The sequence below is a fragment of the Rattus rattus genome, chromosome 4, assembly GCF_011064425.1.
Source record: "Rattus rattus isolate New Zealand chromosome 4, Rrattus_CSIRO_v1, whole genome shotgun sequence".
Taxonomy (NCBI): Eukaryota; Metazoa; Chordata; class Mammalia; order Rodentia; family Muridae; genus Rattus; species Rattus rattus.
This window is the reverse complement of record NC_046157.1, coordinates 29,621,438-29,693,526: the sequence shown is the minus strand read 5'-3', so window position 1 is coordinate 29,693,526 and position 72,089 is coordinate 29,621,438. Positions and strand designations below refer to the sequence as shown.

Sequence of the window (72,089 nt, the reverse complement as noted above, 5' to 3'; positions counted from 1 at the left end):
TTCTCCAGAGCTTTGCATAATCTTTATAAAGGAGGTAGACCTTTTCCCAGGCTCCTCAACTTTTTTCTAAGCTCTTAGAGCCACTGAGTAACATTGTTCCAGAGTAACATCATCAAATTGAATCTGTTCTTGTATATCAGAGTTTCAACCTTCACCCAGCAACTGATCTTTTACTATATTCATTGCCTTCACTCCCTTTCACTGTTCAATATTTGTGGCTTCTTTCCTCCACCATGTTAACCATTCTTGAGAAATAATTCTATTTTTAGTAGCCCAATTATTTAAAATTTGTTTCACATAAGGCAAGTGCTTCCCATATGAAATTATGACCTCTTTAAAATACCTTAGATCTATCATTTCTATAGGAAAGCATCTCATCCTAACTTTATTCGCCACCATTAGCAGGAAAATACTAGGAAATCTGATGGTGGTGCTGTCATAACACTAAGCCACCCCTTCTTCCACTCTGGCAGTATGGTTGGTTTAAGATCAACCCTTTCTCTTGTCAGCTTTCCTCTGACCTAACTGCCCTCCAGCACTATTTGTTTCTACCTTTCCTTCTATGGGAAACTCCTGCTCTTTTTCTCAATCACTAAGACTGAACCTTTTTGTTCTCCGTTTTCTAGTACTCCTCGTCTCCCCCGCACTTCCACTTCCACCCACAATTTTTCCAGTTGTACAGCCAACTCTGAAAACCTTTTAGAAAACAGAGAGGAGAGTTAACCCTTTTGTTTTCCCATTTGAGCCATTTTTTGTTTCTTAGATCCCTCCGTTTCTTCCCACAATCTTTCCAGTTACATAGCATTTTCCCAACCTTTAAAAAAACAGAATATCAGTGGTAGAGCGCTTGCCTAGCAACCGCAAGGCCCTGGGTTCGGTCCCCAGCTCCGAAAAAAAGAAAAAAAAAACAGAATATAAGAAGAAAAAGAAAAAAGAAAAATCCCTTCTAAGAGGAAAGCAAGGGATATCCCAGTAGTAGCAACCACAACAAAACTTTTGATGGTGTCATTAAAAACAATATTTATCCCTTTGTCCCTTGCTATTATCTCTATGTCATTTGAAATTGACTTTCCCATTCTGCCTAGCCCTATGTTTTGGTATCACTTCTATTGGACTTTTTCTACTTTGTGGGTTCTTCTTTCTTCCACCCTTCCCTACCCTTTTTCTTCCACCCTTTCAACGCCCTAATACTAGCTAGGTAAGAGAGAAGAAAGGATAGAGGGGAAAGGAAAGTCGGGGCTGGAACAGGGGCAATGTTATCATTAAACTACTTTCTCTTGATTAGGGGTATAAGGTTCCTTTGGGGCAAGTTTGATCTTCACCTTCAGGGTATCTAATTTCCTCTTCTTTCTTCTTTGAGCATGATTACATACCAACACCAACAGTAACCAACAGCAGCAACCAACCACTAACCTTGTCTCTAAGGTTTCTAGCATTTATATGTCCTCCGAAAAGTCCCCAGAATTCAAAACATCACACAATCACAGTAACTATATGTTGCTGGCAAAATCACACCCCTGCTAGAGCACAAGTCAAATCATAGATAGCTCTTATGGACATTCTGAAGCAATCCCATATCCCACATCTTGAATTAAAATGAAAACATGTTCTTATAATATATCTGAGTATTTTAAAGAAACCAAAATGTCAAAAATTGTTGCTACAGTAATATATATCCTATGCCATTATATGTTAGAAGTATGTGATCTCATTTTTAACTTTGATTTTATGGGCGATGACAGATAAGAGATTGCATGAGTAGTTTGCTATCAACAGTATAAGCTTCTGCTCCCATTTTACAACACTCTCACTTGTCCTAAACACAGAGAGCAGTAAGCATGCCTTCCCCACCACCCAACACCATAGGACAAGACTACTTAACTTCAGCCCTGCAGAAATCCTGAAAACATAGCTACAGAACATGTTAATGGAAATGATACTGAAGAGCCCATGGATACTACTTCTGCTCTTATCCATTCATAAAATTTTCAGACACTTTTTGATGCTTAATTATCACAAAAAGTTGCTGAAAAACTAGATGAATTTTATGTTGCTGGGCTAGTTGCACATAGTGATTTAGATGAAAAAGCTATCAAAGCTTTAAAAAGAGTTCAATGAAGAGAGTACATTGACAGTGCTTCAACATTTTAAAGACTGTGATCTCTCTCATGTTCTGAACAAACTTGCCCTTTTTATGTGAAGTCATGAAGACATATAAGCACAGAGAGAAACAGAGACCAAAGTAGTGGACTCTAGTAAAGGACCAGATGAGGCAAAGATTAAGTCACTCTTGTGTAGAACAGGGTACACACCTGATGTGATTACAGGACAGAGGAAGTATAGGGGACCACCTTCAACTTCCATTTATTCAGGTCAGCAGCACTTCTGCTGCCACTCAAGTATTTGTGGGGAAGATTCCTAGAGATCTGTTTGAGGACGAGCCTGTTCCATAATTTTAGAAAGCTGAACCTGTATGAGATCTTCGTTTAATAGTGGGTCTCCTCATTGGCCTCAACGGAGGTTATGTGTTTATCACTTTTTGTATAAAAGAATCAAAAGAGGCTGTTAAACTGTATCATGAAATTCATTCTGGAAAGCACATTGCTGTCTACATGTCAGCTGACAACAATGGGGGGGGCTCTGTTTACAAGAGTAAAACCAAGAAACATATTCTTGAAGAGTTTAGTAAAGCAATCCAGGGTCTCACAGCCCTCGTTTTATACTCCCAACTAGAGGCTTTTGCTTTCTTCAATATGAAGATTGCAAAATAGCTGCCAAGGCAAAGTGCATGTTAATGAGTGATAAAGCCAAAGTCTGGGAGAATGTTGGGACTGTTGAATGGGCTGGTTCTATTGACTACGCTGATCCTGAAGTTATAGCAAAGGTAAAAGTGCTGTTAGTATGCTATCTTGCCAATAATGTAACAGAAGAAATTTTAGAAACACTGTTTATTCAGTTTGGGAAACTGGAACAAGTGAAAAAGCTAAAACATTATGCTTTCAGACATTTTGAAGCACAAGACAATGTTGTCAAGGCTATGGAAGAAATGAATGCTAAATACTTGGAGAGACAAAAATATTGAACTTGTTTTTGCTGAGTCATGAGATCAGAGGAGGGGGGAAAAATCTCAGAGGCAAATAGCAAAGAATCAAATATATGACGATTACTACTATTATGGGTCCTTGTATATGATACTTCCCCAACAAGAGGTCAAGGGCATGGAAGTAAAAGTGGCTATGGGTATCCTCCAGATTATTATGGATATGAAAATAATTATGATCATTATGGCTGTGGTTACTATAACTATCATAGTGTATATGAAGATCTATACTATGATTATGAAGAGTTTCAAGTTGGAGCTATAGGAAGGGGTCATAGAGGAACAAAAGGTGCTGCTCCATCCAGAGGTTTTGGGGATGCTCCTCCCCATGGTAGGGCCAGTTATTCACAAAGGGGAGTCTCTGGATCAGCAAAAGGCATTTATGGTACAAGAGAAAGTGCCCAGAAACAAAAAGAATAAGGAGGAAAGGGGGTCAAGGTCAGTCCTGACCTGTTACAATGAAGACTGACTTGCTATGTGGGATTACACCAGAAGCTTGCAGTGGAGTAATGGTAAGGAAAATCAAGCAACCTTAAATATCTCGGCTGTATAGGAGCATATTCTATTGCAGATCTTCCTATGAAAACCATGGAATCATGAAATTCATAGGCAAATGGAATGAACTAGAAAATATCATCCTGAGTGAAGTAACCCAATCACAGAAAAACACACTCAATGACAAGTGGATATTAGCCCAAAATCTCAAATTTCCCAAGATGCAATCCATATACCACAGGAAGCTCAAGAAGGATAACCAAAATGCGGATATTCCCACTCCTTCTTAAAAAGGGGGAAAATATCCATAGGAGGAGATATGGAAACAAAGTTCAGAGCAGCGACTGAAGGAATGGCCATTTAGAGCCTGCCCCACATGTGGTCCATATATATACAGCCACCAAAACTAGATAAGATTGATGAAGCTAAAAAGTGCATGCTGAAAGGGACCAGATATAGATCTCTCCTGAGAGACACATCCAGAGCATGTCCAACACAGAGGTCAATGCTAATAGCAAACCACTGAACTGAGAACAGGACTCCCTTTGGGGGAATTAGAGGAAGGATTGAAATAGCTGAAGGGGCTTGCAACCCCATAAGAACAACAATGCCAACCAACCAGAACTTCCAGGGACTAAAGCACTACCGAAAGAGTATACATGGACTGATCTAGGTCTCCCACTGCATATGTAGCAGAGATTAGCCTTGTTGGGGCACCAGTAGAAGGGGAAGCCCTTGGTCCTGCCAAGGTTGGACCCCCGGTGCAGGAGAATGTTGGGGGGAAGAGGGCGACGGTAATGGGGGGTGGATGGGGGGAACAACCTCATGGGGGAGGGGGAGAGATGGGGGCTTATGGACAGGAAACCAAGAAAGGGAATACTGTTTGAAATGTAAGTAAAGAAATATATCTAATAAAATAAAAGAATTTTAATGTGATGGACATTAAAAAAAAAAAGAAAACCATGGAATCAAATATGGGATATTGAACTAATACTTGTCCTTTGATATGAATTTCTTTTAAAGTTTTTTTTTTTTTCAGAGCTGGGGACCGAACCCAGGGCCTTGTGCTTGCTAGGCAAGCGTGCTACCACTGAGCTAAATCCCCAACCCCAGATATGAATTTCTTTAACAATATTCTCTGCAGTGTAAGCAGTAAGCAAGAGCTACTCTATTTTTCAAATGTGTTCTAACAAAAATCCTTCATGACTTCTCGCATGGTATCTTAATAAAGAATAAAGTTCTTCTCTGTTTAAAAAAAAAAACAAAACTGCTGTAAGTAGATTTTCTCTCCTTTGAATTAAGGCTCTCAACAGTGGTATTCTAAAATATTTTCTTGAATTTGTGCATTTAAATTTTATTGCAGTGATACAGATACCACTGTTGGTACCCTTAAATTTTTATTTCTGCTCACCAAGGTTAATCATGATTGTCTATATCTTTTTTATAGTAATCACTTTTGAATTGTGTTCAGATGCAGTTTCAGGTGTAATCATCAGAGCTGGTTAGTCAGGCATTCCAGATAGTGGTTCTTTTCAGAACCTTTTTTAAAGGGTTGGTTAACTACCTCAGTGGCAGAGGATTGAACTATATATACCCTGTCTGTACTGTACATAGAAAATCTTTGTAGATAAAAGCAAGGCTTGTTAAACATGTTATGAGGCAGGCTTTGAGGTCTTAAATATGCTCAAGCTACACCCAGTGTGATACACAGTCTCCTGCTACCTGTGGATCAAGATGTAGGACTGTAGACTCCTCTGGTGCTATGCCTGTCTGTACTCTGTGCATGTTTCCTATAATGATAAATGGACTAATTTTCTGAAACTATAAGCCAGCCCCAATTAAATGTTTTTATTTATAAGAGTTGTTGTGATCATGGTGCCTTTTCATAGCAATGAAACCCTAAGACAATGCATCTTAGAAATAAGAAATGATATTTATACCCTGTATGCCTCAGTTTTCTTTCTGTAAATTGAGATGAATTGTCCTTCTTGAAATATGGAAGCTACGTGAATTAATACATGTGGAACACAGAGCTTCTAACACATAGTAAGTGTTCTGTAAATACCAACGTTCATGTGTTTAAAGTGTTGTGATAGGTGGTGTGGGTTATAGAAAATTGGGGGAAAGCAAAGGATTCTTCAAAGAATCTTGGAGGGAAAATTATTTTCAATCCTGAACTGGATTAGTGTGTAACTCTTCCACAGAAATGTTTCACCTAATAAAAGAAGGTGATTGCTACATTGGAAAATCTAGCAGGCATTACAAGAATACATATGTAATACCATGAGTAACTTGAAGGGCCAGTCTGGAGGTCCACATCATTCAGTAGTCAGTGAAGTTCATTCCTATTCTCTCATTTCTATCTTCTGTAGAACTTTGTAACAGAAGATTTCTCTCTAAAGTATGTTCTTCATGTGTTTAGCATCACATGAGACAGAAGGGCAAGAGAGTATGACTGAGAGAGTTACTGGCTCAAATTAAGAACATAGGACATAGGACAGAAGTAATGATTAACAATATCCATGCATCAACTATATTAGGGAACACTATTCAAACATATTTTTACCCAAAACATGTTAAAAGGATTAAAAATGGGGAATGAGGTGATACCTCATTGGTAAAATGTTTACCATGCAAACATAAAGACCTGAGTTAAGATCTCCACCCCCAAGTTTTGAAAAAATAAATAAATTCAGTTTTGAATACTTGTAATTACAATACTAGAGAGGTAGAGATGAGGGGGTCCCTGTAGCTTGCTGGCCAGCCCATCTATGCCAAAAGTAAGCTGACAGACCTTATACTAAAAATATAGTAAAGACAGGGACAGAGGGGATGGCCAGATGGCCAAGAGAATGAATGAAAATCTGCAACTGATAGGGGAGGGGAGGTAGGCAGCCATCTCCAGGATGAGACAGAGACCTGGAATAAGGAAGGCACCCAAAGATCAATGGGAGTGTGCTAAGCTGTTAGTCACAGCATTAGGAGTATGAAACTTAAAGAAACTACCTCTTCTGGCTAGCCAGGAATCCCAATGGAATAATAGAGACACAAACCCACTCACAAAACTTTCAACCCAAAATTTATCCTGTCTACAAGAAATGCAGGGATGTGGGGATAGAGTAGATACTGAGGAAATGGTTGACCAATAACTGTCCCAACTTGAGATGCATCCCATGAGCAAGCACGCATTCCTGACTCTGTTGGTGATACTGTTGTGCTTGCAGACAGGAGTCTAGCATGGTTGACTTCTGAGAGGCTCCACCCAGCAGCTGACTCAAACAGATGCAGACTCCCACAGGGAGCTTGGCCACTCTTATGGAAGAACAGGAGAAAGGATTGCAGCCTTTAAGGAGATAGGAACTCAACAGAAAGACCCTTGGGGCTTTCAGAGACTCAACTACCAACCAAAGAACATACGCGGGCTGGACCTAGGTCTTCCTACACATATGTAGCAGGAGTACAGCTTGGTCTTCATGTGGGTCCCGAACAACTGAAGTGGGGGCTAACCCAAAAGTTATTGACTGTACATGGAATATATTCTTCTAGTTGGACTGCCCGGTCTGACTTCAGTGGGAAATGGTACGCCTAGCTTCACAAAGATTTAATGTGCCAAGGTGGGGGATACTCAAGGGTGAACCCACTGGCTCAAAGGAGAAGAGAGGGCTGAGGGGACAGATTTTGGGAGAGGTGCCAGGAAGGGGATGTAAAGTGAATAATAATAATGATAATAATAATAATAATAACAATAATAAATTTTTAAAACATGGTGAAGAAGCAATTGAAGAAGACACCTGATGTTAGCCTCTGGTCCCTACACTCATGCACATACATGTGTATGTGAACCCACACATAAATCCATATACACACACGTACACAAACATATGAGTACACACGTACACATGAAAATGTAGAAATTCATAAAAATAAATATCAAGTAATATTCTTCATTGGTCTACCTGAAGCAAATATTTATGGCTTTCATTGTAAATATCCATATAAGTAAAGCATTCAACTAAGTCAAAGATCTCGGCTCCCCTCATATTGTCAGCTAATTGTTGAGTAGTAAAACATAATGTTTGCTTTTGTTGTCATTTTGTCTAAAGAGGCAAGAGTATCATCTCCCATAGTTAGAATATAAGTATAATATATTATAATATTATAAGTAGAATATAATGTAATATAACCTCATTTGGGTTATCCAAAATAAACACAGCTTTAGAGTAGAATCTTGGAGGTAGCAGTATTTTGAGATGACTGGAGAGGTGTTTGGTACAGAAATCACATTTAACTAAGACTAGGAGAGCAATTCCATGGGGCAGGATGAGAAAAGCACACATGGTAACAGGAGTGGGGGAAAACTAATAAATAGACACTTCATCCAATACACAAAACTAATGGGAGCTGGCTGCTGTTGAAGAGTCTGAGAGACGAGGGTGTTGGTGGGATACTTTGTAAGGATATATGGTTGCATTCTGAAAGATGACTCTTACGAAGACACTAGATGTAGAGATGTGGTTGGAGGTCTCTTGCTACTATCTAAGGGAAGGGTACTAAATTAAGACTATTCCTGTAAAGGGCATGAGAGAAGCAAGGACATCTCCAGAGAGAACAGATGTCAGCAGACATTCCAGTTCTGTGATGTCATAGGGCCAGTGTCACCAAACAGGTTCATGGGAAGGAAGGAGAATACTGGGACAAAGGGGTACAGCAAGGAAAGGGGATAGGCCAGAATCAAACAGAATGAAATAGCCATGACAATCCTACATGGACGGCTATTGTTTTGTAAACTAATGAAAAATTAAATTTTGGAGAATTTTATAGATGAGTAATATAGTTACATTATTGCCCCCCCACTTGCTATCCTCCAGTTCCTCCCATGTCTTCTCACTCCTGCTTAACTTCATGACCTCTTCTTCACTGATTATTATCGTTACAGTCAAACACAGCCCAAGTCCATTCAGTGTTGTTTATAAGTATGTATGTTTAGAATTGGCAAGTCATGGGTGAATATCCTATCAGAAGGCTGCAACAAAATAATTCTCCACTCAAGTATCAATATTAGCTTCTTCACACTTTCTATTCACTTTTTTCCTCTATTCTGTGTGTTTTGGGATATAGCAATTTAGATATGCTATCTCCTGCTACAAACGGTCTTTCTTTATGGAGTGTAAAGATGAAGATTGGGGACATTTACCAATGGAATAATGTTCCTGCTCACACGTTTTCTCTCAGTTTCCTAAATAGGAAGTAACCCTGTCCTCTGGGTTTATCTTACAGTGGCCTCTGAACCCCATGGTTAGCACTGATTCTACTTTGGTTAGGCAAAAGAAGTAATTGATGATATCTTGTTATAAAAAGCCAATATGGTATATCCACTTAATTCTCCAGACGATAGATTATCAGTAGGGTCTGACCCCCACCACGAGATAGACACTTCTTGGGTGCTTTGGTGGTCAGAGTAGCATTGTTTGGTGAAAGGACAATACAGGTGTGCCTTATTTTCCTCTTCCAACCTCAGTTCTGAATTGACTTTCTCATACAAGACAACATAGAAGTCAGATTTGACTTCTGGTGTAAGGATAAACAGTTTCTCTAACACTGTTTGTTAGAGAGATTATCCTTTCTCCACTGTGTAAAAAAAGAATGAAAGAAAATAGGAGAGTTGGACAGAAGGGGAGAAGACAATAAGGAAGGCAGGGAGGGAGGGAGGGAGGGAGGGAGGGAGGGAGGGAGGGAGAGAGGGAGGAAATAAAATAGGGAACAGAAAACAATATAAAAAATAGTGAACTAAAATTTGGATACCTAAATATATACAAATAAAACTGATTCCTGTAGATTTATCAAGGAAAAAAAAGATAGAGAAGATACATGTAGATAATGCCAAAATGAAAATTAAAACATGGCAACTGCCATCCTAGAGACAGAACTATCATAAGAAAGCCAAGAGCAGTTGTTCACATCTGAGATCTCAGCACATGGTTACCAGGATGACACAGTGATACCCCTGTCTCTGTAGCCCTGCTACAGTGGTCGTCTGTAGCCCTGCTACAGCGGTCGATAATGATGATAAATAGTAATAATAATAAATTGGAATTAAAATATCATTAGAGGCCACCATGAATATTTTCTAACCAACAAACCAGATAACTGTAAAGAAGTATAGAGTCTTAGAAACATACTGCCCCCAAGAAAGCATTATGAGAAAATAAAAAGTCTGAAGACAACAAGTAACAAGACTAAACCAGTAATAACATAACTCCCAATTGAAAGAATAAAAGAGTTCAGGACACGATGCCTTTGCTGGAAATTTCTAGCACTTAAATAATTAAATAATAACAGGTAGCAAGCCTGCCCCAAATCTAAAGAGTTCTTTTTCCATTTCACACTGATACCAAAACTAAAGACATCGGCAATGGGGGGAGGATGGGGAGGGGAACACCCATAAAGAAGGGGAGGGGGAAGGATTAGGGGGATGTTTGTCCGGAAACCGGGAAAGGGAATAACACTCGAAATGTAAATAAGAAACACTCAAGTTAATAAAAAAAAAAAAAAGAAAGAGAGAAAAGCTATAAGCCAATGTTCTTGATGCAGACAGATGTCTCCCAAGCTTTTGTTTAAATATGAGTGGCAGCATTCACAACTCTTGAGTTCTGTACATCTGTATTAACAGGGTTATACAGAAAATGCCAGGTCTGTTGCCAGATCGTGTAGTAATGGGACACTCTTGGTTCATGGCCAGAATGATCTAGAAATGTCTCAATATAGGTAAATACTTCCATAGCTGACCCTGCGCAGCTGCAGCCTCCATTGTTTCCATCTTCACTGACATTGGAACTCACCTTCTTTGTGGACTCGGCTCTCCCATGTGGACTGAACACTGGAGACTCTCCCAGAACATTCCAGGCTCTCAACAATGGCTTGGACTGTTGAGACACCCTGTCTCATGGATTTTTCAGTTATTGCTTCTGGGTAAGAAAAACCATCTAATCCCTTTTCAATATATATTCCTTCTGTTGGCTCTGTTCCACTAGAAAATCCTGAGTCATGCAAAGAAAGAATCTAATTTTTACATATAAACTTTAGGGATTTCAATTATACCTTATATCACTATTTTTAGACATTTGTAAATGAAACTCTCTCAGGGTATCAATTAGGGTTTCCACTGCTGTGAAGAGACACCATGACAAAGGCAACATTTCATTGGGGCTGGCTTACAGTTTCAGAGGTTCAGTCCGTCTAATCATGGCAGGAAGCATGGCAACCCGCAGGCAGACATAGAGCTAGAGAAGGAGCTGAGAGTGCTGCACAGTGATCTAACTTCAAACAGGGAAGACTGACTCTTCCACCTGGGCAGAGCCTCAAAGCCCACCCCCCACAGTGATGCACTTCCCCCAACAAGGTCACCTCCTAATAGAGACACTTCCCATGGGCCAAGCATGTTCAAACAACCACATAGGGTTTCATTATTGTGAAGGGACAACATGACCAAAGTAGTTCTTATAAAGGCAAACATGTAGTTAGGGCTGGCTTACACTTTCAGAGATTCAGTCTATTATCAACATGAAGGAAAGCATGGCATCATGCAGGCTGACACTGTGCTGGAGGAGCTGAGAGTTCTACATCTTGATCCAAAGGCAGCCAAGAGGAGACTGTCTTCTGGAGGCAGCCAGGAGGGGACTAGCATCCACAGACTGGGCAGAACCTGAGCATAGGAGCCCTCAAAGCCTACCCCCCACAGTGATGTACTTCCTCTGTGATGGTTTGCATATGCTTGGCCCTGGGAGTGGCATTAGTAAAAGGTGTGGCCTTGTGGGAGGAAGTGTGTCACTGTGGGGATGGGCTTGGAAACCCTTCTCTAGCTGCCTGAGGTTGCTCAGTCTGTTCCTGGCTTCCTTCGAGTGAAGATGTAGAACTCAGTTCCTCCTGCACCATGCCTGCCTAGACACTGCCATGCTCCAGCCATGATAATGGACTGAACCTCTGAACCTGTAAGCCAGTTCCAATTAAATGGGGCTTTATAAAACTTGCATTGATCATGGTGCCCGTTCACAGCAATAAAACCCTAACTAAGACATCCTCCAACAAAGCCATATCTGATGCTACAAGGCCACACTTCCTAATAGTGCTACTCCCTATGGCCAAGCATTGAAATACATAAACTTATGGGGGCTAAACCTATTCAATCCACCAGTAATACATATATGCAATAATGCATACCTTTCAAAGTAGTAGAATAGAAAGAAAAATATTTTAATAGAAAAAATAATTAATTGCCTTTACTGTCTCAGTTGGGACATGTGAAGAGTGAATTGGTCTTGTCTTAATTTCTATCATTATCTATCTAATGAAAATACTTTTTTTTTTTCTTTTTTCCGGAGCTGGGGACCGAACCCAGGGCCTTGTGCTTGCTAGGCAAGCGCTCTACCACTGAGCTAAATCCCCAACCCCATGAAAATACTTTTGTGAGTATGCTTTCATACATATGTAATCATAGCCATTGGGAGGCCAGCCTGGGCTCTACAGTGATTGGGGAACTTCCTTAGAAATCAACACCTCATTTCAAAATAACAAAGCAAACAAATTAAGATGAATAAATCCATTTTTAATATCTTTCCTGATATAAAGGGAACAGGTTGATTTTTAACAATTAAAAAATATATGCTAAAAATTATCAATATATGTATTCCTAATATTTCCCTCCAAAAAATTGGAGGGAAAAGTTATATCATCCCATTACCATCCTATTAGCACATAAAGTACTCCAAGTTCTCCCACCTACATATATAGTTCAAAGACAGTTGCTCTCTTATAAGTACATCAGAATAGAATGTTAAAAACACACAATTTATAACATCCATAAAACTGTTGTGCATCAGATGTCAACATTTTTGTAGTAATACAAGGAGTTGAAAATACTGTCATTACAAATGCTTTCTATGTCTTTTGTGGACATGAAACCCAAAGGTATGAATCCAGTTCCATTAAATAATAAAGTTAATATCACAACCTTAAGACATATCACCCAACTGGTTAATTAAAAATGGAAAGTATAAAAGGTGAAAGTAAGGATATTAAAAACATAAGAATAAGAATATGGAGAAAGTCACATTCAAACACAATTAGAGAAAATGTAAACTGACACAGTTTGACTGATCTATTGATCATAAAAGCGCATTCCAACTGACAGGACCATTACACTCACAGAAATTATCTCACAGGTGCACTCAAATAATGCGGAGATTCACCACAAGAAACATTCCACATGGTATCATTCAATACCACATGCAACACAAAGTCTAAATGCCCATCCAAGGACCATGAATTTTATGTAGCCATTAAAAAGAATGAGGTAGTTTTACATATACTGATATAAAAATATCTCCAATACTCACATTATTAGCTTTCATAAATCTGGAACGCCAGTGAGTTTTTGACAGAGATGTCTTGATAATCAGATGTGTGCATATATACACATTTGTAAACAAACATATAAAGGCACACACATACCATAATCATGTTGTATACACAGGGATTTTCTTTTTTGGAAGAACTCATATGAAATGCTTTAGTAATGGTTGTTCCTTCTGCAGTGATTTCTTGAGGAAACCCAGTTTTCATCATTGTATTGCACAATTTGATATTTTACCATAACAATGTGCTTCCTTTGTAATTATTAAATCAGTTCTTCCTAGAATTAACAGGTAGCAGCAAAGATTCCAAACTTCCAATGATAGAAGAACTTAAATGCAAATCCATTAGAACATTTGTGCTTTCAAGAACTTTGGAAGAGCTAATTTCCCTCCATTGGAGAAGTTTAAAGAAAGAAAAGCAGTAATTATGATGTCTCTTGACTTCTTTTTCTTGGTTCTAGATTCCCATGGCTGACAAAGTAAGACAGTCTGTGCCATTGACTTTGCCTTGTGACGCTGGGTGTGCCTCCATCGTGGTCACAGTATCATAGAGTGGATTGCTCTTCTCTGTGTAGCTAGCATACGGCTGCATTTCATCCTTGGAAAAAGCTCAAAATTAAAATCCATTCAAAAGAGCTAGAAATCACTACCAAAATTACCCATGTTTCTACTGCGTTAGCACCTATTAATAATGCTTATAAGTGAGTCTCTGACTTATATGAGAAAACCAAAGCTTTGCTCTAACCTATCAAAACTATCTGTTGATTATATTTTGTGTGCGATGGTTGATGGGTGAATGTGGACATGTAGAGGAATGGGGTAACGTAAGAAGTATTCAAAAGAGTGAGTCAAAGAGAATAAGAAGTGGGCTTCTTATTCAGAGTCTAAGGAGTGGGCTGCTTTGAGCTTAGATAAGAGAAAAATTGTAGTGGTGCTTAAACGGAGAAGTCATTAATTGAACAGTTTCATGGGGGAATGGAACATCCACTTGATTTCTCTGGAGATTACAATCCAAATAGGGCAAAGTTGTTAGGATACTGTTTATCAGATGAAAAAGTAGGTTGGAAGATAGATAGATGGATAGACAGATGTTTATATCCACAATTTTCTCCTTTGCTATAGTAATTGCAAATCAGTGTACTCCATTCACTTCTGCTAGTTAATTTCTAATTTATTGCAACTTACATATTAATTATCAGAACATTTGAATACTATAATTGTTTATAAGATATATATATCATATATTTGATAGATATTTAGCAAAATAAGTATGTCTGACTACTAACTCCAAAATTAGAATTGTTTTGTTCAACAAAAGCATGAATACTAACTCAAATTATAGATTTTTCTGCTAGATTTAAGACCATGTGATTTTCGCAGAGGGGGGTGGGGGAAGGACCAAAAAAAATAAAAAATAAAAAAGACCATGTGGTTTTAAATTTGCAAATATTCATTAATTCATCTTACCTCCTCAACATCTGGAGTAGCTCCCGATTTTGGCAATTTACATTTTCTAAAAAAAAGAAAAAAAACTGGAGTAACTGCAGGCAACATCACTGTTTAGAATAAACAGTTATAGTATCAAAATGTTCAGATAATTAATGTGTAAGTCTCACTAAATCAGAAATGAACTACCAGAAATGAATAAAATATACTGATTTGCAGTTACTATAATAAAGAATTCTAGCTCTTAGGCAAAACAGCAAAATGTTGAGATAGGAACTTGATACAATAAAATGTATGTGGTGCCATCTCTTTATTATATAAAAGGAAACGTTGTGGCTATTTCCTCAAATTAAAGATATTAGCATGTCCTAATTCTCAGCCCTAATCGGCTTAATTCACAGTGCCCACTCATCTGAGCAACTCACTAAACACTGTCATCATGCAAGGTAATTCCATTCTAACACTTCATGTGTCTCATTTGTTTACAAGAACATTGTTGTTCCTCCCTAATGTAACAGTCATTCATTCAGTCTGTCAGTCAGTCATTCAGTCATTCAGTCAGTCCACATTTCTCACCCTTTTCTAATCCAATAAAGTTGAAGAAAAATCATCAGTTAATACCTGCAGCCACTGAATCTCAAAAAACAAATGCATCCTATGATGATCAAAATAATAATAATAGATGAGATGATGTATTGAATGTATGATCCCAATAATTGGTCACCTGTAATGATAGAAAAATTTATGGTTGAAAGATGGTAAGCCCATATAATAGTATACTTTTCATTGATAAAATGAAGCAGGAGTTCATGTCTGTACTGAAACATGCTCAAAACCAGGCATCCAGAAAGATCATGAGCTTCAGGGGAGAAGGGGTGGGGGTCTTCTACTGTTGCTTTGCTAGATGAACACACTGTCCCGTTGTCTTCTAAACACTTATTTTATACTCATAAATTGATGCTGCTTTCAATCTTGGTCAAAAAAAAATTTGCGTTGGCTGATGGTGAATGCAGGGACCCATAACTGCTCAAGGTTCTGAGAATAGATGATTGTTGAGCGGAATGTTCAGCGCTAAACATTGATCTCTACCACCCCATCTAGTTTCAGGGACATGGAGGAAGAGTGGCCAAAACAACGTAAGAGCCAGAGGATAAGAAAGACTGTTGTAAAACCCAATCCTCCAGGCATAAAGTTCCGTAGGTGTGGAACTCAAAGAAGCAGGGGCTACAGGTATAAGACGTGTACAAGGCTGGACCTATCAACATTCCACCACTAATGGGGGAATGGATCACAAGTTGTCCTTGTTCAATTACATAATCCCCCATACATACCCATGCAAGCAACCTGAATTAAATAGTGTCACACACACACACACACACACACACACACACACACACCATCAATGACAACACAACATCCACAACATGAACTTCTACACATAACACACACATGCACACAAAGAAGTAGAAGAGGGCATGTTGAGAAGCTCAATGAAAGGGAATAAGAGAGGATAAAGGGAATAAGAGAGGATAAAGGGAGAAATACTATCAAAGACATATGTGTGTCAAAATAATAAATTTCAGGGAAAAGAACTTGAAAAATGTGTCTCATAACTTTCCGAGAGTAAATAAAGATCTCTCTATATATTAAAAAGAGGGAAAGAAAACAAGAGATCTCTTCAGGAAAAGAGAAAATGATGTAGGAAGTTCTTCTGTTGCTCGCTGTCTTTGCAAAATACTAAGAACCTCATTTCCTCAGAAAAAGATGGGACTGGCAGAGTACCCAGTAAGTCAGAACATTTTTGATAATTCAGATTTATACAGCTGTGAATGAGAAGCCATGTTGTGCAAAACCCTTATGCCTAACTGCCATTTTTTGTTCTGAGACCCAGTATAAAGCTAGGGATGTTCTCATTTTTGTCATTGTATTGTGAGCTTCAAATATATAAATAATTTCCAATAAATATTGGCTTCAGAGACAAGAGGGAATGAGCAGAAAAACCTGGTGCTCACTTTGAACAACGTCAAGAAAATCAGGAAGAACCACCACTCTTGGCTGTTTACTCAATAAGTATAAAGGAGAAAAGTATTGGTGTATTATATCAATAATCTGAGAGTTAAAGCCTACACATCACTGAAGTATGAAAATATTTTACGATGATTCTTAAAAGGGCATTTAGAGAAGTACAGATTAGAATTATTTAGTACTGGCAATTCTTTTCACTTGATACAAAGTTACAAAATACTTCTAAGGCAAAACAGTGGATTTCCTAGCTTTGAAGAATACTAAATAAGCTGCTCAAATTGTCCTCCCTGTTCTGAGCATTCAGTATCTACTACTGAAGAATAAGTTAAGTACCAGTTCCCTCTCAAGGAAGGAACAACTGCTTTGCAATCCCACCACTCAGGCAGCCAAAGCCACAAAGAAAACACTTACCTCAGAGGAAGAAAAAGATAGAGAGAAAAAAAGAAAAACACACAGAGAAAAAGAAAGGAAAAAAAGGTAGATAGACCTGTGGGTAGGTCATCAGGTAAAAACACATGCTTTCAAGCCTGAGGACCAAATTTCTATCCCATATGGTAGAAGGACATGTCATCTGGCAGCTACATACATACTATGGCACATGCACAAACACATACATACATACATACATACATACATACATACATACATACTAAAGGCAAAAAAATTTAAAGAAGGTACTCACCCCCTCTACTCAGTTCTATAGACAGAGACTGGTTACCAGTTGTCAAATGAGAGACAACACAGAACACAACAGACACATTGCTCTGCTCCCAGTTGCACATGCTCCGGACAGTCACAGTGCCATTGCTGTGTGATTCATTCTTAGTGACACAATCCCCGTCTGGCGTCCAAGTGATCTGTGCAGCAGGCTTGCCTGCAATCGCCTCACAAACTGTAGTTCTATTTTCCCCTGGAAAGTGGGTTACTTCAGGGGGCACTGTAGAGATGGACAGGAAATAAAGATTCAGTCTTGTCACAAATTACAAAGACATCTGTTTCTATCTAATAATGACTTGTAATACTGAAAGAGCAGGCTACACAACATTGTCACTTACCCAGCACTTGGAGATCATAGATGTTTTGGAAATTCCCGTCAGGTACTGCTATATCACATAAGTAATGCCCTTCATGCTGGAGGGCCACTGCACTGATCTGAAGGTTGGGAGAGAGGTCAGATGTGAAGGCCCAGGTGATGCTTCTATCCGAGCAGTTGCTTTCATGGGTCTCCCTTGTGTCTGCTTTGTAGGCTATTATGCAGGGAGGCTGTCCTCTGAGAGTTATTATCCATGTTATTAATATTACTTTTGTCAGTGAAACAGAAGGGCAGTGGAGCAGAGCCTTTGTACCCATCTGTACAAACACTGTAGTGTTAACTGGATACAGAGAGAGAGAGAGAGAGAGAGAGAGAGAGAGAGAGACCAACCTTGTGAGTTAGGTCTATCCACTGTAGCTTATATAAAGTTACACTAGAACACTGCTTGACTAATGATTGTTTTCCAACACTAGTAGACTTTTTCTTACTTTCCTATGTTTAATCTCTCAGAATTAAATACATTACTCATCTTCTAAAGTAAAGGTTCAGGCATGTGGGCTGCACACATCTTGCACCATAAATCCTCACATTACTTGTACACCGATGTAAAGAGTCCAAATTTGATAAGTGGTGATTACTCAACAAAATTATCTGTCACAATCACTTGTGATGAAAGTCAGCAATACCATCACTTTAACAGGAGCAGACCTTGCTGCGAATAAGGCTTGCTTATGGTAAACACTGCATTAACATCTCCACTGTCCTATTTCAGTATCACTTGCCTCTTTGGGGTACTCAAGTCCTCACAAGTCACATCCAAATAAAGATCACCTAATCAGATGAAGAAAGAAATTCTTCACCACAGACTTGGGAGGGTACTAATGCCATCACAGTCTTCCCATCACTCAAAGATGGCAAAGGTTTAAAGGCAAGTGTTCAGGGTCCCTCACACCATAACACTCCATCACCAGACTCTGCTATTCATCCTAATCTGCCCAGCAGCCAAGGCATTAGTTCCTGTTTCTAAGCAAGATCAGCTCTCCATTCCCACAAGGTAAGCAAAAATATTACCTTCTGGCATAGGTGATGAACTGTTCTGCATTGTTTGATTCTTATCAGGACAACTTGACTCTAGAAAATATTTAAATACAAGTGCTTAAATATGTAAATGATTGTAAGCAGGAATTTAAAGTTTTATCATCACTGGTATGTCGACATCATGAAAATTACATTTATAAGATATTAAACAATCATTTCCCATTTATGCATCACCTTATTTTGCCAAATATTTTGTGAAGTAGACCTGTCGTTCTTCTTCCACCTCCTTGCCAGGTTCAGTGTAGGCATACCACTTAAACTGTGTTCATTAAATTCTTTCTTCAGATGTCATCCCGTAATTAAAGACACATGATCCTAGACTACAAACACACACACACACACACACACACACACACACACACACACACACACATACACACACACACACGTAGAAGATTTGCAGCTTGGTTTTCATGTGGGTCCCTCAACAACTGGAGCAGGGGCTGTCCCTGAATTTGTTGCCTGTCTGTGGATTCAGTTGCCTGCCTGTGGATTCAGGTCCTCTAACTGGGCCCCCTTGTCTGGCCTTAATGAGAGAGGATGCACCTCGTCCTGTAGTGACTGATGTCAGGGGGTGGGAGGGTGATACCCAGGTGGCTCCTCCTTCTGAGAGGAGAAGGGAAGGGGATTTGGGGGATGAACTGCAAGAGGGGGACTAGGATGAGGGGACTGTTATTGGGATGTAAAGTGAATAAATAATTGGGATGTAAATACATAAATTAATTAAATTTAAAACAAGCCATTTGGTCCAATAAAGGACACTTCCCAAAGATGAAGAAGCAGAGCCGTTGTCAAAAAGTGTGGAAACATAATCACACAGAGTTCATCCTCATGCTTCCTTCCAGGCGCTCTACCTTGTGACTGAACAGAAATGAAGCAGAGCAAGGAGGAGAAGAATGAGTGCCCTTTTCTTTTTCCATCCCTTCCTTGAGTTCTGTAGAATCGTTCACAGTTACAGTGGTCCAAAACCAGGCGTGGTTGCACAGACGGGAGGCAGGAGAATCATGAATGTCAGAGCAGCTGGCCGTATTGTGAATTTGAGACCAGCCTGGACTACATATACTGCTTTATAAAACGGAACAAAACAGAGTCATAAACCAAACTCAAGCTTGGTTTCTGACGCATTGACCTATAAGAGTTCCATGCATTCTATGCAACAATTAAAGACACAGGAAAGAAAAAGTAGACCTGTTAGTTAGCCTGAGGTGCCTACACTACTATGAAGTGCTAGTGTGTTTTAATAGTAAAATGGTCTAATTATAAATGTATATTTCAAACAAAAACAAAAGAATGCCTATGCTAAATATCAGAGGACACAACAAAAGTATAGAAAATCTTCAATTAAGAACATTAAATGACATGGAGAAACCAAGATATTCCATGACAAAACCAAATTTACACAATATCTTTCTACATATCCAGCCCTAAAAAGGATAATAAATGGTAAAGCCCAACATAACTCCTTATGTTAAAGCTACACCCTAGAAAAAGCAAGAAACTAATCATCTTGACAACAAAACAAAGAGAAGAAAAGCACACAAACACAATCTCACATCCAAATATGAATATATATAGCAGCCTTATTTATAATAGCCAGAAGCTGGAAAGAACCCAGATGCCCTTCAACAGAGGAATGGATACAGAAAATGTGGTACATCTACACAATGGAATATTACTCAGCTATCAAAAACAATGACTTTATGAAATTCATAGACAAATAGATGGAACTGGAAAATATCATCCTGAGTGAGGTAACCCAATCACAGAAAAACACATGGTATGCACTCATTGATAAGTGGCTATTAGCCCAAATGCTTGAATTACCCTAGATGCACAGAACACATGAAACTCAAGAAGGATGACCAAAATGTGAATGCTTCATTCCTTCTTTAATAGGGAAACAAGAATACCCTTGGCAGGGAATAGGAAGGCAAAGTTTAGAACAGAGGCAGAAGGAACACCCAGTCAGAGCCTGCCCCACATGTGGCCCATACATATACAGCCACCCAATTAGACAAGATATATGAAGCAAAGAAGTGCAGGCCGACAGGAACTGGATGTAGATCTCTCCTGAGAGACACAGCCAGAATACAGCAAATACAGAGGCGAATGCCAGCAGCAAACCACTGAACTGAGAATGGGACCCCCCCGTTGAAGGAATCAGAGAAAGGACTGGAAGAGCTTGAAGGGGTTCAAGACCCCATATGAACAACAATGCCAAGCAACCAGAGCTTCCAGGGACTAAGCCACTACCCAAAGACTATACATGGCCTGACCCTGGGCTCCAACCTCATAGGTAACAATGAATAAATAGCCTAGTAAGAGCACCAGTGGAAGGGGAAGCCCTTTGTCCTGCCAAGACTGAACACCTAGTGAACGTGATTGTTTGGGGGAGGGTGGTAATGGGGGGAAGATGGGGAGGGGAATCCCATATAGAAGGGGAGGGGGAGGGGTTAGGGGGCTGTTGACCCGGAAACTGGGAAAGGGAATTACAATCGAAATGTAAATAAGAAATACTCAAGTTAGAGACTGCACTCTGCACACATTACTGATTCCAGAGGAAAACACCAAACGCCATCTGGAACCCTGGTACACGGAAGCTCCCGGAAAGGGAGGCGCAGATCTTCTGGGTTGCTGCCGCCTCGGAGAGCTCATAAGCAACACCCCACGAGCAAACTTGAGCCTCGGGACCACAGGTAAGACCAACTTTTCTGCTGCAAGCCTGGTGAACTCAAGACACAGGCCAACAGGAACAGCTGAAGACCTGTAGATAGGAAAAACTACACGCCCGAAAGCAGAACATTCTGTCCCCATAACTGGCTGAAAGAAAACAGGAAAACAGGTCTACAGCACTTCTGAAACACAGGCTTATAGGACAGTCTAGCCACTGTCAGAAATAGCAGAACAAAGTAACACTAGAGATAATCTGATGGCGAGAGGAAAGCACAGGAACCAAAACAACAGAAACCAAGACTACATGGCATCATCGGAGCCCAATTCTCCCACCAAAGCAAACACGGAATATCCAAACACACCAGAAAAGCAAGATCTAGATTCAAAATCATATTTGATCATGATGCTGGAAGACTTCAAGAAAGACGTGAAGAACTCCCTTAGAGAACAAGTAGAAGCCTACAGAGAGGAATCACAAAAATCCCTGAAAGAATTCCAGGAAAACACAATCAAACACTTGAAGGAACTAAAAATGGAAATAGAAGCAATCAAGAAAGAACACATGGAAACAAATCTGGATATAGAAAACCAAAAGAAGAGACAAGGAGCTGTAGATACGAGCTTCACCAACAGAATACAAGAGATGGAAGAGAGAATCTCAGGAGCAGAAGATTCCATAGAAATCATCGACTCAACTGTCAAAGATAATGCAAAGCGGAAAAAGCTACTGGTCCAAAAACATACAGGAAATCCAGGACTCAATGAGAAGATCAAACCTAAGGATAATAGGTATAGAAGAGAGTGAAGACTCCCCAGCTCAAAGGACCAGTAAATATCTTCAACAAAATCATAGAAGAAAACTTCCCTAACCTAAAGAAAGAGATACCCATAGGCATACAAGAAGCCTACAGAACTCCAAATAGATTGGACCAGAAAAGAAACTCCTCCCGTCACATAATAGTCAAAACACCAAACGCACAATATAAAGAAAGAATATTAAAAGCAGCAAGGGAAAAAGGTCAAGTAACATATAAAGGGAGACCTATCAGAATCACACCAGACTTTTCGCCAGAAACTATGAAAGCCAGAAGATCCTGGACTGATGTCATACAGACCCTAAGAGAACACAAATGCCAGCCCAGGTTACTGCATCCTGCAAAACTCTCAATTAACATAGATAGAGAAACTAAGATATTCCATGACAAAACCAAATCTACACAATATCTTTCTACAAATCCAGCACTACAAAGGATAATAAATGGTAAAGCCCAACATAAGGAGGCAAGCTATACCCTAGAAGAAGCAAGAAAGTAATCGTCTTGGCAACAAAACAAAGAGAAGAAAAGCACACAAACATAACCTCACATTCAAATATGAATATAACAGGAAGCAATAATCACTATTCCTTAATATCTCTCAATATCAATGGCCTCAACTCCCCAATAAAAAGACATAGATTAACAAACTGGATACGCAACGAGGACCCTGCATTCTGCTGCCTACAGGAAACACACCTCAGAGACAAAGACAGACACTACCTCAGAGTGAAAGGCTGGAAAACAACTTTCCAAGCAAATGGTCAGAAGAAGCAAGCTGGAGTAGCCATTCTAATATCAAATAAAATCAATTTTCAACTAAAAGTCATCAAAAAAGATAAGGAAGGACACTTCATATTCATCAAAGGAAAAATCCACCAAGATGAATTCTCAATCCTAAATATCTATGCCCCAAATACAAGGGCACCTACATACGTAAAAGAAACCGTAATAAAGCTCAAAACACACATTGCACCTCACACAATAATAGTAGGAGATTTCAACACCCCACTCTCATCAATGGACAGATCATGGAAACAGAAATTAAACAGAGATGTAGACAGACTAAGAGAAGTCATGAGCCAAATGGACTTAACGGATATTTATAGAACATTCTATCCTAAAGCAAAAGGATATACCTTCTTCTCAGCTCCTCATGGTACTTTCTCCAAAATTGACCATATAATTGGTCAAAAAACGGGCCTCAACAGGTACAGAAAGATAGAAATAATCCCATGCGTGCTATCGGACCACCACGGCCTAAAGCTGGTCTTCAATAACAATAAGGAAAGAATGCCCACATATACATGGAAATTGAACAATGCTCTACTCAATGATAACCTGGTCAAGGAAGAAATAAAGAAAGAAATTAAAAACTTTTTAGAATTTAATGAAAATGAAGGTACAACATACCCAAACTTATGGGACACGATGAAAGCTGTGCTAAGAGGAAAACTCATAGCGCTGAGTGCCTGCAGAAAGAAACAGGAAAGAGCATATGTCAGCAGCTTGACAACACACCTAAAATCTCTAGAACAAAAAGAAGCAAATACACCCAGGAGGAGTAGAAGGCAGGAAATAATCAAACTCAGAGCTGAAATCAACCAAGTAGAAACAAAAAGAACCATAGAAAGAATCAACAAAACCAAAAGTTGGTTCTTTGAGAAAATCAACAAGATAGATAAACCCTTAGCCAGACTAACGAGAGGACACAGAGAGTGTGTCCAAATTAACAAAATCAGAAATGAAAAGGGAGACATAACTACAGATTCAGAGGAAATTCAAAAAATCATCAGATCTTACTATAAAAGCCGATGTTCAACAAAACTTGAAAATCTGCAGGAAATGGACAATTTCCTAGACAGATACCAGGTACAGAAGTTAAATCAGTAACAGATAAACCAGTTAAACAACCCCATAACTCCTAAGGAAATAGAAGCAGTCATTAAAGGTCTCCCAACCAAAAAGAGCCCAGGTCCAGACGGGTTTAGTGCAGAATTCTATCAGACCTTCATAGAAGACCTCATACCAATACTATCCAAACTATTCCACAAAATTGAAACAGATGGAGCACTACCGAATTCCTTCTATGAAGCCATAATTACTCATATACCTAAACCACCCAAAGACCCAACAAAGAAAGAGAACTTCAGACCAATTTCCCTTATGAATATCGATGCAAAAATACTCAATAAAATTCTGGCAAACCGAATCCAAGAGCACATCAAAACAATCATCCACCATGATCAAGTAGGCTTCATCCCAGGCATGCAGGGATGGTTTAATATATGGAAAACCATCAACTTAATCCATTATATAAACAAACTGAAAGAACAAAACCACATGATCATTTCATTGGATGCTGAGAAAGCATTTGACAAAATTCAACACCCCTTCATGATAAAAGTCCTGGAAAGAATAGGAATTCAAGGCCCATACCTAAACATAGTAAAAGCCATATACAGCAAACCAGTAGCTAACATTAAACTAAATGGAGAGAAACTTGAAGCAATCCCACTAAAATCAGAGACTAGACAAGTCTGCCCACTCTTTCCCTACTTATTCAATATAGTTCTTGAAGTTCTAGCCAGAGCAATCAGACAAAAAAAGGAGATCAAGGGGATACAGATTGGAAAAGAAGAAGTCAAAATATCACTATTTGCAGATGATATGATAGTATATTTAAGTGATCCCAAAAGTTCCACCAGAGAACTACTAAAGCTGATAAACAACTTCAGCAAAGTGGCTGGGTATAAAATTAACTCAAATAAATCGGTAGCCTTCCTCTACACAAAAGAGAAACAAGTTGAGAAAGAAATTAGGGAAACGACACCCTTCATAATAGATCCAAATAATATAAAGTACCTCGGTGTGACTTTAACCAAGCAAGTAAAAGATCTGTACAATAAGAACTTCAAGACTCTGAAGAAAAAAATTGAAGAAGACCTCAGAAGATGGAAAGATCTCTCATGCTCATGGATTGGCAGGATTAACATAGTAAAAATGGCCATTTTACCAAAAGCAATCTACAGATTCAATGCAATCCCCATCAAAATACCAATCTAATTCTTCAAAGAGTTAGACAGAACAATTTGCAAATTCATCTGAAATAACAAAAAACCCAGGATAGCTAAAAGTATCCTCAACAATAAAAGGACTTCAGGGGGAATCACTATCCCTGAACTCAAGCAGTATTACAGAGCAATAGTGATAAAAACTGCATGGTATTGGTACAGAGACAGACAGATAGACCAATGGAATAGAATTGAAGACCCAGAAATGAACCCACACACCTATGGTCACTTGATTTTTGACAAAGGAGCCAAAACCATCCAATGGAAAAAAGATAGCATTTTCAGCAAATGGTGCTCGTTCAACTGGAGGTCAACATGTAGAAGAATGCAGATCGATCCATGCTTATCACCCTGTACAAAGCTTAAGTCCAAGTTGATAAAGGACCTCCACATCAAACCAGATACACTCAATCTAATAGAAGAAAAACTAGGGAAGCATCTGGAACACATGGGTACTGGAAAAAATTTCCTGAACAAAACACCAATGGCTTATGCTCTAAGATCAAGAATCGACAAATGGGATCTCATAAAACTACAAAGCTTCTGTAAGGCAAAAGACACTGTGGTTAGGACAAAACGACAACCAACAGATTGGGAAAAGATCTTTATCAATCCTACAACAGATAGAGGCCTTATATCCAAAATTTACAAAGAATTCAAGAAGTTAGACCGCAGGGAGACAACTAACCCTATTAAAAAATGGGGTTCAGAGCTAAGCAAAGAATTCACAGCTGAGGAATGCCGAATGGCTGAGAAACACCTAAAGAAATGTTCAACATCTTTAGTCATCAGGGAAATGCAAATCAAAACAACCCTGAGATTTCACCTCACCCCACTGAGAATGGCTAAGATCAAAAACTCAGGTGACAGCAAATGCTGGCGAGGATGTGGAGAAAGAGGAACACTCCTCCATTGTTGGTGGGATTGCAGACTGGTACAACCATTCTGAAAATCAGTCTGGAGGTTCCTCAGAAAATTGGACATTGAACTGCCTGAGGATCCAGCTATACCTCTCTTGGGCATATACCCAAAAGATGCCCCAACATATAAAAAAGACACGTGCTCCACTATGTTCATAGCAGCCTTATTTATAATAGCCAGAAGCTCGAAAAAGAACCCAGATGCCCTTCAACAGAGGAATGGATACAGAAAATGTGGTACATCTACACAATGGAATATTACTCAGCTATCAAAAACAATGACTTTATGAAGTTCGTAGGCAAATGGTTGGAACTGGAAAATATCATCCTGAGTGAGGTAACCCAATCACAGAAAAACACACATGGTATGCACTCATTGATAAGAGGCTATTAGCCCAAATGCTTGAATTGCCCTAGATGCCTAGAACAAATGAAACTCAAGACGGATGATCAAAATGTGAATGCTTCACTCCTTCTTTAAAAGGGGAACAAGAATACCTTTGGCAGGGAAGAGAGAGGCAAAGATTAAAACAGAGACAGAAGGAACACCCATTCAGAGCCTGCCCCACATGTGGCCCATACATATACAGCCATCCAATTAGACAAGATGGATGAAGCAAAGAAGTGCAGGCCGACAGGAGCCGGATGCACATCGCTCCTGAGAGACACAGCCAGAATACAGCAAATACAGAGGCGAATGCCAGCAGCAAATCACTGAACTGAGAACGGGACCCCCATTGAATGAATCAGAGAAAGAACTCAAAGAGCTTGAAGGAGCTCGAGACCACTTATGAACAACAATGCCAAGCAACCAGAGCTTCAAGGGACTAAGCCACTACCTAAAGACTATACATGGACTGACCCTGGACTCTGACCTCATAGGTAGCAATGAATACCCTCGTAAGATCACCAGTGGAAGGGGAAGCCCTGGGTCCTGCTAAGACTGAACCCCCAGTGAACGTGATTGTTGGGGGGAGGGCAGTAATGGGCAGAGGATGGGGAAGGGAACACCCATAAAGAAGGGGAGGGGAGGGATTAGGGGATGTTTGCCGAAACCGGAAAGGGAATAACACTTTCGAAATGTAAATAAGAAATACTCAAGTTAATAAAAAAAAAAAAAAAAAAAAAAAAAAGAAAATGTAAGCATAATATCTGAAAAAAAAAAGAAATACTCAAGTTAATAAAGATTAAAAAAATTAAAAAAAAAGAACATTACAGGACAAAACAACAAAAATCTGTCATTATATGGAAAGAGGGTGGAATCAGGAGACATGCTATTAAGCAGAATAGGCCAGGTACAGTGAGGTAAGTGACCAGGGTATTGCATGGGAAAGCAAAATGAACCCAAGACCTGAGAGAAGTGGGATTATGGTGGACTGAAAAAGGTGTGGGCAAGGGAGGGGCTGATGATGGAAGAAGACATTTCTTCTTTCTTTCCTTTCTTCAGAATAGAGGGTGCATTATAAACCACAGGAAAAATGGGGCTAATTTTTAACAAAGATGCCAAAAGTACACATGGGAGAAAAATAACCTTGTCAACAAAGTGTGCTGTGAAAATTGGACGGCCATATGTGGATGAATGAAAACAGGTTCCTAACTCTTACCTCATACAGGAATCAACTCTAACTGGATCGAAGATATTAATATGAGAATTGAAACTCTGATGCTGTTAGAAGAAAGAGTATAAGAAACACTCAAGATACAACAATAAACAAAGCTTTAGTCACTCAACAAATAAAGCCAACTATAAACTAAAGACATTCCATTAAATTAAGAAGTCTCTGTATAGCAAAGGAAATAAATTAGAAGAGCCTACAGAATGGGAGAGGCCTCTTTGCTAACTATATTTCTAACAGAGAACTGGTACACAGAATATTTTTAAAATTCAAAAGAAAAAATTAACAAAAAAAATCAACTGACCCAGTTAACAAAGGAGTTGAAATGAACTGACAATTCTCAAAAAAAAAAAAAAGAAAGAAGGAAAAAGGAAGGAAAGGAGAGAGAGAGAGAAAGAGGAGAGAGAGAGAGAGAGAGAGAGAGAGAGAGAGAGAGAGAGAGAGAAAAATGGACAATAAACATGAAAAATATCCCATCTAAGTACGGACCAGGATGGCCCTGTGCACGGAACCATATTAGATTTGGGCCTAGCCGCTTTTTGATGACTGCCTTAAGTCTTAAGATTGTTGAATGAAAGCCTCTCCCATGAATTTATGGCACAGGAAGATAACATTCAAGGGATGCCTCAGCTCCCTTAGCAGATACCTGTTACCTCCTGAATCAACACCCAATGTCTCCACCACCTGACCTCATCGTCTACCGCCTGACCTCTTTGCCTCCAGCTATCACTGCCTGTATCCGCACCTCCCCCTCCTCTGTGTTTCACAAAGGACACGCCCCCTACCTGAAAGCCTTAAAAGCTGTAACATTCACCCCAATAAACGAGACCTTGACAACAGAATCTTGCTTGGTCTCCTTCTTCTCTCGCCCCCCATTTAGGCCCAAGGGTAGCGCCCCTTCGGGACCCTGAATAACTGAGTCCCCGCTGGCGGGGACAGCCCTGCTTATCTTACAAGATCAGATAAGATCAGGCAAGTGCAGGCTGGTGCAACCATAGAAATAGTCCATAAACATTAACTGCACATAAAGGAATTTGAGAGCCAATAATGCAAACACTCTGAACACAAAACACTGTCTTGCTTTGGCTATTGTTGAAGAATGAGCATCTAGCCAGGTGGTAGTGGCACACTTCCTTAATCCCTGAACTTGGGACACAGAGGAACGTGGATCTGAGTTTCAGGCCAGCTTGGTCTACAGAATAAGCTCCAGGGCATCCAAGGCTACACGGAAAAACTCTGTATTTAAAAAATAGAAAGTAGGCATGAAGTAAAATGGGCCATATTGTGCCCGCTATGTTTGCTGCAGTAGAGCTCCTCAGTATCTTGGTGAAATAAGACCTTTCATTGCTGAATTTAACACCCTTTTGCTATGTTCTTCAGATTGTTAGTGCTAATGTTAATTCTAATAAATACATTATCACAGACGAGCAATTTGCCCTAGCATCAACTTCTAATCTGGTCTTCCTTGTTTGACACTTCTGCTTCCCTCCCCACTCTCCTGTTTTCTGCCCAGTAACTATTCTTCTTCCAGGATCATAGGTATTTAGTGTTATCTCCAAGTGTGAAAAATGTTCTTAATTATCTGTGAAAGCATTTCCAATATGGTTGTAAGGTGTTGATTGGTTATTACCATGAAACCAGAACAACAAACAGGGATTTTCCTTTGTTAAAATTGTAACATGTAGGTGCCTCACAATTTAACATTTTTGTGAGATAAGTTCTAAGTGTTAATTGCTAGTATCCAATTTTTTTTAGCAGAAATTACTGGCAAAATAAAAGGATCATTAAATTTTTAATTAATAACTATTCCCTCTCCACAAGACTGTAAGGTCCTGGAAATTAAACAGCTCTATCAAAACTACAATGTAAAATTTCAGACCAATGATGAAAGCATGTTTTGGTGTCATACCTTTTGCAGTTCAAAGGCGTGGTGTTGGACAAGAGTGAGTACTGTGAGGACAAGAGAATGGGAAAGCTTCCGGATCGGAGATGAGATGTGAGTTGGGACTTAAGATTCTTAGAAAGTGGAACTTCTAAGAAAAGAGAATTGCAAAGATAAATAATTACTTTAGAAGAGACCATGACACTGGAGCCCAGTCAATTTGCAGACTGGTCATGCCTGCTTTGCATTTCCTCCCTACTTGTGAACAATGCCAAAGAGAGTGAAGCCCACAGAGGGTGAGAATGAAGTCTCTGTTCCTTGCAAGCAGGTGAAGGAGGAGCTACCCAATATGCTTTCTGTATTAAACTGTGACAGCCCCAGTAGCTTCTTTGAAAGTTTAATAGCACCCATCAAAGTAGAGACATTTTTCCAGGAATTCTGGGTACAAAAGCCCCTTCTCATTCAGAGGGATGACCCTTCGCTGGCTGTACATTACCAGTCTCTGTTCAGTCTCTCAGATCTGAGGAGTCTCTGTAACCAAGGGCTATACTATGAAGAGATGTCAGTGTCTGCCGGTGCATCGGTGGGAAGAAGGTTTTAAATAAGGATAGAAAAGCACAGTTTCTTCAGCTGGGAAAAGATTTTGATCAGAAGAGGGCAACAGTTCAGTTTCATCAATCACAGAGATTTAAGGATGAGCTCTGGAGAATCCAAGAAAAGCTGGAATGTTACTTTGTCTCCTTAGTAGGCTCAAATGTGTACACGACTCCTGCAGGATCTCAGGGACTTCCTCCACATTACGACGATGTTGAGGTTTTTATCCTACAGCCGGAGGGAAAGAAACATGGGCGCCTGTACTCCCCAGCTGTGCCCCTGGCACATGAGTACAGTGTGGAGCCCGAGGACCAACCAGATTGGCACACCAACACATGTGAAGCCTGGTGATCTGTTGACTTCCCCAGGGGGACCATTCATCAAGCAGAAACTCCTTCAGGCCTGGCCCACTCTATTCACCTATTAGCACCTACCAGAACAATTCATGGGGAGATTGCCTTTTGGATTCCATTTCGGGGCTTGTATTTGACATTGCAAAGGAAGATGTAGCGTTAAGGACTAGATTGTCCAGGCGGATGCTCATGAATGTGGAAACCCCAGCTGACGTAACAAGGAAGTTGAGTGGCTCTCTGAGAACTCTTGCAGAGCAGCTCAAGGTCAGAAAAGAACTGCTGTCATCAGACATGAAGAAAGACCTCGTCATGCACAGACTCCCCTCTTTCTATGTGGGAAATGGAACAGAGACGATGGACCCGGGTGAAAAGTTGCCAAGGCTGAACAGCATAGTAAGACTGCAGTTTAAAGACCACATTGTCCTCATAGTAGGGCCAGATCAGAATCAATCTGATGAAGCTCAACAAAAGATGGTGTACATCTACCATTCTCTAAAGAATGTGAGACAGGGGCACATGATGGGAAAAGAGGTGGAAACAGAGATTTACGGACTTCGCTTTCCTTTATCCTATGCAGATGCTCTGAAGCAAATCTGGTGCGGGTCAATTCGTGTGAAGGACCTGAAACTTGGCACAGGTGAAGAAAAGGAGAACCTGGCAGTGTCTCTCTGGACAGAGTGTCAGGTCCACGTGCTCTAGTGCCTTATGCAGAGGACTGTTGTACTTTCAGTGAGGGGGACTTAGTCCCGAGGGCACTTGGTGTTGTGATTAGTGCTCTGGGTGGAGCTGTGGTTGGTTACAGAGAAGAGCAGGAGAAGCTGGTTCATGTTCTCATGGACACGAGAGGGAAAACAGAAAATTATTAGGCATCCCAGCCTGTGATAAAACAATACTTCGGACAAGTTTATTTAATCCAGTGTTGTAGAAAAGGCACAACTCTGGTACATATGTCATATAGAATTATGTCATTAACCTGGCTTCTTTGTCTTGGTTCTTTGGAAAAAATAACTCCTTTAAAGAGCATCCTTGACTCCAAAAATACTTTTTAACAATTAGAACTTAGGAATAAAGTTGGGTTTTGTAACAATGAGAAAAACAAAAGATAGCATGAAACAAATGGGTATTTTAAAGAGCCACGGATAGTCAGTGTTGGCAAAAACAGATGGGTAGCTGGAGTCAAAGCTGGGAATGGACAGCTTTAATTCTAAATGTAAATGGGCACAGTGGGTAGGGAGGCAGGTTTAAGATAATCCTAAAACCTCAAGGATCCAGTACAATACTCCCTTGCCATGTTGTGAGGGCCAAGAGAATATTTCTTCTTCCACATGCTTATTATGTAGAACAGTGACTTGCAAACTAGATATATGGCTGCCTGAAATAGGCCTAAAGACATTTATTTATTAATTAACATTTTAATGACCCTTTTTATTTTGCCAATAATCTCTGCTTAAAAAAAAATGGATACTAGCAGTTAACACAGTTTTATAGCAAGATGGTTAGAAAGCATGATCAAGTTTATGAGGAAAATTTACAATGTTTCTTAGTCACAAGGGAAGATACTTAACATCATTCACATAAAAAATGTGAATTAGGGGTATATTGACATACCGTTTCTGATCTCTAAGACAGGCAAAATATAATCATTTGAGAACATATCCTGTTGGGGAGGTGAATGAAATTTCGCAACTTTAAGAGTAGGAAATTTAACATTATGCAGCAAAGTTACTCATGCATCCTTCTCTTGACTTATAAATCCTTCTTCTGGGGATCTATCCCAAATATACATAAATAATAGTAAGAAAAAATATTTGTACAAGGCTGTTCCTAGCAATATTGTATACAATAGCAAAAAGTCTTTAGAAACCCAAATATCCATCCATAGGAGATCAGTCAACAGTTTGGTACATCCCTAAATTGAGGTACAACGAAAACCTTTTCAAATAGTGAGGAATAGTTCTGTATACTTCTATTAAGTAACCAATATATTATTTAATAGAAAAATACGGTATGTGAAAGAACATCTAACATTCTACTATAATCTACCATACGATGAAAGGAATAGTAGGTGTGTCTACCTTCTGTCTTCTTTTCTTGCTTAGAATTTCAAGAATGAGAAGATAAAAATGAGAGCAGAAGTAGAAATCAGCATTTATGAATAACTTATTTTTCATAGGTCTGATTGTAAAAAATAACCATCTTACACAATTATAAAACATTTAAATGATTCTTAAATTATTTATAAACCTAAAACCACAAGTTAAATGGAATAAATCTAAGTGTGCACATGTAGAGGAACCCTTCCAAACAACTTTAAAAATCAGATTTGACCTTGTGCCTCCTGCAGAATTTAGTAACTTGATGACAATAACTTCAAAATCAGAATAATTGAAAATTATAGTCATTACAGTGCTTGATGCTGTTTGTAAACTGTGAGTATATTTGCTATGAGATAAATCAAACGAGCTATTAGAAAGACTGAGAGTAGATGGTAACAACCAGAGTCTAGAAGAAAGGAGAAGAGGTACCATGTTGCAAATAGTGATTCTCTCGAATACCAGAATGTGCTAGGATCACAATAGAAACATAGTGTAACTGAGTATCTAAAAATTGTTGGAAGAAAGGATTTGAATGCATTCATCATATGGAAAGTATATAATTTAATGTAATATGTAATATATAATATATATAATATATGATGTATACTTAATGCAATTAATTAAAATGGATAGCCAAATTATACCTGAGTCAAAACATATTTTATCTCAAAATGTATATAGTACTCCTTCATCCAAAAATAAAAACTCTCAAGTTAAAAATAAAAATCTAAGTATTTAGGTCAATACCATGCATTTCTTTAGTAAGACAGACAAAGAGCTGGCGATGAAGCTCGGTGGTAGAGTACTGGCTTAACATGCAGAACACCTAGGGATCAGTCTTTGGTACAACCTAAAGAGAGTCAGAAGGGGTGTTGTATTTTGTCAAATGCTTTTTCTGCATCTAAGGAGGTGATCGTGTGATTTTTTTTCTTTGAGTTTGTTAATATAGTGCATTACATTAATGGATTTTTTTGTATATTAAACCAACCTTGCATCCCTGGGATGAATGCAGCCTACTTGATCATGGTGAATGATGGTTTCTGATGTGCGAATGTAATAAAAGCAATTTACTGCAAACCAACAACCAATATCAAATTAAATGGAGAGATACTTGAAGCAATACCACTAAAATTGGGGACAAGGATGCCCACTCTCCTCATATCTATTCAATATAGTACTCAAAGAGCTAGCTAGAACAATAAGATAACAAAAAGAGAGTAAGAGGATAAAATTGGCAAAGAAGAAATAAAGGTATCATTATTTGCGGATGATATGAGAGTATATATAAGCGATCCCAAAAATTCTACCAGAGAACTTCTCCAGCTGATAAACAACTTCAGCAAAGTAGCTGGATATAAAGTTAACTCAAATAAATCTATAGCCTTCCTTTATACAAATGATAAACAGACTGAAAAGAAATTAAAGAAACAACCCCCTCACAATAGTCACAAATAATATAAAATATCTTGGGGTAACTCTAACCAAACAAGTAAAAGACATGAACAACAATATCTTCAAGTCTCTTAAAAAAGAAATCAAAGAAGATCTCAGAAAATGGAGAGATCTCCTAGGCTTGTGGATTGGCAGGATTGACATAATAAAAATGGCCATCCTACAAAAGGCAATCTACAGATTCAATGCAATCCCCATCAAAATCCCAATACAATTCTTCAAAGACATGGAAAAAGCAATTCTCAAATTCATCCAGAAAAGCAAAAAGAAAAAAAAAAGAAAACAGAATAATGAAAACAATTCTTAATAATAAAGGAATGGCTGGGGGAATCACCATCCCTGACCTCAAGCTCTACTACAGAGCAATAGTAATAAAATCTGCATGGAATTGGTACAGACACAGACAGGTTGATCAATGGAATAGAATTGATGACCCCGAAGTAAAACCACATACTTACACACACCTGATCTTTGACAAAGAAGCCAAACATACATAATGGAAAAAAGAAAGCATCTTCAATAAATGGTGCTGGTCTAACTTGCTGTCTGTATGTAGAAAAATGAAAATAGACCCATATTTGTCCCCTTGCACAAAGCTCAAGTCCAAGTATATAAAGGACCTCAACATAAAACCATATACACTGAATCTAATAGAAGAGAAATTAGGAAAGAGCCTTGAACTCAGACACAGGGAGAACTTGACACAGGGAGAAATTTCCTAGGCGGAACTCCAATGACTCATGCTCTAAGATCAGGAATTGATAAATGAGACCTCATGAAACTGAAAAGCTTCTGTATGGCAAAAGACAGTCAATAGGACAAAACGGCATCCTACAGATTGGGAAAAAACTTCACTAACCCACATCTGATAGAGGGCTAATATTCAAAATATATAAAGAACTCAAGAAGCTTTTCACCAAAAAACTAAGCAACCCAATCAAAAAATGGGTTATAGAAGCAAACTGAGAATTCACAACAGAGGAATCTCGAATGGTGAGAAGCACCTAAAGAAGTGTCCTTAGTGATCAGAGAAATGCAAATCAAAACAACCCTAAGATTCCACCTTACACCAATCAGAATGGCTAAGATCAAAACCTCAGGTGACAAAATATGTTGTTGAGGATGTGGAGAAAGAGGAACACTCCTCCATTGCTGGTGGGATTGCAAACCAGTACAACCACTCTGGAAATCAATTTAGAGGTTCCTCAGAAAATTGGAAATAGACCTACCTAAAGACCCAGCAATATCACTCTTGGGAATATACCCCAAAGATGCCCCACCATGCCAAAGGGGCACATGTTCCACTATGCTCATATTGGCCTTGTTTTTGATAGCCAGAAACTGGAAACAACCCAGATGTCCCATGACAGAAGAATGGATACAGAAAATACGGTTCACTTACACAATGGAATACTACTCAGTTATTAAGAATAAGGACATCCTGTATTTTGCAGGCAAATGGATAAAACTACAAAATAATCATCCTAAGGGAGGTAACTCAGACCCAAAAGGATATCCATGGTATCTTCTCACTAATAAGTGGATATTAGCCCAAAAGAAAAAGTACAGGATACTCAAGATACAGTCCACAGAACTCAAAAAGGTCAACAAGCTGAAGGTCCCAAGTGAGGATGTCTCAGTCCCCCTTGGGAGGGAGAAAAAAGCAACCACAAAGGGGTGGAGGGACGGAAGGACAGGGGATGGAAGGGGGAATGGGGGTTGGGGAGAGGGGAACTTGGTCTGGTATTGTTTGGGGGGAAAAGGACTGAAGCCCTGAGAACCAGCAGAAAGAATGGAAACAGGCAACCTCAGGAGGAAGGATGTTGGGGGGATCCTCCAGAATGTACCAGAGACCTGGAAGGTGAGAGACTCTCAGGACTCAAAGGGACCCTAGATGAAATGCCCTACAGTGGGGAGAGGGAACTTGTGGAGTCCATCTCCAGCAGAAAGACAGGGCTTCAAATGAGGGATGGGGTTGCTATCCCACAGTCAAAACTCTGACCCCTAATTGTTCTTGTCTGAAAGAACTGCAGGGATGGAAATGGAGAAAAGCCTGAGGAAAAGAAGGTCCAGTGACAAGGCCAAAGTGGGATCCAACTCAAGGGGAGGCCCCAACACCTGACACCATTACTGAGGCTATGGGGCGCTCACAAAAAGGGACCAATTATGACTGCCCTCCCAAAGACCCAGCAAGCAGCTGAAAAAGTCAGATGCAGATATTTGCACCCAACCAATGAACAGAAGCTGCTGACCCCTGTGGTTGAATTAGGGGAAAGCTGGAGGAAGCTGAGGAGGAAGGCAACCCTGTAAGAGGACCAACAGTCTCAATTAACCTGGACCCCCGAGATCTCTCAGACAGTGGACCACCAACTAGGCAGCTTACACCAGCTGATATGAGGCCCCCAACACACATACAGCAGAGGACTGGGTTCAGTCAGAGAAGATGCACCTCATGAGACTGAAGGCCCTAGGGAGTTTAGAGGACTGGTGGGGTGGGTGGAGTCGGGACATCCTTGCGGAGACAGGGGGTGGGGAGGAGGTATGGGATGTGGAACAGTCAGAGGGTGAACCGGGAGAATAAAATCTGGAGTGTATTAATTAATTTTTTAAAAAGAGCTAGATTCAGATATGAAATGAGTAAGCTTCAGTAACAATCTTAAATTCTATGTTTGGATAAAATATCACTGTCAACTCACAATGAGTTTCACTGCTCATATTTTCTACCTGCTGCCAAGTGTTGAGGTCAGACATTGCGTGGCAACAAAGAAAGCAAGGCAGCACGGAACTAATTTTTTAGATCTAGATCACATTCAAGTGCACAAAAAAAAAGTTTTAAAGCTTCAAATCATACAGGATGGCCTCTAATCAGAATATGATTAAACTGAAAATCAGTGAAAATGAGATATTTAGGAAAGCATCGCATATTTAGGAAGATACCATACACCGTAATGCATGACTCTGGTTAAAAAAGAAATCCCTAATGAAATTAGAGGCTGTTTTGACCAGATGAAAGCAGAAATACAAGAAAATGTGGGATGAGCAACTAACTCAGTACTCACAAGGAAATTAAAACATTAAATACTAGGGGTTTTTCATCTTAAAATTCACCCGAAGGACCTGAAAACAAAATCATCATCATCATCATCATCATCATCACCATCATCATCATCACCACCACCACCACCACCACCATCATCATCATCAACAACAACAACAACAACAACAACAACCTTTGGTCAGAAATCAGTAAAACAAGATGAAAACTATACGAAATATTAAGAAAATAAAAAGAAATCCCAGTGTGGGAGGGAAGGAACACAGAAGTCCCCACACCTAGCTGAGGCTAACAGTGGGCAGCTTTTGGGGGAGGGACACAGTGTGCTTCCTTTTGGGTGCAGTGACCGGATAGGCTGACCATGCTCCAATGGATGACCCTACACCCATGTGCATGTAGGCAGTACTGATTAGAGTCAGTGGTTTTTGGTTTGGGTTTTGGTTTTTAAGAGAACATGGATGGAGGGATCCTGGAGGACTCAGGGTTAAATATGATAAAATACACTATATATTGTAAAAAGGTAAGTTCTATACCCTATAAGTTCTCAAAATAAGTAAATATGTTCAATATTTTAAAATAAATAAATGTATAAACTATATTGTGGAATGCTATTCAATACCAAAAAGAAAAACAATCAACATTGATGATCTACAAAATGATTCTGCTAAATGAGACAAGACAGATGAGATACAATACACAAAAAACATGTATCTTTAATTAAAATTTGAGTCAGCATAAAAAATAGGTGTCATTAAAGCATTCTCATACATATGTGTCATTAGACCTTTCTCTGCTCCGCTCTACTGCCTCGGTCTATTCTAGGCCTCTCCAAATAGACTCCCTTCTGCTTTCCTGTCAAATATACATACATGTACATATATACCACGTACGCACATACACACATAGACATGTTTAAATATAGATGCTCTATGAATGAACTTGTGATTTTCCTTTTGTTTTCCCAATAACTCGGTTTGACATTCCACCTTCAGATTTCTTCCATTGGTCCTCTTTTTCCACACATCTATGCATATACCTAAATATCTAGATTCTGCACGAGAAAGAAGCCCGAGATGTTTATCTTCCACAGTCTAACATGTTTCATTTAACATGATACCAAGCTGCACGTGCTTTGTGGCATGTGATATAATTTCATCCATCTTCCTTCCTTTCTTTATCTGTTCTTCCATGTGCAGGCTGTGGTGGATCGGGTAACAGTAAACATGGATGTGCAAGCATCTGTGTGGTATATACTGACTTAGATTCCTGCAGGACGGGCCCCGGGAATGGTGTAGCTAGATAGACTGAGTCCTATCCTGGGACTCAAATGGAGGAAGAAGAAAACTAAGTCTTCATGAGTCGACCTCTGACCTCCACCTGCACACCTGCTACACACACACACACACACACACACACACACACACACACACACACACACACGCACACTTACGCTCACGTGTGCAAACAAGAATACATATAGTTTTTAAAAAATTAGGAGCTGAAGATATAGCTCACAAGTTAAGAGTCCTTCTTACTCTTCCAGACAACTTAAGTTCAGGGCCCAGGATATACCCACATTAGTTACAGGGGAGCCAATGTTCTCTACTTTAACTCACAGAGCATACAAACACACAGAAACAAAAATAAAAATTATTCTAAACTATTTTTGTTCTCCTTCATTTTGTTTCTGAGGAAAAATTTTTGTCTATGGAGCCCTGGCTGTCCTGGAACTCACTATGTAGGCCAGCCCGGCCTCGAACTCACAGAGATCCACCTGGCTTGACCTCCACAGTTCTAGGGTTAAAGGAATGCACTACTACACATTCTGGGAAGACTGCACCTCAGCCTGGACAGAATGACCACCATCAAGAAAACAAATGACAATAAATGTTTCAAAGCTATAAGGAAAGAGGTGCCATTACCTGTTCTTGATAAATAAATTCTAGGACAGCCACTGTGCAAATCTGCGTGGAAGGGTCTTGAGAAGCTGAAAATGGATCTACCACATGAGCCAGCTACATCGCTCCTGAACATATACCCAAAGGACCCTGTACATGGTGCTTGTCGCTACCCGCTTGACCATAGCAAGGGACTGGAATCAGCCTGGAGGAATAGCTATTTGAAATGTAGTGTATACACATATAAGACTTTGCTCAATTGTATGGAAAAAAATGGAAATCAAAGGAAAATGGATGGAATTAGAAAACATGGTCAGCAAGGTTACCCAGGCTCAGAAAAACAAATGTCATCTGATCTCTCTCATACGTGGTTCCTAGCTTTATTAAATGTATATCCAGGTAGGAATAAATATAGGTAAAGGCCAGGAAACTACAAAGGAGCCAGACTGAGGGTGGGGGTAGGGAAGGGCAGGACTTTCAGGAAAAGGGTGCAACATCCGAAAACTACACATGGACAAGACCCATGATCCAGCTACATATGTAGCAGAGGATGGCCTTGTTGGGCACCAATGGGAGGAGAAGCCCTTGGTCCTGCCAAGTCTGGACCCCCAGTGTAGGGGAATGTCAGGGCGGGGAGACAGGAAGGGGTGGGTGGATGGGTGGGGGAACACCCTCATAGAAAAACGGGGACAGGGGATGGGATAGGGGATTTATGGACCGGAAACTGGGAAAAGGACTAACATTTGAAATGTAAATTTTAAAAAATCCAATAAAATATGTTTTTTAAAAAAAGGAAAAGGATGGGAAATAAAGTTTCTTTATTTCCACAGAATAAAGTGGAAGGATAAGACTGGTGAAGGCAGAAGAGTGAGGCGCAGGGGTTATTAAACCGAAATGGAATATGTATTTTTAAAAAATCCCATCTGGGAACTTGGTGGTCTATAAGCTAATTTAAAAATAAAACATTGTTTCAAAAAAATAGAAAAGATAAGAAAAGAAACACCTATGTTTTAACAAATGTACTATCACCATATACAGCTACACAAACAAGCACAAGACAAAGACCTTGGCGATGAACAAAAGATGTGTCTAAATTCGGAGGGAAGAAAACTTTTAAGTCAAAGTCGTCAAAGGAGAATGCCTTTTGTTTTTACTGTTAGTGAAACTTCTTAGTAACTCTGAGCAGCAGAAGTTTCCTTTCCCAAATCATCTTTGTCATTTGCCTGAGCAAGCAGATGCCGCCCACACACGGGACACACTGCTAGGGCATGACTGTGCAAACCCGGAGTTGGAGAGAGGCTTCCTCAGTGACAGGAAAAGGCCGACAGAAACAGCTCATGACTTCCTTGTAAGATTAAACAATTTTCAACCCTTGCAAAATGTTATATTTTTTTTAGTGAAAGCAAAAAAAAAAAAAAAAAAAAAAAAAAACTGAAGGAAGGCATTTCTGAAACCTCCGCGCTAACAGCCCTGGTTGGGAGCCATGGTCAGCTCAGACAGAGCACAGAGTGCGCCATACATAAGCAGCTGTTAACAGTCATTTATTATTCCGAGTGCATAAAAATAAGAAACAAAAAGGTAAGATTTCCTTCCTTTTCATTCCTTACCAAGTCTTTTAGAGGAATGTAAACTTCTGGTTAAAGATCTAACAAATGGCCAGGCATGGTGGCACACGCCTTTAATTCCAGCACTAGGGAAGCAGAGGCTGGTAGATCCCTGAGTTCGAGGTCAGCCTGATCTACAAAGTAACTTCCAGGACACTTTGATGCACAGAAACACTATCTTGAAAAACAAAACAACAACAGCAGAAATTTAATAAACAAACTTTATAATAAAACTTTTAAATCAACCTAAACTAGTTTAAAAAAAAAAAGCATCTACAAATTCATAACTGTATCACTGTAAAACAATAATAAATTCAGAACCTGTCATCTTCATTTGTAATTTAACACAAAATATATCCATCGGAATTAGTGGAAATGTCTAGGGAAAACCAAGTTAAAGCATTTCTGTGTTTGCAAATTAATTTTAAGGTCTGTAACTGTTTTCTTTCCACCCTTCAAAGCTAATCTAATACACTCCGAGCTGAGCTTTTGGGGGGGTGAAGCAGGAAGCTATGTCTAAAGGCTAAAGAATCTGAGAGATGGGAGTTTTGTGTCTTCCTTTGAATGTTTTATATAATTAGATGAATTGTGGCACTGCTTTCCCTTCTGAAAATATAGGATGTCGTCATTTACTTTATAAAGGAGTAGGAAGTATAATACAAAAGCACATTGCAACCTGAGGTAGTAAATCCATTGTAATCACGGACACATGTCTCTTGAAGAATCAAGGTTTCATTTTCTTTTACTTATTCATTTATTTTGAGTTCATCTTTGTAATGTTAGCTGCCCCGGAGCTTGCTACATAGACCAGACTCACATAGACCCACTTCCCTCTGCCTCTGGAGAACTGGGGTTAGAAGTGTTTGCCAGTACACCAGGCTCAAGGTTTTATTTTGAATGAATGCAACTTTATGATGCCCTCTTCGTCATCAAAGATTCAGAAATTCGGATTGCCTTGGCAGACACCTTTATTTAGCTATACTAAGACCTTTATTGGGGTTGGGGATTTAGCTCAGGGGTAGAGCGCTTGCCTAGCAAGCGCAAGGCCCTGGGTTCGGTCCCCAGTTCCGAGAAAAAAAAAAAAAAAAAAAAAAACAAGACCTTTATTAAGCTCTGCTGCAGAGTGACTTTGGCTCTCGTGGTCACTGTGGCATGGAAACCTGCTGGCCCAAGTAAAGGCTGAGGTGGCAACTTTAATTGTGATGTAGTGAGTACTTTGCTACATTAATAAGCTATGTGTTACAGCTGTGGGTTAGAAAAGTGTCCTTTGGTTGGGGATTTGGCTCAGTGGTACAGCACTTGCCTAGCAAGCGCAAGGCCCTGGGTTCGGTCCCCAGCTCCGAAAAAATAGAAAAAAAAAAAAAAAGAAGTACTGGAAACAGAAATATAACTCAGTTAAAAAAAAAAAGTGTCCTTCTTCTGAGATATTTTTGAATAATAAATGGAATGAGATGAAAACTCACTGAATTGTGGGATTAAATTGCCAATTTTCCAGAGGTTCTCAGACTAAGATTATCATCATCCAAATGACTTCACAGCATTCTACTCTGATAAATGTGGGGCAACGCTTTCCCTTTTGAAAATATAGGATGTCATTTATTTTACAAACCAGAAGTAAGTATAATACAAAAGCACATTGCAACCTGAGGTAGTAAATCCATTAATCACAGACAGTTTTCTCCTAAAGAATCGAGGTTTCATTGTATTTTATTTATTCATTTATTTTGAGCCTATCTTGATAATGTTAACTGCCCTGGAGCTTGCTACACAGACCAGACTCACAGAGTCTGTGCGTGTGTGTGTGTGTGTGTGTGTGTGTGTGTGTGTGTATACGTACATATATATGTGTGTGTATACATATACAGCTGTGTAATATGTGATAATGAAAAAAACAATTAAGGAAATAACACTTGTGCAAAGTGAATGATTTCCTCAGGAGAATATGCTGCTGTCAGAGCAGAAGTTTCGGGGAGATTCATAATAGTCTACTTTTTAATTTATTTAGGTCCCTAATATATAAATATCCCTTTGTGTTCACAGATGCCATGTATTATACAACATAGTATACATTAACATGGGAGAAACTTTAAATAATTGCACATGAATGAAAAAGTACAAATTAGTTCATTATATTTTTAATATTCTTTGCCTAACTGGCACAACTGACCTGGGATTTGTTTCCTAGTCTTAGACTTTATGGAATTATCTTTCCTTATTAGAAATACCGACTTAGTGGCAGACACTTATCTAGGTGTTAAATAACAACGCTTTGAATAAAATCCAAAGTTTCAGCGAAAACAGAGGAAAGAAGATATCAAAATCTGAGTCGTAAGATCAAATAATAAATTAACTTTTCATGTATTACCCCTGTAATCTCACACATGTTTCTCAGAACCTCAGTTGTTTAATTACACATGTGAGAGCCGAGAATCTAACATTATTAGTGGCACTTAAGCTTTGATAGGCAAGGGTGATTAGTTACATTGTTAGTGAATGTAATTTTAAAAACATAACTAGCCACATGGAAAAAAAATAAAGTCAGGTTCCTACCTCACTCCTCAGATGAAGGAAAGAAATATTTAAATGTAATGTTTTAAAGCCTTGAAGGAAAATATGAGTAATTTGTGGTTTTTAAATCTTAAACAGACTGCTGATGGCTAGGACACTCTGTTGCTAGAGCCGCGAGACTTTCTGGGGTGCCAGAGTTTAAATACTGAAACCAGGAAGAAAGTTCCAGGAAAAATGGGACAGTTGACTTTAACCAGAAACTTTTCTAACCCACACAGAAAGCTGAAACCATAAATAAAAATACCGAAATATTTAACTCAAGAACGTATACCCTTTGTATGGTCCCCAAAAAAATTATCATTAAAAGATTGCCAAGCAAAATTGTGCAGACTGTTTACAGCATTTATGATGAACGAAGGTTAATTTTTCTCAGAAAATATACAGAAAGCGTGCAACCAATCTGAAAACAATGGAAAAGCTCGAATGAAAGAAAACTGGACAAAGTCATGAATGCCTCAACAAAAGATTTAACAACCTCCTAGAATAATTCTACCAATCAGATGGAACCTGGAGATGAAATAAAATACCCAGATAGTTTCCAAAACGAAGACGTGAAAAGAAATGATTACGGAAACAAATCTTAAGACACAAGAATTCAAACAACAAATTCAATAAATAGATAAAATTTAGAAAGCAAGCACTAATTGTGGTGAATAACAAATCTTGTTCCAGTTTCCACAGCAAAGGAGTCATTTATGCTACTTGTCAACTACTTGGGCCAACTGCTAATAAAGGCTTTGCCAAGAAAGAAGGAAAGAAAGAAAAAAGAAAGGAAGGAAAAGAAGGAAGGAAGGAAGGAAGGAAGGAAGGAAGGAAGGAAGGAAGGAAGGAAGGAAGGAGGGAGGGGAGGGAGGGAGGGAGGGAGGGAGGAGGAAGGAAGAAAGAAAGAAAAGAAAGAAAGAAAAAGAAAGAAAGAAAGAAAGAAAAAGAAAGGCCTCTAATTGTCAAATAATCAAAGCTAGTCAATGGAGAGAAACTTGCTCGCTGACATAAGACAAATACTATAGACATGTATATACATGATCCATGACCGTAAGGGATACTAACCAATGGACACATACTAAACAGATGTGCAGATTCACATATGCAAAGACACATAATAAAATGTTAAATCCAGCATTGGTTCTTATTTCTGAACCTGAAAATGGCCAAAATGCCAATCCGTAGAGTTTGTTTTATAACGTAAACTAACTATATGTTATAAAACAATGCATGTGAAAATTCTTTGGAAACTATAAAATAATTCATCTTTAAATGTTTTCAACTACAAACTGTGCTACAAACGCCAGTTACTCTGTTGGACCTAACCCTTCCAGCAACTCTAGAATCTAGATTAAGGATCTGCAGCAAAGTCTCCTGAGTTTCCCATTAAGTGGCACCTAGTTTAAGATCTTAAAAATATGATAGGAACTAACCAAGAGTGGCTGCAAGCTAGCTCAAACCCATCATCTGCCAAGTGTCATCTGTGGTATGGAAAGTAGAGAAAAGGTCAAACTCAGACCTTTAGAAGTGTGCACCTAGGGCTCTGCTGGAGGCTAAGAGCTTGACGGAAACAGTGCAGCAGAGCAGAAAGCAATCGTTGTGTCAAGAAGTCCAGAAGTCAGATCTCCTGATACGAAGGATGCAGATCAAATTAAACGAGGAAATTTTTGAAGTAAGAGCCGTATTATCTGGCAACAAGCATTTCAGTGATGACCCTTGAGATCGGTAAGGGAAGCCATCTTAGTAGAGCTGTAGGGGTGGAAACCAACCTGAACGGAACCTAGAGAGCCGAGACGATGGAATACACAAAATGGAGGCTTAGCCAAGAATTCTGTCCTAGATAAAGATGGGAGCTCTGAGACCTTGACTTTGTTTTCCTGTTCCTATCAGACTTGGGACAGAGCTAGAGCAACAGCTGGTGCTTGGGGATTTAGGAAGCGTCTAAGGACGGGGGAAGACAAACTGTGCTTCGAGATAGAAAGAGATAGAAGTGAAATGAATAAAGAAAGCTGGCTGGGAAACCAGGATCCTAGAGGTACTGAAGGAGTGTGAGGCAAACAGCAAAGTGGTTTCCTTTTGAAAAGACCGGAGAAGGCATGCTTACAGATGCATGAGGTAGTAAGGATGTTCAAGTTAAGTAGCTGAGTGTTTGGTAGCTGGCAGGGCCCTAGGCACGCTAGGATAAATGGACAAGGTCTCAGATGCCTTACCACTGGGAGGTTAAAGTCCACACTGAAGATGAGTTCATCAGAAATGAGCTACTGTCCTTTGACTGTGGAATAACTAGGATACCCTAGGTAGCATAAAGACTTAATTAAAGAAAAAAAAAGACCTAGGGTAGTACTCTTAACTACAACTCTGGACTTTTGAAAGCCTGAGTGTCCCTAGCAACTTAGGCTCCATAGGAAACCCACTGTGGCATTTCTTCTTCTTCTTCTCCTTCCTCTTCTTCTTCTTCTTCTCCTTCCTCCCCCTCCTCCTCCTTCTCCTCCTCTTCTTCTTCTTAGTTGTTGTTTGATTGTTTGTTTGTTTGAGACAGGGTTTACCTGTGTAGCCAATCCTGGCTGTCCTGGAACTCACTCTGTAGACCAAACTGGCCTTGAACTCAGATCTGCCTGCTTCTGCCTCCTGAATGCTAGGATCAAAGGCGTGTGCTACCACTACCTGGTTCTGTATGTCACAGCCTAAAAGTACAGGATTACAATAGTACCTGGGCAACAGCTAAGAAGGAAGTTAAGGTTTGCTTTGGGAATAAAACTAGCCAGACTTAATCATTTGGAATCTGCCAGTATTTACCACTTCAACTTGTATCAAAAAAAAAAAAAAAAAGGTAGTTACTAAATACCTTAAAACTGCATGAACACACAGAGATCAAAAAGATACTTTAACTGAGTCACCACATTGTCTCAGATAAGTATCCTGAATACACTCCCAGGTTTGCCACTGCTGATGGGGGGTGGGGGTGGGGGTAGCTTCTGCTTTCCCCTCTTGCTATAGTTCCCTTCCCCTTCCTTTGCTGCCTAACCTCTAGAACGAGTGGCTGGGTTTCTCACCATCGATTTTCCTCCCACTTACTTCCCTAGCAGTAGTAGCAATCTGACTGCTCTCCCGCCTTCTACTCAAACTGCAATCACGATGCCAGCAGCGTGTTTATAGGCAAATTGGGTCTTCGCCACAGTGTCTGTGCACCTGGGTTGCTTGGCTGGTTTTTTAGACTGTGGAAGTTAGAACTAAAATGGAACTGTTTGTATTAATTATTTCATTTTTAAAAAAAAAATGAAATAAAGTCAGAAGATTATGATGGGCAGGAACCTCATGCTTACGCATGGTAAAAAAAAAAAAAAAAGCTGTCGTGGTTCTGTAAAACTGTGCATAAAGGTCACTGCTACCTTACACAGGAAACAAAACCATTATGCAACAACTATGGGAACATATGGACAGAGCCCAGTCAGGTCATAAATTCTTGCAGGCAATGAGGATAGTTTGAAAACACCCTGTGTAATCCTTCCTTTTCCACCTTTAAAAGCTTCCCTTGCTGAAACCTCTTGGAGTACACACAATCGACAGTGACACGAGCTGCTAGTGAGGTGCCACTCCTAAATATGTTTACTAATCTTTGGGGCGTCTCTCTCGGTTTGCTCTCTAAGTTAACAATACACACGGTCACTTTCTCCTTCCGAAGCCCCTGTCTTCACCTCCACCACAACACCTGCGTTCCTTCTCTGTCTCCTTCCCTGCCTACTCCAATACCCTCTCTGTAAGCTACCTTTCTCCCTGGGCACCTTGGTGTGGGTATTCTCCCAAAAGTCAGCTGCTCCTTCATGTTAGTTAGTTAGTTAGCTAGCTAGCTAGTTAGTTAGTTAGTTAGCTAGCTAGCTAGCAAGCTAGTAGGTTAGTTTTGGTTTTGTTTTCGTTTTTTGAGACAGCACAGCCCTGGCTATCCTAGAACTCTTTCTGTAGACCAGGCTGACCTCCAACTCAGAGATCTGCCTGCCTCTGCCTCCTGAGGGCTAGGATTAAAGGCCTGCACCACCACCAACCAGCCACTTCTATTTTTAAAACCATGTTGTCTATTTGCTTGCTCGTTTGAGACAGGCTCTAACTACGTAGCCTAGGTGGACCATACCACCTGCCTCACCCACCTAAATACAGAAGTTGAAAGTGTGTGTGCACCACCATTCACAGGTCTTTCAAAACTACTCTCTTCTCTGCACCTTCTCCCATTACCCCTCCCACCTTCCAGAATCTCTGCTAAATCTCCATACCGTTGGCCCCCTCACTCCCATTGTACCTGAGCTCTCTGCGTGTGTCATGCAGACTGTTCTACGAGCCCAGAGAGCTCATCTCACAGCCCTTCTTCTGCCATCTCCACCTAATGTCACCTCCTCGGGCAGTCTCCCTGACACTCAGACAAGAACAGACTCACCGGTTACATTTTTATGCCAGCTCGTAATTCCCCTACATATTTTATGTTCTTGAATTATTTGCAAGAATTTGTATAACAACTATCTTCCCTACCAGACTCTAAGCTCCAAGAAAGTAGGGTCTGTGGCTGTCTTTTTGAAGGGCTGGGATTTAGTTTAAACCCTTGTACATGGTAGACCAATGCTCTGCCACAGAACTCCTCCCCAGCCCTGCTACGTCTTTCCTCATCAAGTATCACCAGAACAGAGCACAGTACCAGCACATGGCCGAACACTCCCTTGCTTACTGTCTGACCAAATGACCAAACCTCACTTTAGCTGTGACTTATTTTTCCTTATCAATCTCAAGTCTTTAGTTGCCCTTGCTTCTCTCTTAAATGTGACTTTCATTTCCAGTGCATCGCCTCTAAAACCAGGGGTTCCCAGACACACAGAGACTCTTGCCACGACTCTTTCCCTTCTGTTGCTGGTACTGCAGAGCTGTTTCAACCTGATTCATCCACTGAAAGGTGAGACGACCTCATCAGCAGTTCCTTGATAAAGACTTGATAGTCTTTTATTGGCCCACATAAAAGATGGGAGAATTTAATACAGAGGTGTCTTTGAGTCCTTCCTGTTTAAAAATTCTGAATCTCCTAACATTGTCAAACCCATTTGTTCCGTACGTGAGGAAATTGCATCTGAAGAAGTTAAGCAATTTCTTATAGATGAACATACCACAGCTAGACAGATTAAATGTGGCCAAACCCCAGCAATACGGACTAAAGGTTGAAAACAGCCCTAGAAGATCAGAGATTAAGTTCAGAGAAATCATGTGAGAGTCGGGCTGACTCTCCACTAGAGTTTTTAGTGCTAAAGGGGAGGGGAGATCAATCTTAACCCATAATTCTATACATCTCCAGCATAGATATGATTTGATAATGGAAGTAAAATAAAGATTCCAGACACAAAATAGCTAACTCTTTTCACAAAAGAAAACTGAGGGTTGGGGATTTAGCTCAGTGGTAGAGCACTTGCCTAGCAAGCGCAAGGCCCTGGGTTCGGTCCCCAGATCCGAAAAAAAAAAAAAGAAAACTGAGAGAACTTCCTAACAGACAAAAGTAAGAAAAATTAAAGCTATAAAATTTATTTGGAGAATAATAGAGGCTCAGAATTTCATGAAGGAATGAAGAACCTGGGAGACAGCCACTATAGCATGTATCTAGAATGTGCCACTCAGAATCCCCTTCAGGGATTGTGCATGACAGAACAGTGGACAGCCTTCCGTTTTTAGGGACTTCAAAGGATGGTTTGGTTTCTTTGCTCAAAATCAAGCCCTTCCCAGGGCAGCCCACCTAATAACTGAATAAGGTGGCGTTCTGATCAGTGTGGAATCTCTCAAAAGCCCAGCTAGCTCATCCCCACTGTGCCCAGTGAGAGTGGTGACTGAGATGCAGGAATGTTTGCACACCAAACCCCATCAAAGCCTGACTCCAGGAAAACGCACCGCAGCATCCATGGTTCAGAGCAGCAGTGACACTGAAAGAAAACTACTTCTTTCTGAATGGAAGAAGTGTTATTTGTGCCTCTGTGCCGGCATTTCTCTAGGTGCCTCCCTTAAACACAAATAAGATTGTGTTCTCGGAACAAACGGAGCCTGTATTTTCAGACACGCAAGGCATCCACATTCTAGGTGTGAAAACCTTGAAATCTTTGCTTAGTGTTAATGCATGCATGACATCAGTTCTTGGGGGAGAATGAAATGCATAGATTATAGCCAATTCTCATGAAAAATCCCATGTATTTGTGGTGGTTATTGTTTCTTAACAAGATGGATGGCGATTGCTTCTTGGGGAGAATTAGCATCACTCAGTCCAAAGCTACACAACACCCTCTGTCCTGCTCTCTAGACCTAGTCAGGAGCTAGCAAGCGGGAGTCAGCGACATCAAGGGAGAAGAATGCAAAACTTGTTGGCCTTGCTAACATTTTAACAACTGTATAGATTATTCCTTCAGACACAAGATGAAGCCAAATGGCCGCCGGGTGGCTTTGCTGGGTAGCAACATCAGCCGAAATTCACCTGGTCATGTTGAGAAGTAGTTTATCACAATGGATACCTTTATTGATCCCACCTTGTTCTAACCATGTCCAGCTGGCCTCCCTGTATCTAACATCTGTATCAACTAATTTCTCAAGCTCAGAGCCTTTTCTTCCCTCCTAGTTAAGTAAGGCTAAGCATGCAGTCTGTGGGTGACACTGTCTCCTTTCCCATCTCCTCTTAGAGCTTGCTCTCTATTACACAGAGATAGTTATGGCTCCCCAGCCCAGAATACAAGCATTCCTAGTGCTTCATCTCTCATTTGCCTGTCTGTATCGGCTTTGCGGGAACATCTGCTCCATAGGTGGCTTACAAACGCAGGATTTTTCCATTCTCCCCAGCATGGATAGGCATGTCCATCCTTCATGTCCTTCCCCTATGGTTTCCCTTCTCGTCCACCAATGCCCAGAACCTTCTCCTGTAGGAACCCCTGTGAAGATATTCCTTATTCCGGCTTCAAAGGGAACCCTTTATGAAGTGTCACTGCCAATCAACAGGATCCTGCTACCGCATTCTCCAAAACTATTGCCTGAGATTATGGCTTCTCTCTATGAGCTAACAGATGACCTCACCATCAAGGGTACAATATCCAGATTCTCTATCTGTTAAAGATCCTCAGAGAGCAGCCTTATTTTTTTTTATTATATAACACACTGTTCCTGCAAGCTGGGTCTTTTTTTTCCACAGCATTATTTTTATTTCTTCCTATTTGCATAATATGTAAAAAGACAGTGAGAGGGAAATATGTATTGGGTTTTACTCAGCCCAAGAGGCAAGCCGTGACTGGTGACTGCTGGTACACAGCTTTAGAGAGAAAGGACATGTGGCCCAGAAATCCCCTTGTCGGTCAGAGAACAAGTCATCTATGAAGTAATTAAAAATGGAAAAAAAATCATTTACAAAATATGCGAAAAACACAAAGAACAACAACAACGAAAACCCTTGTAAATCATCCCCACCTCCACAGGAGAAGAGAGAGAAAGAAGGATGGGGGGAGATACCAGAGGGCATCACAAGGACTTCAAATAACATGTCCCCCAACAATCAAACATAAGCAAAAATTAATTATCTTTACAGCTTTTTTCTCTCACTGGTAATTAGAACTACATTAACGTTGTCCTTAAGTTAATTTTAGTTATCACTGAAAATAATAGTTAGTCTAAATACCCACTCCTAGCACTGCAAGCTAGATCTTATTGTCTCACAGAACCTCCTGATGTGTTACACACCCTGCCTCCCAATTTCCTTCTCCATCTATCTTCTTTGTCTATGTCTGTTGAAACCTGCAGGTCCAGGCCACTTCTGTAACACCATCGGCACACTACGGTTTTACTATTCTTCACATTTTTTACTTCGATATTTTCTGCCTTCCAATGTTCCTTAAGGATTTCATTTTATTATCATCTCCCTCATTTAGATTTCTGGAAGCTTTTAGTCAGCATTCTTGCACACGAGATACATACATACATACATACATACATACATACATACATACATACATTCTCTCTCTCTCTCTCTCTCTCTCTCTCTCTCTCTCTCTCTCTCTCTCCTCTTAGTATTCTTATTCACCAGAATCTTGAGCATAAATGTCCAAAAGAAAGCAAACCTATGTGTTATGCCAACTGTCAGATTTACAGCTAGCCCAAACTTAAAAAAGAAAGAGAGGGCTAAGTTAACGAGGCCTGCTCCTAGCTTTTCTGATGTTGCCTTTAATCGCATATGAAGTCTTGCTGTGCCTCCTCTTGTTGGTACCTGCCCCCTAGTGGAAGGTAAGGAAGGTGAGTAAAACTTCTGAAAAGGAAGAAAGCAGGAGAGTTAGCTCCTTTTCATTTTTAGAAACTCACACTGGCAAAACCAGCAACTTCAATAAAAGGGATGGTCTCAGTGGGGACATGAAACTTTCACGTTGAATGTAAGAACTTAGAAGTCAATGGGACAAAATGAGGAGAAAGGAATGCCACCATCTGTGAAAGTGGAGGACAGGCAGCCATGAGAGACAGAGAGAGAGCTTAGATTATTGATAACTTCCCTTCCAGTGCTTTATTAAATAAACACCACCAGGTTTGAAGTTTAAAGTACCTTCCAAAAGTAAACAGGCAAAACGAGAGCGTCCATCCCATCATCCACCCTGGTGCTCTACGCTCTCTCCTGTGTAAATGGCTCTTACACGGACTGAGCTACTCCTATCTGCAGCAGCACTAATCAAAGCCATGGAGTCGCAGCCCTGGCTGGCTTTCAGCTCACCACTCTAAGTCATTTCATGCCCAAGCAGGTGTATAAAGTAATTTACTGGATTGCATTCTAAACACTTGATGGTTTTCTGGTGCCAGCTTCGATTTCAGAGACTTGGTGACCATAGTGTCTCCAACTTATGTTCAGGCACAACCTTAAAAATATGAACCTTTCAGCCTTCCAAATTCAAATTCTGTTCTGTTTCCATTTTTGCTGCTTTTCTGTCCTGTCCACCAAGTTAACACTCAACCCAACACAAACAGCTCCTTGCCTGCCTGCCTTTCCCTGTCAAACTGATCCTGCACAGACTTCAAGTGCTTTCTAGAGAAACCCAATGACTAAAAGACTCAGGACACTCTTTCCCCCATTCAAATTATAACCAAATATCAGCTTAGCATTTTCAGCTGTGCTACACTGGGTGGTTCGCCTTAGTGAAAAGCAACACAGGTAAACTGCTCGCTCAAATGTCCTCTGGTGCTCACAGAAATAAGTAGGCTGCTAGTCCTTTATTACTGTGGACAGATCATGTTACCTCCCTATGCTTCGGGTTCTATCTCTGTGAGACAGAGCTTCCTTTCTCCCATCCCTACCTCAGTGGCTTGCTATGCACATCAAAGAGAATAGATAACTGAAAGCTCTCAGCAGAACGGTACAGCGGCAGATCATAGCTATTTCATGTGTGCTCCCCAGTAAGATTATCGTGTGATGTTCTTTTTCTGCAAGATAGACAAAAAATATGATTTTAAAGGAATTCCGATGACAGGAAAGAAACACTGTGTCTCCTTTAAGCTGTTAAATGGTAAATTTTAGAACTAACTGTGCTGTTCCCTTGCAGCTGTTGCAGCTACTAAAAGCGAAACACGAAAAAGCCTCCTACATCAACTCCCACCTACCTGCTACAGTGAAATCAGGACACCCTCACAGTTAGCCCCAAATTCTATTGAACTCCTACAAAACTCCAGTCGCCGAGGAGCGCACCTCCTAATTCAGAAAGTGTCTCCGGAGCCCACATACCTTCAAGATAAAGGCGAATATGCATCACAGATACACCAGTGTAACTGTATGCAAAAGCCCACAGTCACGGAAAGCGACAGGAAAAACAAACAAACAAACAAACAAAAACGGTATATTCCCAACTCACACTGCTGGCAAAGGAGACCTAGATGGGATACCAGAAATGACGGTTGTTTGGTTTTTTGTTTTTTGGGGTTTTTTTTCCCAAGAAGAGTCAGAGAACCCATGTCACTTTAATTGCTATGAATTTCATTTATTCTGCCTCGTCCTAAAGGGGGAGGGGAGATGAGGAAGCGGCAGTGGAGGAAATTATAGAACACGAAGCAAAATAAATCAGACAAAGCAGAAAGTAGGGGTGATGAGATAGCCCCATATCTGGAGGAATGCTCGTCTCTACAACAGAAACTGACTTGCGTTGCCCAGCGAAAAGGGGCAAGTCTTGAATGCTGCACAGAACGGGTCTCCCTTAGCCATTCGCCTAGAGAAAATTCAGACTCACCAGCCGCGAAGACCCCCCATATCAAGAGTACTGCTACGTGAGAAGTTCTCCAAAAGCAGAGCATTTCGGTTTTCTGGTTTTCAGCGGCTCACTCGGTGCTCTTTCTCTTCACAGGTAGGGGAGCAGCGGTGACCATGACCAGGATCCCTCCGCTCTCGGGTTGGCTTCTGCGTGGTAGCCCACCTCTTAACCCATCAGCAGGGAGCAGTCCTGTCTTCCCTGCCCTCTCCTTCCACTCAGCGTGCTTTGGTCTGACTAGTAACTTGGAAGCGAAGAAACTTCTCTGGGACTTGACACAGCAATAGATTTCCTGTGCAGAGCCGTGAAGCAAAGACAGAGGAAGCTGACTAAGTGGGTTACTTTCAGCCCATTGGTTCTCTTCTCCTGCTGCTCACTGATAAACTGTACAGTAAGGCTCTGAACATGCCCAAGACAGATGGATGTGTCTGGATCTCCATTCAAAACTGACGAGGGTTATTGATGGATTTTCAGCCCATGCTTGTAAATTTCCTTAGCACAATGAACTTCTGGAAAGTTCTCCATTTTTTTAAAGTGTGTACAGCCTTCCTCAGTCTTTAAATGCAGAATAAATATTTCCTCTTGAAAGTTACTATCTAGTCTAGAAGCCCATACACAATGCTGAAAGCACCAAATGTGTACCACTTTTTCTGTTTTTACCCCAATAATTCCAAAATGAGTGGCTTAATACAACACGGATGCAGTACCTGGGAGACAAAATTCTAAATGACCTTGTATGGGGTTAAGGTCAAGGGCACCGCCAGAGTTCTGCTTCTTCTGGGGTCGTGACCTTTTCCAGCACCCAGATGTCCTTGGCTCTCTAGCCTGCCAGCATCATTCTGACCTTTGCTCCATCGCCACAGCTGATTGCCCGATGATGACCTTTCTGCCTTCCCCTTACAAGGTCCTTTGTGATTAATTTGTCCTGCAGAGGTAAGAAGTATTGTCTGTCCATCTGAGATCCTTAACTTAATTACATTCACAGAGTCCCTTATGCCATATCAGTGAATGTCCAGTCACGGACTTTCAGATGTGTGACAACTCAAAGGTGGTTATCTGTGATTTCGAGAACCTAACTCTTCGAAAGTTAGAGGGAATGGAAATTCAGTACGGATGAGCTGTCACACATCTGAGAGTCTAACTTTCCAGAAAAATTCTGTGTAATGTTGCTAGTTAATATATACACTTAGATTACAGTTGAGAGGAAGGAGAAGAGAAAAAAAAAAAAAACCCAAAACCCTCTGTGGTAAGAATTTCTCCTACCCAGGAGCACAAAACACAGGAAGAGGAAGAAAACATTGCCGACAGGAAAAAAGATAAAACAGCACGCGTTTTCTTTCAAAGTTAGCAATTCCACCTCCCCTGTAGCAAAACATTAAGCTCTATTTATAGACGATCTCTCCACCTCTCAGGCTTCCTCAGTGAATCAATCCGGTTTGGACAATGAGATAAAATAAATCCTTAAGAGTAAGGAAGGCTGGAAGACCTGGGCTATGACAAAGAGTTCCTCGGTTTGATGAATCACGAGATGTCTAGAAAAAAAAAAATAAGTGAAGAGATGTCATTTAAATGAAATACTGTTTTTCCATCGCAAGAAGCTGTTGACACTGTAGGTTCGGACGACAAACTGAACAGTGCTTAATTCTCTGCCAAGCACCTCAATGATACTGGCTAATTTTTTTAGTTGTGTCTGGTGGGTTGTTTTTGTTTTTTGTTTTGTTTTGTTTTGTTGTGTTTTTCCTATTTGATACTGAAAGGAAAATTATACAGATTTAAGGTTTAAAAATATGAAGTTAAAAGAAAATTCAGACTCAGGACTAAACACTGTGAAAAGCAAATCCAGGCAGCCCCGCCCTGCCGCTAGGACTAACAGACCATAAAGACAAAGAAAAGGAATGCAGGAACCAGCCCGAGTTATCAGGACTGACCCAAACCATCTGGCAGAGGGGCACCTCCCCCAGCTTACTCAGAGTCACACCTTAACCAGATGTCCTTCAAACCCTGATACGCCCCTAGCTCCTAAAATCCTGTACGCTCCAGTCAATACGTACTCTCCTGCTGTGCTGTAATCTCACTGCCATGTTTAAATGAGCCAATCACCTATAGCCGCACCAGAAATTAGCCAATTGTGTGTAAATCACGCCAAACCCCTAACCTCCCTATATAAACCCCCCGAGTTTGGAGGCTGGGGGTCGATTCCTCTGTCTCCTGTGTGAGATACGTGTCGACCCGAGATCCCGCTAAGACCCGGGATCTCGTTAATAAAGCTACCTCGTGCTTTTACATCAAGAATGGCTACTCGTGGTTCCTGGGGGCACCCCATCCCACAATTGGAGTGAGAGACACGTCCCCCGTTTTGGGGTACACTCTTTCAATACTATAGTGACATGAGCTTTTGTCCACGTCATCAAAAACTCTTGATGATCAGGAGAGCAAAATGACTTAATAGGTAAAGGTGTTGGCCACGAAAGCATAAAGACCTAATTACAGTCCTCAGCAACTCCATCAAAGAGAGTGAAATGACACAGCCAACCTTCACATGTGTACTGTGGCATGTACATGGACACACACACACACACACACACACACACACACACAGCACAGAGAGAGGAGAGAGAGAACAAATTCTTTAATTCTGTTTTTCCTTTTGTGTTATTCTCTTTATCATTTGTTTTTAAGACGGGATGACCTCGACCTTTCTGTGTCTCCACGAATAGCCAGCAACTCCTGGTTCTCCCGTCTTCACCTCCCCAGTACTGAGATTGTGGCATGTGCTACCACAGCTGGTTTATGTGGTACTGGGGATGAACCCATGGTTTCCTGCATGCTAGGCAAGCATTCTATATGCTGAGCCACATTCACAGCCTCGGAAAGGTTTAAACTGCTTTTATTTATCTGAAATTACTTCCGTTTAATGCTTGCTGGAGGATAAAGTCGAAGCTAAGCTCCAGAGACTTTCTAAAGTCTCAAAGAGATCTGGTGGATGAAGAGAGCAGAGGATTTCATGCTTGCCCGTGGCCAGGCTGAGTTCCTCAGCCTCGGTTCCCACCCCCCACAGCCCCACCCTTAGTCTGAGATTTCAGGCAGTGATTTTTCAGACACTTCCCTCGAGTGCTCGCTCATCTGAGAACAAATCACAATCTTTAATCAGCTGTGTAAGAGTCCACTTAGTAACTTTCACACCATAGGATTCACAAAGTAGGTTTGCCAAGAGTTTACTTGTTCTCTCTACTCCTTTGCATCTTCTGCGTTCAAGACCCACACCCCGGGCTGGAAAGATGGCTCAGCGGTTAAGAGCACCCAACTGCTCTTCCAGAGGTCCTGAGTTCAAGTCCCAGCAACCACATGGTGGCTCACAACCATCTGGAAAGAGACCCGATGCCCTCTTCTGGTGTATCTGAAGACAGCTACAGTGTACTTATATATAATAAATGAATAAATCTTTAAAAAAAAAAAACAAAAAAGACCCACACCTCAACTTTCCCAAGCCCCACCTTCTCTTTGTAAGGAGAACAAGCCTTTACATTAAGGCACCAGAGGGTTATCAACACTTCAATTCTCTCTGAAGATGTACAATGAACATTACCACTATAACAGAGGTATGTGTACATCTCGTAAATGCTTCTCTCTGAAAAATCTCAAGGCCCTAGTTTCTTCCTTTGTGTACTTTTTGGTACCAGATCCCAGAAAACAGAACAGAAGAATGAGGAAAGATCAAGAAAAAGAAATTGCTCAAGTAGGAACACAAACCCTCCAACCTTCTTTCACTGCTATCTATTAACAATAGGGGAGTTTGCGGAAGAAAGAAAATAAAATTCCGAGTGACGTGATGTAGATTTGAAAACATGAAACAGAATGGAATAGCGTAGATCGACACCAATGGTATGGTAGCCAAAAGCTAAAGGCTTAGCAAGTTAGTTAGAGCCCCTTTAAGCCATGACAACCACAAACTTGTACCTTTGGCTTATTCAAAAAATTATGTATCTGTCTTCAAATGCTATTTGAGTAAACTTCTGCTCAGTATTCCTCAGTCTTGAAGGACCCAGGATGTAGTTCAGTGTTAAGTGTCTACCCAGCATGTTCAGTTCCTGGCCCCGAAAAGAAGGATGTGGCTGATACACTATATGTGTTTACCTTCACACCCTATCGTTATGCTGATATTTATCTTGAAAAATTCTACTTCTCCTGACACTGTGTCATCAGCATCGAAATTATCTTCATCATATATTTATACATGTACATACACTATATGTATATATATATACCTACATTTATATATTATACATTTACATTTATATCATATACGAGCTGACCACTTTGTTATAATTTTACAAATTGTGCAAAAAATAGACATGAGTGTATCAAAATAAAGTATGTACAACATCAAACAAGCAGCATGTGCTGTAGTTAGTGTGAAAGCATACTTTGCACACATAAGGAAACTTTAGTGATGTTTTATCTGTTGCTAAGATCTTATTGGTCACATCCAAGGCAAAGAACACTTACTTAGCCCTTATACTTAACATCCAAAGTCGAGTCCTAAACACTTCCCAAGTATTACCCTATTTAATTCTCTCCACAGCCCTATGTAGAATATCTTTAGTATTCCCATTTTACATTTCCCATTTCATAGGGAAAAAACAACCTAAGCAAAATTTCCAAAGACACACATGTGACACGGGAGAGAAGCAGGAATGAGCCCCAAGAAACTCGATTTCATTGTTAGACCTTGGTCAGTTAGCCTGTCCTTTTCTTCTCCTTTCTGATCCTCTTGTCTTGTCTTCAACACATCTTCCACTGGGTGTTCATCTACCATTTATGTTTCTCTTTCAACTTCACACACTTATCATTTCACTGAGTTGTGTTGTTTTTGTTGTTGTTTTGTGCGTGGTTCTTTAATAAATGAGCCATGTGCCTATTTATATTAATATTGCTCTCTCCTGCCCACTGCAGGCAATTTTGTGAAATCAATACAAATGCTTTCAAATTTGTAGTTGGTAAGTTCAGTTCATGGTTTCACTTTGAGATTTTGAACACAGTGTATGCTAATGTACTAAGCACTTGCACACTTAATTTATATCTTCTATGAATTTATTTTAAATTATGGGTCCAGGCATGGTGGTACATGCCTTTAATACCCAGATTTGGGGAGGCAGAGGCAGGAGGATCTCTATGAGTCTGCAGCCAGTTGGATCTACATAGCAAGCTCAGGACAGCCAAGACTACACAGAGAGACCTTGTCACTTGTCTTAAAAACATCAACAAAAAATTACAAATGATTACTTAACGGATAGTGTGATTGTCATGGCCAGAAGATGTGTTATTTAAAAAAGTAATAATGAATCTTCTGAATTGCTGGGCAGATTTAGTACAAACCATATAAAGAAACTGATATATAAGAGACTCCTTGCCTCGTTTCAAGAAAAACTGAAGATTGCCATTGTTGAGCATTAAGCAAAGGAAACTGGGAGATGGAGTTCAGTGTGAGTAGAAACTGCAGGCCATCATTTGGAGCAACGAAGGGATAAAGGAAAACTGGAACAAATGGACAAAAGTCACTACACAAGATTCATACAGAATTCCCATACAGAATTCAAGAGTATAAATCGTCCTTTAATATATCTTCTATTGGCCCCAAATGACCAGGTTTAAAGCTGCATACCCATCAGTCACAGAAGATGGCTACAGGAAGACGTGGGTGAGACCGTTCACAAAAAAACGACCTGAGCTGTGAGCAATGCATCAAAACTGAAATAGGAAAGCCATTTACTGACAGAGATAACATGGTACCTTGCAGTGTCGGCCATGTAGTTAAATACTGGGAAATAATCAGATCCAGTTCTGGACTCAGGAACAATGCTTTCAGTGCTACCAACTATATTTATGCCCCCAGAAGCCAAGTAAATGAGAAATCTTGTTGAAAATACAATACTGAATGTGCAGGGACAAAGGTGGAGCAGAAACAGATGGAATGACTAACCAATGACTGGCCCAACTTGAGACCCATCCCTTGGGAATCACCCAATCCCTGACACTATTAATGATATTCAGTTACGCTTACAGACAGAAGTCTAGCATGATTGTTCTCTGAGAAGCTCCAACCAGTAGCCAATGAAAACAAATCCAGAGACCCACAGCCAAGCCTAAGATGGAGCTCGGGGAATCTTGTAGAAGAGTTGGGGAAAGGATTGAGGGGACCAAAGGGGACAGGGACTCTACGGGGAAAACCAACAGAGTCAACTAACCTAGACCCTTGGGAGCTCCAAGAGGCTGAAACACCATTCAAAGAGCAAGCATGGGATGGACCTAGGTCCCCCACACAAATGTAGCAGATGTGCAGCTTGGCCTTCATGCGGGCCCCCCAACAATTGGAGCGGGTACTGTCCCTGATTCTGTTGCCTGCCTGTGTGGGGGAGGTACTGGGGAGGTGACATTGGAATGTAAAGTGAATACATAAGTAACTTTTTAAATAGAAAAAAATACAGTCTTGAAGTATTACTCTGCATTATTACTTAGTTAAAGCAGTTCTTACTTACAGATGGCAATTGGGAAGTCCTGGAAAATACAGAAGTTAAACAGGAGGAAAAAAAAGATGAAAATTGCTGTCACATATCTTAGCTAAAAACTAACAACATAGCAAAACGTACTGAAGTCAAACAGACAACGATCATCTGACCTCCAAAATTTACTAAGGCAGAAAAGTTGAAACAGGATATTCCAAGGGAGATTATCTTAAATGTCCCAGATAGTATTTAATTAATAAATAAATTCCATGTGACCTTCTAATAAACTAATATAAAATATGAAAACCACTGCAGCCACAAAAACTGGTATTTTTCTGCAATTCATTTGAATTTCATTGGCTCAAGATTTCTCAAGGGAATGATAAATGTTCCAGGGAACGCTTGTGGCTTTAGTCCCCCAGGAGGTTAAAAATGTTGCCTTCAAACTATATACAGCTAACCAGGCTGTATTTTGTAATAATATAATGGTTTAGTGAATAAGTGACCATTTTAAATGGTCGGAATCCATTTAAAAACGTAAGAAAATCATGAGCTTCCCCCTCTTTTGAAGTAGCTGTTAAAACTGTACTGTTAACAGTGCTAACATCAAAATTCCTTAGTCCAACCTTCAATTCTGTCACTTAATTTTTTTCTCTGGTCTAGAATGTGTCTATTTGATCCTTTTTTAAAAAATTTTGCCATGCTGACCAATGATAGCACATGCCTTTAATCTTACTCAGTAGGAAAGAGTAGGTAGATCTGTGTGCGTTCAAGGCCAGCCTGGACCACAAAGCAAGTTCTAAGATAGCCAGGGCTACATGGAGAAACCCTGTCAAATAAATAAATAAATAAATAAATAAATAAATAAATAAGTAAATAAGTAAATAAATAAATAAGTAAATCTTTATGATTCTTTCAGTGAAGTCTTTTCTCAAGTGTCTGGCACTATTTTGGTTTTGTAGATTTTCTTATAGGAAATTTAGAGGTAATTTGAGCCCCTGCGTGATTTCTATCTTCCTCTGGAAATCATTTTCATGTACTTCTTCCAGGAATCTTCATCCTGGGATATAACTGAGAGTAGAGGGTAATATCCTGTGACTCAAAATAAGATCAAGTTTAGGTAAGTAGAGGTTTTATTATCACTCAGCCCTACCTCATCCTATTCTCCCCAATTTGAGGGGCTGATGGAAACATGACTAGTTTTTCAATCAACTCTTGTAGATCAGTAAGCAAGCATCACCAGGTGAAATCATGTCAAGCATGTCTTTTTTTCTCTCTTTCTTCCACTTTTTTTCTTTTTTCTTCCTTCCTTCTTTCTTTCTTTATTTGTTTATTTATTTTCCTTCCTTTATTTTTATTACCCAGGGAATTTCTTACCTGCCTAGCTCTCTTACCTGCCAGCATATTTCATTATTATTATGATGTTCAACTTTTCCACTTGTCTTCAGTGGACGGATGCCACCACAGAAACCCCTTCTCTTGATTCCTTACTTTCCCTCCTCCTTACATCATACATCAGCAAGTCACCTCCTTCTCTTCTTTAGCACATTCCCTGAACTTGAACATGTCATCTAGTCTCCCTGTGCTACATTAGGAGAATGGAGATAAAGTTCTACATTCAAAAGCATGATTTTTGAAAAACAAAGTCTGTGCCATTTAACTTGTAAACCACACCTAAATAAAACACACACAGAGAGAAAAAACAAAAACAGATAACACATCTTCAAGAATCCCTGCACTCCACAGTTGCACTGTTTCAGCACGGGTTTCTTCAGCGTGGTCCATTACCAATACTCACCCGGCTTGATCATTTGTGTCAGGTATTAATATTAACAAACTATAAAGGCATTCCATACATGAAATATTAGAATTTTACAAGCCCAAAGTCCTACACATAGATGTTTTTCCTTAAAATAGTTTGTTTCATTAACATCTAAGTTTCATTTAATTTTCTACTAATGATCTTCATTGCGTGCTTCAATTCACTTTTAATTAAATAGGCAATATTCATAATAATTTGGGCTGACTTAATATGATCCAAAAGTGTGTCTAGGGAAGTTTTAATAAAAAAAATACTGCTATGATTATCGCAACTTTGCAAAAAGAAGAAGTAAGGATCATGGCACTGTTGAAAATGTCTAGAGTTTTAAATGTTCCCTATCTAGAAAAGGAAGTAGATAAGATCTTTTTCAAACTTAGTGTTACTATATTTTACTTGGCTAAACATAAAACAACTAAACCCATGAGAAATAATGTCCTGCTTCTAATGATTTTTCCTTGAAAGTAAACAAAACAATTGTAACCAAGCTCCTGATTATGAGGTAGCAAGTTTAGTGAAAACGGACCTGGAATGTGGTAGAACCATGGTTGACCTAAAAACCTTGATTCTGCAAATGCAGAATGCCAGAAGCAATAGCCGAGGGACCGCAAGCAGTCGTGCCTGGTCTTCAAATGGAAGTCACTCCTTTATTATATGTTGCTTTTATTTTTCAGTGGTTCTCAACCCTCCTAATGGTGAAACCCTTTAATACAGTTCCTCAAGTTGGTGTGGCTGCCAACCATGAATTAGTTTTTCTTGCTACTTTGTAACTGTAATTTTGCCTCAGTTATGAATTGTAATGTAGATATCCATGATCGTCAATGGTCTCAGGGGACCTTTGTGAAAGGGTCATTTGATCCCCCATTGGTCATGTGAACCACAGGTTAAGAACTGGTGCTCTAACCCATTTACTCCCTCACTCTTTCAAATTCATAGCCTCTTGCCCTTCACTGTCGTATGTGTGAATACACATAATAATTATTGTATATACATAATACATGAATACACACACATACACACACACACACACACATATTCTTAAATACATAAGTACAACCTTAGTTTGTTACTTGAACGTAGATTTTCAGGGCTGACCATTGGTATTGGATTACCAATTGGTGTGCTCTTCCCTAGAGAAGACTATTTCTCTCACTCTCAGCATTCCTTAGTAGACTGAAGGTTTCTGTCTATGAAGGCCTTCTAGGCTTTCACCATTTCTTGTTCAGGCTGTGTTGAGACAGGGAAGTCACTTTCTTTTTGTTTTTCTTCCACTTTTACTGAAAATATTTTTCCTCACATAATTTATATTGTAACTATGGTTTTCCCTCTCTCTATTCCTCCCAGTTTCTTCCCACCTCCCCTCCCACTCAGATTCATCCCATTTCTGTCTCTCATTAGAAAACAAGAAGACTTCTAAAAGACAATAATTATAGTAATATAATATAGTAAGACAAAACCAAAACTAGCATATTAAAATAGGGCAAAGTAAGCAAAGAAAAGAGCCAAAGAAAAGTACAAGAAACAGATATAAAGAACAGAAACTAACTTGTTCACATGCTCAGGAAATCCATTAAAACACTAAAGTAGAAACCATAAAGTGTACACAAGTGGCCTAGTCTTAGTTAAGGCTTCTATTAGAAGAAATCAGAACAAGAATCTAAGCAGGGCTAGAACCCAGAGGCAGGAGGCAAAGCAGAGGCCACTGAGGAGTGCTGCTTAATAGCTTCCTTCTCCTGGCTTGCTCCACTTAACTTCTTCTTCTTCCGCTTTTTTAAAATTGGATATTTTTTATTTACATTTCAAATGTTCTTCCCTTTCCCAGTTTCCCGGACATAAGCACCCTATTCCATGCCCCTACTCTTCTACAAGGGTGTTCCCCTCCCCACCATTCTCCTTTCCCGTCCCCCTCCCTGACATTCCCCTACAATGGGGGGGTCCAACCTTGGCAGGACCAAGGGCTTCTCCTTCAGTTGGTGCCCAACAAGGCCATCCTCTGCTACATAGGCAGTTGGAGCCATGGGTCAATCCAGGTACAGTCTTTGGGTAGTGGTTTAGTCCCTGGGAGCTCTGGTTGGTTGGCATTGTTGTTCTTATGGGGTCGCAAATCCCTTCAGCTCTTTCCATCCTTTCTCTAATTCCTCCACTGGGGACCCTGTTCAGTTCAGTGGTTTGCTGCTAGCATTCACCTCTGTATTTCACATGCTCTGGCTGTGTCTCTCAGGAGGCACCTCTCAACATGAACCTTTTAGCTTCATCAATCTTATCTAGTTTTAGTGGCTGTATATATATGGGGCACATGTGGGGCAGGCTCTGGATGGCCATTCCTTCAGTCTCTGCTCCAAACTTTGCCTCCATATCCTCTGCTATGAATATTTTTGTTCCCCCTTTTAAGAAGGAGTGAAGCATCCGCACTTTAATCATCCTTCTTCTTGAGCTTCATGTGGTGTGTAGATTGTATCTTAGGAAATTCGAGCTTTTAGGCTAATGTCCACTTATCAGTGTGTTTTTCTGTGATTGGGTTACCTCACTCAGGATGATATTTTCTAGTTCAATCCATTTGCCTATGAATTTCATGAAGTCACTGTTTTTGATAGCTAAGTAGTACTCCATTGTGTAGATGTACCACATTTTCTGTATCCATTCCTCTGTTGAAGGGCATCTGGGTTCTTTCCAGCTTCTGGCTATTATAAATAAGGCTGCAATGAACATAGTGGAGCATGTATCTTTGTTGTATGTTGGAGCATCTTTTGGGTATATGCTCAGGAGAGGTATAGCTGGGTCTACAGGTAGTGCAATGTCCAATTTTCTGAGGAACCTCCAGACTGATTTCCAGAGTGGTTGTACCAGCTTGCAATCCTACCAACAATGGAGGAGTGTTCCTCTTTCTCCATATTCTTGACAGCATCTCTTGTCATCTGAGTTTTTGATCTTAGCCATTCTGACTGGTATGAGGTGGAATCTCAGGATTGTTTTGATTTGCATTTCTCTGATGACTAAGGATGTTGAAAATTTCTTTAGGTACTTCTCAGCCATTCGATATTCCTCAGTTGTAAATTCTTTGTTTAGTTCTGTACCTCATTTTAATAGGGTTATTTGGCTCTCTGGTGTCTAACTTCTTGAGTTCTTTGTATATTTTGGATATTAGCCCTCTATCAGACGTAGGATTAGTAAAGATCTTTTCCCAATCCGTTGGTTGCCGTTTTGTCCTAATAACAGTGTCCTTTGCCATAAAGAAACTTTGCAATTTTATGAGGTCCCATTGGTCTATTCTTGATCTTAGAGCGTAAGCCACTGGTGTTTTGTTCAGGAAATTTTGCCCGGTGTCCATGTGATTGAGATTCTTCACCACACTTTCTTCTATTAGTTTGAGTGTATCTGGTTTGATGTGGAGGTCCTTGATCCACTTGGACTTAAGCTATGTACAGGGAAATAAGAATGGATTGATTTGCATTCTTCTACATGCTGACCTCCAGTTGAATCAGCACCATTTCTTGAAAATGCTATCTTTTTTCCACTGGATGGTTTTAGCTTCTTTGTCAAAGATCAAGTGACCATTGGTGTGTGGGTTCATTTTTTGAGTCTTCAATTCTATTCCATTGATCTACCTGCCTGTCTCTGTACCAATACCATACAGTTTTTATAACTATTGCTCTGTAATACTGCTTGAGGTCAGGGATGTAGGCTTTCTGTCATTTTTTGTTGAGATTAATGACCAGCTTAGTCAGTGGTGATCTGATAAGCTGCATGGGATTATTTCTATCTTCCTGTATCTGTTGAGGCCTGTTTTGTGATCAATTATATGGTCAATTTTGGAGAAGGTACCATGAGAAGCTGAGAAGAAGGTATATTCTTTTGTTTTAGGATGAAATGTTCTATAAATATCTGTTAAGTACATTTGCTTCATAAATTCTTTTAGTTTCTCTATGTCTCTCTTTAATTTCTGTTTCCATGATCTGTCCATTGATGAGAGTTGAAATCTCCTACTATTATTGTGTGAGGTGCAATGTGTGCTTTGAGCTTTAGTAAGGTTTCTTTTATGACTGTAGGTGCCCTGGCATTTGGATCATAGATATTCAGAATTAAGACTTCATCTTGGTGAATTTTTCCTTTGATGAATAGTAAGTGTCCTTCTTTATCTTTTTTGATGATTTTGATTGAAAGTGGGTTTTATTTGATATTAGAATGGCTTCTCCCTCTTGTTTCTTTGGACCATTTGTTTGGAAAGTTGTTTCCAGCCTTTTACTCTGAGGTAGTGTCTGTCTTTGTCTCTGAGGTGTGTTTCCTGTAAGCAGCAAAATGCTGGGTCCTCTTTATGCATCCAGTCTGTTAGTCTATGTCTTTTTATTGGGGAATTGAGTTCATTGATGTTAAGAGATATTAAGGAATAATGATTGTTGCTTCCTGTTATTTTCATTGTTAGAGATGGAATTATTTTTGTGTATCTCTGTTCTATTGGTTTCATTGCAAGGAGATTACTTTCTTGCTTTTTCTAGGGTATAGTTTCCCTTCTTGTGTTGGAGTTTTCCATCTATTATCCTTTGTAGGATTGGATTTGTGGAAAGATATTGTGTAAATTTGGTTTTGTCATGGAATATCTTGGTTTCTCCTTCTATGTTAAATGAGAATTTTGCTGGATATAGTAGCCTGGGCTGGCATTTGTGTTCTCTTAGGGTCTGTATGACATCTGTCCAGGATCTTCTGGATTTCATAGTCTCTGGTGAGAAGTCTGGTGTGATTCTTATAGGTCAGCTTTTATATATGTTACTTGACCTTTTTCCCTTACTGCTTTTAATATTCTTTCTTTATTTTGTGCATTTGGTGTTTTGACTATTATGTGACAGGAGGAATTGCTTTTCTGGTCCAGTCTATTTAGAGTTCTCTGTGCTTCTTGTATGTTTATGGGCATCTCTTTCTTTAGGTTAGGAAATTTTCTTCTATAATTTTGTTGAAGATATTTACTGGCCCTTTAAGTTGGAAATCTTTGTTCTCTTCTATACTTGTTATCCTTAGGTTTGGTCTTCTCATTGTGTCCTGATTTCCTGGATGTTTTGGGCTAGGAGCTTTTTGAAATTTACATTATCTTTGATGGTTGTGTCAATGTTTCCTATGGTATCTTCTGCCCCTGAGATTCTCTCGTCTATCTCTTGTATTCTGTTGGTAATGCTTACATCTATGACACCTGATCTCTTCCCAAGGTTTTCTATCTCTAGGGTTGTCTCCCTTTGTGCTTTCTTTATTGTTTCTATTTCCATTTTTAAATCCTAGATGGTTTTGTTCAATTCTGTCACCTGTTTGGTTGTGTTTTCCTGTAATTCTTTAAAAATTCTTCTAATTTTTGTGTTTCCTCTTTAAGGGCTTCTACTTGTTTACTTGTGTTGTCCTGTATTTCTTTTAGGGAGTTATTTATGTCCTTCTTAAAGTCCTTTATCATCATCATAAAATATCTTTCTTTCCCGGTGTGTTTGGATATCCAGTATTTGCTTTGGTGAGAGAGAGCTAGGGTCTGATGATGCCAAATAGTCTTGGTTTCTGTTGCTTAGATTCTTGGGCTTGTCTCTCACCATCAGGTTGCCTCTAGTGTTAACTTGTCTTGCTGTCTCTGACAGTGGCTTGACCCTCTTGTAGGCCTGTGTGTCAGCACTATTGTAGACTTTTTTGTTGTTGTTGTTTTGTTTTGTTTTTTTAAGCCAGATCTGCTCTGCTCTCAGGTGGCTTTCAGCTCTCAGTGCAGGCAGAAACCCAAAGGGTCCTGCCTCTGACTGCTCCTAGGTCCCTGTGCCCAGGGGTACAGATGGCACTAGGCAATTTCCTCTTGAGTCGGGAATGCAGGAATGAGTCTCCTCTGAGTTCTCAGGAGTGTCCACACTTCTAAGGGTCCAGCTCTCTCCTCCACGGGATTTGGGTGCAGGCACCACCCACAATGGGCTGCCCCCCCCACATTGATCGATAATTGAGAAAATGCCTTACAGCTGAATCTCGTGGAGGCATTTCCTCAAGGGAGGTTCCTTTCTCTCTAATGGCTCTAGCTTTTATTAAGTCGACACACAAAACCAGCCAGTACAACTGAACCCTTGTCAATTTGACACACACACACACACACACACACACACACACACCCACCACAAATTCACAACCCTTACTTGCTTATGCATCTTTAAGATCTAAATAACTTTTAAAGTCCCACAGTCTTTATAAATTCAAACACATTAAATTTTCAGGCCCTTTAAACTATCCAAACTCCTTTAAAATCCAAAGTCTTTTACAATTCAAAGTCTTTTAACTGGGTTGCAATAAAAATACTTTCTTACTTCAAGAGGGGTAAATCAGGGCACAGTCACAATTAAATCAAAGTAAAATCAAACTCCAATTGCCCAATTTTTGGAATCCATTACAATCTTCTGACCTCCTGCTAAGGGCTTGGGTCACTTCTCCACCTCTGCCCTCTGTAGCACACAGTTTGTCTGCTAAACTCCATCTGCCCCCATCCCCTCCACTGCTACTGCTGTTCTTGGTGGTGATCCAATGGTGCCATAATCGTCAAAATGCTGGGCTTTTCTGATGCAACTAAGGCTGCACTTTCACAATAGCCTCTCATAGGGTCTCTTCATGGTGCCAAGCCTCAACTTCTCTGCATGATCTCTTGAGTCCTGGGCCTTCAACTGCCACTAGGGCTGCACCTTCACTAATGGCTTCCCCTGGCCTCTCAGAGCGTCAAGCCTCAGCTGCTCTCCAAGACCCCCTCATGCCCTCAAAACCAGCACCATCCGAGTGACTCTTACACAATACCAAGTCCAGCTACCAGCACGAGGTAGAACCTTGACTGTCCCTGGAACACAGCTTCTCTGTGCTCTTAGAAAACACTTCCTAGAAGATTTCACCTAAGTGATGCTGGTCTTTTCTTAGTCACCATAATTTCTTAGCTCCAGCTAACCAGCATCAATTGTTCCAGTCTCGCAAAGGTTTCACTTTAGTAGTTCTGGTATCTTGTTAATCACAGCTGACTGTTCGGCCCCAGCAAACCAGAGCCACAGAATCTTAAATCAAAACAGCAATGGCCCTGAAAGACTCTTTAATCTTCCCTCTGAAACTTCACAAGCCAGGCCTCCATCTTCTGCACTGCTGTCTACATTCTTCTCTTCCAAGCTCCTACAGAACATCCCACAGACCCTTAACCCTCAATGGCTCTTCTAGTCCAACATTCCAAAGTCTTTCCACAATAATTTTTTTCAAAAGAGAGAAATGAAAGGAGAGACTTGACATGTCATAGGAGACAAAGAACCTCCAAAGAATGCCATGGGCCATCTACTGTCGGCCATGCGGCCTACCCTACCCTTAAGCATACTTTGCTTCCCCAGTGAGAATCCCTTGGAGGAAACTACATTTCCATTTGCAAGGGGTTATTAATCGAACACTGGATTAGGAGTGGGGCTGTGTGTCCATTCTCTTGTCAAGTCTAGGACCCCATATGGGCCCTGTGCATGCTGCTCAGACTCTTTGAATCCACGTGTGCCTCAATCATGTTGATTTAGATTTAGAGAGCTTGGTTTTCCTGGTGTCCTCCATCGTGCCTGGCTCTTACGTTTCTCCCACCACCTCCTTTGCAGGGTTCTCTGAGCCCCGAGGTGTGAATGGAGCCATCCCATTTACAAGCAAGTGTTCCAAGATCTCGCACTCTCTCCACATTGTCTGGCTGTGAGTCTGTATTTCTCCATGATAGCTGAGCCAAGGCGCTGCTGATCTATGACAGCAGAATGCATAGCAGTCATTTTATTGCTATGTTTCGGTTTGGGTTTTGTTTTGTTGTTTTGTTTTGTTTTGTTTTGTTTTTAGAAAAGTAGTATTTGGTTTTACCCTAGGAGCCTGGGTTCCATCTCATGGAGTGGTACTTAAGTCAAATCTGATATTGCCTGGTTACTCCCACAGGTTTGTGCCATCATCGCAATATCTCGCAAGCAGGATAGATTGTAGATCAAAGTGTTAGTGACTGGATTTGGTGCCTATGTTTCTCTTTTGGCAGAGTGCAGAGTTCCTCCACCAACGATGCTAGCATGTACTGGTGTGGGCGCTATGTAGGCACTAGTTCAACTCCTCCATGTTCCATGAGTTGTGTGGGTTCTGTCTTCAGCAATGGGACCTTACTGTCAGTTTGTGGAGAGCAACCTATATAGTCTTGGCAGTAGCTTTGTTTGTTTGGAGTTCCCATAGGACTCCTTTAGCCAACGATTCAATTAAATGTAACCCAATCCTGGCACTGAAACTTAATTAGGTGACAAAAGTTGCCTATTGCATATAATTTTAAAAAACACACTTGCTCCAGCTAGGTGCCTGGACTAGCAGCCGCTCGACTGCCATTTACTCACTCCCCACAGATAGTTAACGCTTTCCCGAGTTCCCGGCTATGCTCAGAGAATAGCCGCTGCCATGTTGCTGGCTAGAGTTCTGCCCCAGAGAGCCGCCAGTTCTTCCTTGCCCGGTGCTGTCAACGGCCGTCTCACTCAAGCTCCCTTTAGTCCCGAAGATGGAAAACACTAGAGACTTTTATATTTTAAAACTGAACAGATAACTCAAAGGCTGATCTAAGAGTATCCTGTCCCATCCTCCTTAGCCTCTGCAGGTGGCTACGAAAGCAACAAATTATCAGTGCCTCGAGAGACCTATGTGCCTGCAGCTTCTTATCCACTCCGCCGCCTGGTCCGAATCCCAGTCCTCCATCAGTCCCCTTCTCTTCCTGTCTGGCCTGGAAATTCCTCCTTATCTCTTGCCCAGTGATTAGCTTCTGCTGTCTTTATTGACCCAATCAAGAGACGATTAGGGAATCTCTGCCTACAGTGGTCCAGTTGCGGGCTTTCTCCACTGTTATTTGCCAATTTCATTTGGTTCATTTTCATACATGTATATATTTTAGGAAACTTCTACTGTATTAGGTTTCTATACTGTCCCGCAAATGGCCCTTAATTTTAGCCATCTCTCCCAGTATTCCCTCCTCTTCCTCCTCTTTCGTCATCCTTCTCCTCATTCAGTCCTCCTGTTCCAGCCCTGCTCCCCAGCCCCTGCCATCCATCCATAGCTATCTGTTCTATTTCCATTTCTAGGGAGATCCGTCAGCCCCCTCCCAGTGCCTTACTCTACACCTAGCCTCTGTCTCTATAGATAGTCCCTGTCTTAATGCTAGCATCTTCTGGTGCATCCATCCTGAGCATAGAACGCCATGGCAAATACTTTTGGAAGAAGAAATATGGATTTAGCTTACAGTTCTCAAGCACCAACACAAGGCTCTGGGATTAGCTTTTGTGGAGAGCCTTAGACAGTAGAATACAAGGTCACTGTCTCAGGCTTGGAAATGGTACAGTGGCAGAGTGCTTGCCTAATAACTCAGATGGCCCTGGGTTCTGTTCTCACTCCCCTCCCCCGTCCCGTGTGTCCCCCAACCCTCTCTGCCCCCTGCACACTACAGCTCCTGTGTTTCTTTCCATAAAGATGGAAAGAAAGAGAAGAGTCTTAGAAAGCTGAACTTACTTTATGACAGCTCATTCTGTAGTAACCAGTCTAGTACCCCAGAAGCTAACTTCGCTCTGTGACCTGTTAACTTTTTCCAAGCGTCATTGTCATTAGCTCTCACTAATTAGTATGTAATCGCATTTACCTACTAATGCGTATATGCTTCAATCTTTTCATTATCTCTCTGTCCTTACCACTCGCCATTCACAGGCTTTAGTGACTCCAGTGAGACTGTAGATGGATGCCCACATATAACATTCCTAGGTGTTTTAAAGTTACAAATAAGAATAATAATTTGTTAAATAAAATTTGTTTGGGGCTGCAAGATGTCTCAGATGTTGAAGATGCTTGCTGTTAGCTAATGCTTACAAACTAAATTCCTTCCCTTTGACCCTTCTGGTAGAAGTGACTCCTGAAATGTGCCCCCGAACCTCCACATGTGGATCAAGGTACATGCATACATACATGCACATGCATGTGCCAAACACACACCATAAACAAAAAAATTAATTTGAAATGTTTAAATATGTCCCACCTTCCTTATCATGTATAACTTTACATGTTTTAAGCAAATGCATTATAAGGCTAGGTGTTAGGAAATATATCAAAGATGTTGCTATTAAACGTCTGGATGTTGTCTTGATGGCTCCTCTCTGTTTGGAAGAATCCTAAAGCATGTGATTCACGAGCCTTCAAGAAAGAGTGGGTTCTGTATACTTCGGTTACCTTGACTACTGGTTTTCCCTAAGCTTGTCTCTGATGGTTGCTGATTTTGGGTGGCAGTTTGACTGGGCTGGGGATGCCCAGATGACAGT

The 72,089-nt window shown here is 40.2% G+C and overlaps 1 protein-coding gene and 2 pseudogenes across 1 annotated transcript; 2 read left to right on the top strand and 1 right to left on the bottom strand.

The window, feature by feature from the left end:
• Positions 1 to 2,189: 2,189 nt before the first annotated feature.
• Positions 2,190 to 3,678, top strand: LOC116897885 (annotated as a pseudogene).
• Positions 3,679 to 12,176: 8,498 nt separating this feature from the next.
• Positions 12,177 to 53,717, bottom strand: Cd200r1 (CD200 receptor 1). The gene is made up of 7 exons (XM_032899290.1): positions 53,437 to 53,717; positions 18,581 to 18,640; positions 17,532 to 17,849; positions 17,159 to 17,413; positions 15,073 to 15,175; positions 14,473 to 14,518; positions 12,177 to 13,603 (listed from the first exon to the last, which is right to left on the bottom strand). The coding sequence occupies exons 1-7, from the start codon at positions 53,498 to 53,500 to the stop codon at positions 13,463 to 13,465; spliced, it is 987 nt and encodes a 328-aa protein (XP_032755181.1). The 5' UTR covers positions 53,501 to 53,717; the 3' UTR covers positions 12,177 to 13,462.
• On the top strand, positions 29,856 to 31,233 carry LOC116897883 (annotated as a pseudogene).
• Positions 53,718 to 72,089: the final 18,372 nt, after the last annotated feature.

Bases quoted from the DNA above. Each gene is read 5' to 3' on its own strand.
- Cd200r1 (XM_032899290.1), bottom strand. From the start codon at position 53,500: ATGCTCTGCTTTTGGAGAACTTCTCACGTAGCAGTACTCTTGATATGG. The intron at 15,176-17,158 runs GTGAGTACCTTC...CTATCATTACAG, and splicing joins TATAGAACTGAGTAGAGGGG to GTGACCAATTATTGGGATCA. The intron at 14,519-15,072 runs GTATTAACTGAT...TCTTTTTTTTAG, and splicing joins TTGAGATTCAGTGGCTGCAG to AAAATGTAAATTGCCAAAAT.